We start from the raw sequence: 72,089 nt of genomic DNA on the forward strand, positions 1-72,089 counted from the left end.
TATAGATCAGTGGTTGCTAGTGGCTGGTAGTAGGAGGCTGGGTTAACTTTAACGGGTTACATGAAAATATATTTTGGGTAATGGCAGTGTTCTATATCTTGACTAAGGAGATATTTGACTGTATGGGTTTGTCAAAGCTGGCAGAAGTTTACATTAAAAAAGAAACTTTACTGTATGTAATTTAAAATTTATTAAAAAATGAAAAGTAATAGGGTATAATAGCCATGTTGAGATAAACAAGAACTGAGGGAATTTGTTGCCAGCACACCTGACTTCTCAAAGATGATAAAGAAAGTTCTTTTGGCTAAAGAGAGATGATATTAGAGAAAAACTCAAATCTACAGCAAAAAAATGAAAAGTAATGGAAATTGTAAATATGTGGGTGAATATAAAGGTGGTCATTTTCTTTCTTTTTGTTTCTGTATTTCTTTAAGAGAAAAAAATTTATAGTATAAATAATAACATTTTACTGTGGGATGTTTAACATATGGTGGAAGCTAACTGTTTGACAAAATAGCACAAGGTATAGGAGGGAAAATAGAATTATACTCTTTTAAATGTTTTGAATTTTACAGTCAGTGGTATAATATTAATTCTAAGAAGACTGTGGTAAATTAGGGATACATATTATTATCCCAAGAAAAAGTAGGACAAACAGGTATCAATTAAAATCCAATAGAGATTATAAAATAAAAAACTGAAAATATTCAGGTAACACACAAAAAAGCAGTAAATGAGGACAAAAGAAACAATGTATGAGACAAATAGAAAACAAATAGCTTATAAATCAACTATATTCCAATATAAAATAAAAACTAAAAAAATAAAAATCACATACACAAAAAGAAATTATATAGAAAACAAATAGCTTAGAAGGTAGACTTAAGTTAAACCACAGCAAAAACTGTCATTTCCACAGACCTACTAGAGAATGGACTTGAGGATATGGGGAGGGGGAAGGGTAAGCTGGGACAAAGTGATAGAGTGGCATGGACATATATACACTACCAAACGTAAAATAGATAGCTAGTGGGAAGCAGCCGCATAGCACAGGGAGATCAGCTTGGTGCTTTGTGACCACCTAGAGGGGTGGGATAGGGAGGGTGGGAGGGAGGCATATGTATATGTATATGCATATACATATACATATGTGTATGTATAACTGATTCACTTTGTTATAAAGCAGAAACTAACACACCATTGTAAAGCAATTATACTCCAATAAAGATGTTAAAAAAAAACAAAACAGAACAAAAAAGACTGTCATTTCATTAGGAAGACATCACAATCCTAAAAGTGAACACACCAAGTTAACAGAGCTACAAAATAGGTGAAGTAAAAACTAACAGAACTAAAATAAGAAACACAAAAAGCCACAGTCATAGTTGGTGATTTCATTACCCCTCTCTCAGTAATTGATAAAACAAGTGGACCAAAAAATCATAAGGCTGCAGAATATTTAATCAACATTATCAACCAACTCAACCTTATTGGCGTTTCTATATCACCTTAATAACCACTGAACGCACTATTCATACGCACGTGAAATTTCCATCAGGATAGACCATATGCTGGGCACTAAATATGTACCAATAAATCTGAAAATACTAAACACTCACAGGGAATATTCTTTGAACATAACAATTAAATTAGAAATTAATAATAGTAAAATATTTAGAAGATGGCCCAAACTTTGGAAATTAATCAGCACTCTTTGAAATAACCCATCAGTCAAAGAATACATCACAAAGGAAATTAGAAAATATACCACACTGAATTCTAATGAAAGCATAACATGTCAAAGTTTGTGGGATGCTACTAAAGCAATACTTAGAGGGAAATTTATACCTTTGCATGCTTATTTTATAAATAAGTAAGATTTAAAATCAGTGACTAACTTTCCATTTTAAATGCCTTAGACTACCTAATTTCAAGGTTTTCTATGCTACAGTAATTGAGATATTATGGTATTATAAATAGACAAATACCTCAAATAAACAGAATACATCATCTGGAAAAAGACTCACACATACAACCAATTGATTTTCAGGAAAGAACTCAATGCAATTCAAAGGAGAAAGGAAAATATATTCAATAAACTGGGCTGGATAAACTTAATAAACATGGAAAAAATTAACCTGACTCCTTCCTTACATGGTACACAAAAATTAATTTGAGATGGATTAAGATCTAAATGTTAAAGTTAAAACTATAAAAGTTTTTAAAAGGAAGCATTACAGAATCCTTGTAAACATGGAGTCAGCAAATATTTCTTAGAGCAGCCACAAAAAAAACATTGAACTTAAAGAAAAATGGTATAGTAGACTTCAAATTTTTTTAATTCTGTTTTTTTTTTTTTTTTTTTTTTTTTTTTTTTTTTTTTTTTTTTTTTTGTGGTACGCGGGCCTCTCACTGTTGTGGCCTCTCCCATTGCGGAGCACAGGCTCCGGACGCGCAGGCTCAGCGGCCATGGCTCACGGGCCCAGCCGCTCCGCGGCATGTGGGATCCTCCCAGACCGGGGCACGAACCCGCTTCCCCTGCATCGGCAGGCGGACTCTCAACCACTGCGCCACCAGGGAAGCCCTAATTCTGTTTTTAATAACTGTCTTTATGAAAATAAAAATTCATTCCACAAAGAGGTTGAAAATATTAACAGCACACATACCTGACAAAGGACTTGTGTCCAGAATATATAAAGATCTCTCAAGAATGACATGTACACACTGCTATATTTAAAATAGATAACCAACAAGGACATACTGTATAGCACAGGGAACTCTGCTCAATATTCTGTAATAACCTAAATGGGAAAAGAATTTGAAAAAGAATAGATACATATATGTATATAAGTGAATCACTTTGCTGTGCACCTGAAAATAACACAACATTGTAAATCAACTGTACGCCAATATAAAATAAAAATTTTAAAAAAGAATAACTAATAAAAAATGGACAAAATACTTGAACACATACTACACAAAAGAAGATAAGTGAATAGTCAATAAGTACATGTAAAGATTCTCAATGTCATTAGGCATCAGGGAAATGAAAATTAAAACCACAGTGATACCACCACTTTGGAAAACTGGTTGGCAATTTCCTCAACAGTTAAATATACACCACCATTATGATCCAGTGATTTTACTCTTTGGTATTTACTTAAATAAAAATTTTTGTCCAAAGACTTGTATGAGAGTGTTTGTAGTAGTTTTATTCATAATGAGAAAAATATGGAAATAACCAAAAAGTCTACCAATAAGATAGTGAACTGTGGCATATTCATGTAATGAAATACTATTTACCAATAGAAAATGAACTGTTAAAACACACACCAACATGTATGAATCTCATAGGCATAATGTTGACCAAAAGGTGACAGACACAAAATACTACCTATTTTATGATTCCATTTAGATGAAGTTCTAGAATATACAAATTTAACCCATGGTGACAGAAATCAGAACAGTGACTGCTTATCTGGGGGTGAGATATGATTGGAATAAGGAAACACCAGCATCTTTTGACTTTATCTTGAGTGGCTATAGATTACACGTGCTTATATTACATGTGAATGTGCACGTATACAATGAAATATCATTGAATTGTACACTTAGAATAATGTTTATTTCACTGTATGTAAATTTAACTTCAGTAGTTTAAAAAAGTTACAAGTTAATTCTTTGAGAAAAGATATATAAATTGAATAATACAAGGGGAAGTTTGCTCAGCATGCAATATTGTTTTTCCTTCTCTGATTAGTTTGTTTGACCCACAAATATTTTATGACTTGTACTTGTGAAATCTCAGTGAAAACAACCTTCTGTTCTGTTGCTCTGTTGTTAAAAGTTATCCAAGGTCACCAAAGAACATTTATTGATTCCACAGTCAAGGTTAGCTTTTAAATAATTGTACATAAACCATATAACTACTATTATTCCTGTGAATCTAAGTTATTGCTTTTGCGGGGGGGAAGATTCTTCAATTTATTTTAATCAGGGATATTGGAGAATAGACCATGCAGGTTATTGAATAAATGCTCCCTAAGATACCTTGTAATCTGCAGTGCTGGATAAAAATCAGAGAAAAATCCTTGAACTATGCTAGTGGTTTGGGTAAAATGAATTCAGACTTATTTTTAAATTACTTGGAGAGGGAATTCCCTGGCATTCCAGTGGTTAGGACAGGGCACTCTCACTGCTATGGCCCAGGTTCAATCCCTGGTCAGGGACCTAAGAAAAATTACTTGGAGAATTATCCCACGCCTCTCCATTTAACATGTCCTGAAGAAGATGTGATAATTTGCAAATGTGGCTGTTTCTGGAGGGAATACCAAGTACTCACAACTATTTGCAGTACTTAGATACAGCAGATCAGAGGATTTTGACACAAATAATATGACTAGGCATGACATCAGTAATTCAGCATGGCAGGTTGCTGAAAATTTAAAGGGGATACCATTTTTTGTCCTGATTAGAATGCCATCATTCATCTGTTCTAGCTAATCTCAACAAGGAAAGGTATGGGGAAACTTAGATGTCTGCAGCTTTCAGAAATTGGTTCATCTGTTTCCAGGCTAAGTGAATTATTTATCAGTGACTCAGCACATCTCTAGTGTTTGAAGGCACATTGCACAAATTTAAAAGGAGTTTTTATTTCTGCAGCCAGGAAACAAATCCAATTAAAATAAACAATTTGGAAAGATTTTTATTTCTGAAAGTTATGAATAATTTCTTCAGTATAAAAATTCAGTGTCTGCATTTTATGAACCACTTTGTACTTGGACTCCAATGCATTTTTAGTACTCGCCTTTTCACATGTTGAATGGCATGAACTACTATTAAATGCCCATGTGTTGTAAATAAAATCTTGAAGATATTATTTTTTATTATTATTATATTTTTTATTTTGGCTGCACCACACAGCTTCTGGGATCTCAGTTCCCTGACCAGGGATTGAACCCGGGCCACGGCAGTGAAAGTACCAAGTCATAGCCACTGGACCACCAGGGAACTCCCTTGAAGATATTAGAATAGAAAATAAAACAGAATGGAAAACAGCTGAAGCCACACTTTCTCTTTCCTAACAGAACCTCAGTTTTGTTTAGGTATCTACTCCATTTCTAGCTCCAGAAGGAGTTCCTTTTTGCCAATGGAATAAGAGCAAAGAATTTCTCTTGGTTATTCTTCTTGCTCCATATAGGCCATGTGACCTAAGTTGGACTTACCAGAATAAATTTTATTCCATGTTTTGAGGAGAAGTTACTCTCTTTTGTTTTAGTGAACAATAAGTATCCCTGGTTGCCATTGGCATTCTCTTGAAAAGAAGCTGTTGTTAAGGAGAACAAACTAGAGAGATGGATATTTTATTGAATCATTAAATCACTGATGTTTCTGTACTTGACCCTGCACTACCTCTAGTCTTCCTGGTATGCAAGGATATACATTTCCTTATTGTTTAGGAAAGTTTAATTTAGTTTTTTTACCAAAAAAAAATTTTTTTTCTAAGTAACAAGGAAGCATCTCATTATCTGTACTTAGGCCTTGATTCACAGTAAAATACTTTGTCATTCCACTGAGTTTCAGGCTAAAATAGGATATGCATAGTTCATGGTTCTTGTCTACATCACAAGCAACAGAAAATAAGTGGATATGTTTTGTTTCATATGCTATAATCTAATTCTGAAGTGGTTTACCAAACCATCTCCAGGAATATCGGAAGATAGCATTTTTGGTAGCTGAGAGACTCTAAAATCCTCTAAATTATGGAAAACTTCAAGACAAAGAAAAAACCTCAAATATTAAAATTTTGCACAAGAAACACAACTGTGGATTGAAGAGGGTTGGACTGAAGCATAACAATTTTAGAATGTTGAGATTCAAGAAGTAATTTCTATTGTATCTGCTCTCTGGTTTTTGAATGGTCATAGATGGCAATGGCCTTATTGAAGTTTTCTGTACTGTTGGGGAATTGTGATTCAGTTTCACTGCAGAGCATGAGATACTGATGAAAAACAAAATGGAGGGCTTCCCTGGTGGCGCAGTGGTTGAGAGTCCGCCTGCCGATGCAGGGGACACAGGTTTGTGCCCCGGTCCGGGAGGATCCCACATGCCACGGAGCGGCTGGGCCCATGAGCCATGGCCGCTGAGCCTGCGCGTCCGGAGCCTGTGCTCCGCAGCGGGAGAGGCCACAACAGTGAGAGGCCCGCATACCGCAAAAAAAAAAAAAAAAAAAAACAGACTGGAGATTTTTTCTCTTAAATGTGAGAAGTAGGAAAATATAACCTGTGCTTAAAGTATCATCAATACAGAGATAATTTTACAATGTGAACTTAACCTTCTAAGTCAGGAAAATGAAAATCAGTCAATGCTAAATAGGAAAGGATTTAGACTGCTGTGAGATGTACAGAAGAATAAAAGATGGGAAAGAAATAAAATCCTAAAGAAAAAAAGCACAATCTTTATGATCCATGTAGCAGAATATCAAGATTATTATTAAAGCCATAAGAAGCGTTCCAGTACATTACAAGATGGTGACATAGGAGGCTCCTGAACTCACCTCCTCCCATGGACATTGGACATACCAATCTATAGCTACACACGGAGCAATTCTCTCTGCAAGAGATCTGGAAACTAGCTGAACAACTCCTACACACTGGGTAAATGAGAAAATACCCACATCACCCACATTGAAGTGTATAGGAAAGGCTGAGACACTCTCGCACAATAAACCCCACCCCTGGCACAGAACCATACAATCTGGAGGGATCTTCCAACTCCCAGATTCTCCCTGGGGAGTGAAGGGTTTGGATCCCACACCTAATGCCCCAACTTTTAAGACTCCCGCATGTGGAACAGGCCCCCAAAACACCTAACCCTGAAAACGTGTAGGGCTTGCATCCGTGAGACCCGGAAGACTATAGTCAAAAAGAAACATTTCTTGACAGGCTTCTGTGAACTTGCCATTGCTGTTTCCCAGTGCTCAGCACAGAGGGAGCAGGCAAAAAAAAAATCACATTTCCCAGTCTTTCCCTGAAAGAGACCTACTTGCATACTTTAAAAATTGCCCCCTGAGGATCAGGCTTATAATTTAGCACACATCTAGGGGCTGACTACGATCCTCCCTGTTGAACAGGAAGGCCAGAGACACCACCTTTGCCTTATCACTTGAGCTGACAACAAATTACCAATATCCCCCTGAAAGGAGCTTGTACACACATCTGGTACAGCGGCTTTTGTGGCTGGTGCTCAAGAGACAGGCCCCTGGATCACGTATCTCTGATAGCCAATGGGGCTTGCATTCATGACTCGCGCGGAACTGTAGCAGACAAAAAAATTAATGGGTGCAGGCACACCCCTTCCCACAGCTATACACCTGGGCCTAGTATAGAGGGAGTAGGCAAAAAAGCCTATCTCCCGGTTTCTCCTTGGACTTTACAATGGAAAAACCTGACAAACACTAGCTCAGCCAGGTGTGCAAGATTAACCTCAACAGTGACAAGTCATGTTGATAGTATATACCCTGGATATGATGTGATGAGAGTGACACTTTACCTCTGTGGCCATCCTTCCAAAAATACATAGCCCTAGCCCTGTCATGAGAAAACATAAGATAAACCCCAAATGAGGGAAATTCTACAAAATACCTGATCAGTACTCCTCACACAGTCAAGATCATTGAAAACAAGGAAAATATGAGAAATTGTAACAGACATGAGGAGCCTAAGGAAACATGATGACTAAATGTAACATGGTATCCTGAATGAGCTCCTGGAACAGAAAAAGGACATTAGCAAAAGTCTGAGGAAATATTAATAAAGTATGGATGTTAGTTAATAATAATGTATCAATATTAGCTCATTAATTATAATAAATGTTCTATACTAATGTAAGATTTTAATAATAGGGGAAACAGTATGTGATGCATGGAAACTGCTATCTCTGCAATGATTTTTATAAATCTAAACCTATTCTAAAATAAAAAATTTATTAAAAATCAGTGAAGTAGTAGAAAAAAGAGAAAGAAATAAGATATAGGAGAAATAAATGAAAATAAAATAGAACAGGGGAGAAATATGTCATTTAAGTACAACAAAAAGGGTGCTGTGCCCTGTTATTTTAAAAACATTTCAAACATTTGCATTTAAATAACTTTATGTATCAAAAGCCACATTACTTTTTTAAAATTCAACCTTCAAATCATGGATTCATTCATTAGCTGTTTTCTTCACACCTTTAGTCACACTTATGTCCCTCTACACCCAAATTCTTAAAACCCTTGAAAGTCCTACTGAAAAATTCCTTTGCTTTCTTCTGCCTTCCAGTTCTTCTATTTGCACTATTTTACATCGTTTTAACACTCTCCAGAGCACAATGATCATTCTCCCATCTTTTCTGCATTTAAGATTCTTTGCCTTCACCCACTATCTTCTCTTCAATCCAGAAACAACCAACTGTTTTCCTGCAGGCCAAGTTTATCTTAAAAATTAGTCCAGGGCTTCCCTGGTGGCGCAGTGGTTGAGAGTCCGCCTGCCGATGCAGGGGACACGGGTTCATGCCCCAGTCCAGGAGGATCCCACATGCCGCGGAGCGGCTGTGCCCGTGAGCCATGGCCGCTGAGCCTGCGCGTCCGGAGCCTGTGCTCCGCAACGGGAGAGGCCACAACAGTGAGAGGCCCGCGTACCGCAAAAAAAAAAAAAAAAAAAAAAAATTAGTCCACATCATGCTTTAAAATGAATTGAATATAATATCAATACTACTAAGCAATTCAAAGTAGCAAACTACTGATGAATGTAACAACATGGATGAATCTCAAAAATATTATACTGAGCAAAAGGAGCCAAATCCATTTTTATTAAATTATTGAAAAGACCAAATTAAGTTCTGGTGAGTGAAATCAGTCGTTCCCTCTGGGGCACGGGAATTGACTGAAACGGAGAAAAAGGGAACTTTTGGGGGGTAATGGAAACATTCTATAACTTGTTTGGGGTAAAGGTTACGTGAGTATATACATTTATCAAAATTTGTTAAATTATATACTTTAAATATGTATAACTTATGTAAATTATACCTTAAAAATTTGGAGGAATGAGGACTCTAAGGTAAAAACTAAAAGTTATTATAAATTAATGTTTAAGTGATTTTTTAAAATAGCAGCCAACATTTTCAATTTAGAAATCTGTGTTTCTGACTTTTTATAGAAAATGGGAAAACCTAGAAACATTGAACCCACAGTCTTACATAAGCCTAGAATCCATGACTCTGATCTTATCCCTTTCATTCATTTAGGGCTTTTTTGTTGTTGTTAGATCCTTTGGTCTAAATTCTAGTCCTTATTCCCAATGTGACTGTTGTCCTTGTATTTGGACAAACTGGGAGTATCCTAAGATTACGCATACATACCAATAGCACATATGCAGTCTCATTGAAATGACAGACCCCAAAGTCTACCTGATAAAATATGCCGTGGACCTAAGCAAAGGCAGGTCATTACCATTGACTCAGAGACCCTGGAACTAGATACGTTTTATAAAGGTATGAAGATGTAATAAAATAATAAAAAATACACATTGCCTGTGCATAATGAAGACACTATGGATGATTAAACTTTCCTGGTTATTTCTGAGTTTAAATTTATAAAGATATCAAAGCCTAAAGTCTATATCATTAAAATCTCTGAGTGTGTCTCATTCCACAGCGACATTTTTTTTCAAAGGGCTTGCAATTAAACACAGAGCATGTAAGTGATTTTATTAATGAGATTTCCTGTTAATTTAAGGTTATTCCATTTTTAAGACTGCCTGAACATTTATAGGTCACAAAAATATTTTTTTAAAGATTCCTTAGTGGAAGTGACCGAAATAGGTTAGATCAAATAAACTTCACCTTCCATCAGAGACTAGACATGAAATATTTCCATTCAGAAGGAGGATTTTGGGGGGCTTAGATTCACCTGATGAGTGAGATATGAAAACCAGATTTCTACCTTAGCTGGGGAGTTTTATTTAGGAGACCATATTCCTCTCATTTCTATTCAGCAGCATATCCAGTGAAAACAGAAACACTGCAATTAGGTAATCACCAAGTTTCCTCATAAAAACACACTATGTTTCAGATGATATTAAGAGGACATGATAAGCAAGCCACAGGACATAGAAATATAACGTACCAGCAGAATGTTTTGAAACCCATTGTCAACAATATTAACTAGGCATGGCAAAATAGGATGGAGGAGAAGAAAAGCAGTAATGACTAAAAAGGTCTTTTAGCAAACACCTGTAGATTGCAATTTGAAAAGAAATTTTCTTAACATCAAAAAGAAATAAATTTTAAGTAAGCATGTTATTTTCTTCCCTGTAAACATCTCCACGATTCACTTATCTGGGTTGCTAGCCAACAGGGTCCCAGTTGCATTGTGCATCGTAGCCTCTACAGTGCAAAAGATAATAATTTGCATTACTAAATTAGGGAGAAAATACAAATTAAATTAAGCTAAATTTCTGCTCCTCACACTAGTAGTAAACAAAAGGAGGTCTGGTTTGAAATATGAGATTTGATTTTGGCCAAGTATCCTAAGCCCAAAGGGAAGTAAGGGATTAACAATGATACAGTTTTCTTAGACATACTTGGAAGGTTCAGATAAATTTAAACTTTGAGTCATGATAGGGAAATGAAGTAGGGTGAGTAGGGAAAAAAGAGAACAAACAAGGTGACTTTGCAATCAATTGTGCATTGGTGTTTACAAATGTTGGCCTGGATTTAGAGCTTTCGGGAACAGAGTTAAATTATACCAAGCCAGTGCCCTGAATGGCTTTGTGTAGTCAGGCACTTGTCAAGTTCCAGAATGATGCTTCCAAAGCATTCATGGCCTTTCTCACAAAACTAGGTCAGTGGTGTTTGGACATTAAGTTTGTTTCTTCATAGATATTAAACATCCTAAAATAATCTTTTATTTCTCTCTACATGAAATAGTCAAGGGAGAAATTAATTTAAGAATCTGGATTGTCCATATTGTTATCTAACTTTTCTGAATTTGATAGAATACAGTCAATATGTTTTTCAAACTTTCTCTCTAATGCAACTAACGATAATGATTTGAAACCCCCAAATAATGAGCATCTACTGTACTTTGTGCTTTATTATTAATTATCTGATAGAATCCTCACTATGTCTCTATGAAATAAGGTCTACTTCTATTATAATTCCCATTTTACTTATGAGGAAACTGAGATTTTAATTTGTTCACAGTCACTATGCTAGTAAGTAGATGATTTGGGATTTAAATTCAGATCTGTTTTACTTCAAAGTATTTTAAAACGTGTGTTGTGACACATTATTGCTGGGATACTGATCAAACTTTAAAAAAAAATTACAATAGAACAAAGCAGAGTAGAAAATATTAGACAGCAAAAGAGGTAACAACAGTTCACGAAACTTTTCTTTCAGGTGTGTGTGTATGTGTGCAGCATGTGTATAATAAGCTAAAATTAAAATGAATTTCTTACTTTATCACAGCAAAAAACAGTTTGAAAACTAATGAGGTCTATACTCTCGACTCAAAATAATCTGTGGCAATTATAATATGCAAAAAAAGGAAAACCCTAAAATAAAGTACTATAACTGGGAGATGTGATTGGTAACTTCCTCAGCTTTAGAGGCTGTGTGGGCTATTTTTCATTTTTTGTTTCACTAGATATATAAGCAGATATCTCTCAGATGGTTCTCTGGATTCTTTCTGCAAATCAGAGCTTGAGCAACAACTCTGCGGAGTTTCAGTGTACACAGATCTTATTTGATGACAAGTAATAGTGTGTTAGGGCTTATACAAATATTAAAGACAAGGACACTGAACTTAAATATCTTCCCCAAAGTCATCCAACTAGTACATGACAGAAATAGGAATCAACTCTGGACTCTGTGGTGTCATGTCCCCTTCTCCTCACACTTCCTTTAGATGGCATATGGCAAGTGTTCCATGTACACACAGCTTTCAGGTTCAGAGCAGAAACAGGATGCTTAAGAAATGCTAGTCCTTAGGGTGTTGCTGGTGTTGATAAGGTGCTATGGCTTTTTGCATTACTAATAAACATATGTCCTTCCTGATTTGACAGCACCAACAAAATGCAATCATTCAATTTCAAAAGCATTAAGTAACAGAGTTCTGCAGTCTCAAAAAGATCAGTTTTTCAGAGAACAAAGAGTCCTTTGATACTCCTGAACTTAGTGGAAATAGGTAGGGGGGATGAAATTGGGTCTACTGTAAATAAGATACTAGCTAACAGGTAAGGAGACTTAATTTAGCAGCAATATATGATAATGAGCAGCTTCAATAGTTTATTGCTCTTTATAAATATTCTCACCTTCTGAGCTATATGAACATTATTTGTAATTGGAGAAAAAATTTCATTTCGATGTTCATTTAACTGACTCATCTGAACACACATAGGGAAATCAGTTGTATTGTAACCATATGGCTATTTACTAATCTAGTCAATAGATTGAGTAGAGGCCATCTGAAAGACAATACATGGAACATCTCTAGAAACACTGTGATGCACAGTTTAGTGTTAAATATGTAATAGGCACATATGTAAAAATAATCCAAATGTATATTTGTACATAATATATCTGTTTAACTGGCTCAAATATAATGATATATAAATATAAAATATATGTGAAAAAATACCATGGCCACTGTGTTTAGGAAAATACAAGCAAGATGAGCATGAAATAATGTATTTTGCTATAACTCAGAAATTCTAAAGTGCTTTTGAGATGGCTTTTCTGAGAGTACTAATATAGCATTTAACTACTACCAGCTTCATTTCTATTTCTAGGAGTTAGTAACCAGGAGATGGAATGCTACGGGGTTATTGTTGGCAGAAGACCAGGTGTTTCAGATATCAGTACTCACTGGCAGTGCATGAGGTTTATGAGGATAAAGAGTTGGGAAATTATGTCTCTGTGTTGTATTTAAAGTCATGTCACAGAATTATTTATCTATCACCAAGCATCTCAAAATGCAGCTGTAATATAAAAGAAGACAACTAAATTCAGAAGACTACATTGAAATAAAAAGCTAAAATTTACTAGCTGATTAACTTTGAAAATTAATTAGGCTTCAGTTTCTTCCACTGAAAATTATAGATGATAATTCCCTTTTACAGGATATTGTAATAATAATTTGAGGTTGAATCATATAAAATTGCTGATATTGATCATTTTTATCTACAAAAATGATAATTGCATTTAGATCAACTTAATATTAATAGCTTCACATTTACTGAATCCTCTGTCTTATATGCTCTTTGCTATATTTTACATGTTATAGTAGATTATAGTGATGGCTTCAATTTTTTACCCTTCCCTGTATTTGTGCCCTTTGTAATATACATCTTTAGTGTCCTCCCATCACGAGTGGGCTGACCTTCCCTGTCTCTTGAGTCTGGGTCCAACAACTTTACTTATTTTGCCAGTGGGATGTCAGCATGGGTGAGCAAACAGAGGCTTGCAATTAACTTTAGCAACAGGGCTTCCCTCTTATGCCATGAGAACATGTCCAGGACAGACTCCTGGAGAATGAGACACATCTAGAACAGAGTCAAGGTCACCCAGTTATTCTAGTCTAGACTCTATCCTAGATCAACTGACATGCAGCCAACTCCCAGACTTGCTCAGGAGGCCAGGTATGATTAGTATAACCAAACTCTAGCCAACCTGCAGCTATAAACTTACACTTGTATACCACTGAGGATTTATATCAGTGCACATATTACTGTGGCAATAACTAACAGATACAAACGATGATCTCATTTCATTCACACAACACATCTATAGGCACTATTATCATCTCACTGAACAAAAGAAGACACTGTGACCCAGAGAAAAGTTCAGTAAACTGTCTTGGGTCATATTAGCAGACAGTAAATGACAGAAGAAGGGTTTGAAATTAGGGAGCCTCACTCCAGAGGACGTATTCCAACCAGTACACAGAACAGCTTTGTTCTTGTAAAGATGAAATGAGATTATTTTTTGAAAGTGCTTTGTCAGTGTTAAAGCACACTAAAAATATAAGTCATTATTATGAAACTGCAAAAGATGCTGTAAAATTCCAGCTAAGTTTTTCTTTGTCTCATAAAAAAATTTTTAAAACTCCAGGCAAGCACTAGCTGATTTAAAATGCACTGTTCTTTGATATGCCAGTTACATAGGAAAAACTGATAAATGGTGAAATTTAACATGCCACCTTTTTTCTGAATCAGTGATAGACCTCTGCTATTTGCTAGGCAACTACCAAGTAAACAGAAAAATAAAGCCACCGTTTTCGTGGCAAGTGTCATTAATAATAGATTAAGTTTACAGTAAATGTAATCTGTAGCATAGATCACACAGACAAAAAAATCTGAAGGGGAAATGAAGGCATTAATAAGATATTTCTTAATTTTATGAAGCGTTATACACATCAGACCACTGAACCAAAAAACCTAGGGAAATAGCAATGAAACAGGGCATTTATTCCTCAGCTTCGAGGACGCATGCAAGTGTAAATGGTGCAAAACCAGAAGATGATTATGCCTAGAAATTGGAATAAACATAAAGAAGAAAAGTCTGGAGATGTTGATAGGCATTAAGTTCATGAGGTGTGACTTTATTTACGTGGAATATTTTCTATGGGCATGAATTTTTAAAATTCCATTAATTTTTCATTTTTACATATATTGAACCCCCCAAAGTTATTATTTTCTTCAAAAATAAAATAAAACTAGACGCTGCACTGGGTGAAATGAATAATGGGGAGAGGGCTTCCCTGGTGGCTCAGTGGTTGAGAGTTCGCCTGCTGATGCAGGGGACACGGGTTCGTGCCCCGGTCCGGGAAGATCCCACGTGCCACGGAGCGGCTGGGCCCGTGAGCCATGGCCGCTGAGCCTGTGCGTCCGGAGCCTGTGCTCCGCAACGGGAGAGGCCACAGCAGTGAGAGGCCCGCGTACCGCAAAAAAAAAAAAAAAAAAAAGTGGGGAGAATTGAAGGGAAACAGGACTCTGCATAGAAGTGTGCACCTAAGCTGAGTAAGGCATGACCCGAAGAGGGACTTCTTGATTTGGAAGGCTTTTGTCTGCAGTATTCCTCTTTTTATAAAACACAGAGATGACACTTTTTAAAAAAGAGAAAGAAAAAATGAACTTAATAGAAGAAAAGAGAAGAAAAATAAAAAGAAACCCCAAAGAAATGGATTAAACAGAATAGGAAAAGAGTTCTGCTTTGGAAAGCATAACTAAGACTTAAATGATTTATACAAAACCCATTGTTTCATAAATATCTCCCCCAAATCCTAGGTTTGATTTAACTGGCTCTTATTTTAATCATTTGCTTCTCCTTTGATGATTATCATCTAATTTTCTTGGTCCTTCTTTGAATAAAAAGGAAATTTAGAGGGAAAAGAGAAAGGACACTCAGAAGAGTTTTGCTCTTGAGTGTCTCTACTTTCTCTAGTGTTCAGCTTTGAAAACAAACCATTCAGTCGTTCATTTATTCACTTATTCATTAACTAACAAACATCTAGGGAGAAAAATGATGACTCCTTGTTAGGACATACACAATTCTGCTAAGAGAAAACTGATTGTGCTTGATGTAGATTTGGAGAGCACTTATTTTTTTCCTGACAACTACACCTTCATAAGATCCCACCATCTTTTTCATGTAAAGTTCTGTAATACTTAGTCTCTTTATATTGTGCTTGCTCAGAAGATGTAGCTTTGTATAGTTCCTGCTCAATTTTACCTTATTGTCACTGCTTCATTGTCCTAGCCTGTCAATTGTTTTGAATCCTGACACCATAATCCTACAATGCTATTTGCAAATTTTTATGTATTCTTAGAAGTCATTGAAAAAGTTTTCTACAGGCCAGATGACTAAAAAAAAATCTGAAAAAAAAATTGGCACTCTGTTACATGGCAGCTGGGCATGGAAATTGATACCACTGCTTTGGAAAACGGCTTGGAAGTACTTATTAAGTTGAACATATGAATTCCCTATAACCCATCAATTATGTTCCAAGTTATAAATACACAACAGAATTGTGTGCACAGTTTTATCAAGAGGCCTGTACAAGAATAATCATACCAAAATATTTGTAATAGTCCAAACTGAGAGCAAACTATATGTCCAGCTATATATCCATTTATGTATAATGGATAAATAAATTGTGGCATCTTCATATAATGGAATATTATACAGCAATGAGTTGAACGAAGTACAGCTTTTTTTTTTTTTTTTTTTTTTTTTGCGGTATGCGGACCTCTCACTGTTGTGGCCTCTCCCGTTGTGGAGCACAGGCTCTGGACACGCAGGCCCAGCAGCCATGGCTCACAGGCCCAGCCGCTCTGCCGCATGTGGGATCTTCCTGGACCGGGGCACGAACGCGTGTCCCCTGCATCGGCAGGCGGACTCTCAACCACTGCGCCACCAGGGAAGCCCCAAAGTACAGCTTTTATGCAACAATTTGAACAAATATCAAGAACACAGTGTTGAGCAAAATAAGACAGAAACAAAGCAAATACTGCATAAGTTCACTTTCCTGAGTTCAAAAATCAGACTAAATAAAATTATATAGGAATGAGTCGTTAGGTGGTCAAGCTACTTTAAAAAAAAGGGCACAAGAAATGATTGTCTCTAGGGTGGAGGAACTCGGGGGACAGTGATGAGAGGAGCATCTCTGAAATGCTGGCAATTCTGTTTTTTGATCTTGGTTATGATTGTATGGTTGTTCTCTCCGTGATAAATTACTGAGCTCTACATATGTATTTGTACATTTTTTGTGTGTGTTTTATTTGACAATAAAAAAGATTAAGCAAACAAACAAGCAATTATAATTAGAATGTCATGTTTGGAAGCACCCCTATGAGATCATCTTCTGGTTCATCTCCATTCCTTTAGCCTAAGTTGCCGTTAAGCATCATACTTTTTTTAATGGGTGCTTTTTTTTATAGAGCAAATCTTTCAAATAAACTGCTTAAAGTCTTCTCTAATATTTGTCACCATTATTATTTTGTAAATAAGTGACATATTAGCCTGGAATTGCTAGGCTGGAAACATATTTCAGAAGATATATAGATGTCTCCAAAAATTAAAGAAACTGAAAAATAATGACTGTGACATATGACAAGTAACTCTTCTTAAATCTCAGATATTTTAATCATAACTAAGAGCTAATTCTGAAGTGCAAGTCTTTTAATCACTTACAAATAAGTAATAACCATATTTCCTTAATCCTAAAACATATTTTTTAACACCTATGAGATCAAGTCCATCTTATAATCAACTGCATCCTCAATCTTTGTCAGCCTGGATCAAAGTTAAGGTCTTCCAGAGAGAATTTTCACTTGCTTTTGCCAGCCAACTTCCGGCACTACCCACCTGAGACCATTTTAAATTAAATTCTCTGCCCGAAGTTTTTTGGACCACACTGGAATTGTGAATTCAGACCTCAAACTTGCATGAGTACCAACTAGTTGTTCAAATTCTCCACCCAGTGCCAAGATTGAGATATTAAGCTTCCCTTGCTGTTCTTTTCTCTGTGGCCACTGTATTGAGTAGCCTAGTTTTAAGCTGAAACTAATATAGCCTTTAGTGACCCAGTTTTATTCAAAGGACTCCTGTTAGACCATGCCTCCACCCAAACTTGGTTGTGTTTTTTCCTTTCTTATTAAAGTACATAAATTCTTACAATCCCTGGTATCTTAGATTATACAGGTAGAGATTTTCTTTTTTTCCAAAAGAAAATATAGTCTACAAGTGCACAGAAAAACCCAGACTGATTCTTCCATGTATCATTCTGTTTAACCACATTTTAATTTTGGTCAAAATCTTGCTACATACTCTATATTGTTAGTAAAATATTAGGTTGCAATTAAAATTAATGAACTTACTTTGAGAGCTGTAAATCATATCACCATGTGAGGCAGAATTATTGTTTCTATGTGCACACTTTGTGTTCCCTACTTGAATTATAAGACCCATGAAGTCTCAAATTATACCTTTAGTAATGTCCCATTGCCTTGTACGTTATTGGGCCCATATTAAAGATGCAATAAAACTTAGTTTGGAGGGCTGAAAAACAACATGAGGTTAGCAAGAAACAACAAAACTTCCATAAATAGGGGGTATGTGTGTGTCTGTGTCCATGTGTCTATGTGTGTATGTGTGTGTGTCTGTGTGCACCTGAATGCAAAGTAAAAGTAAACATCTGGGCACAGAATCAAAGAAAGCTTCTTTGTTGGTCTTCATTATGAAAATATTTCAGCTTTGTCAAGATTAGATATTATGGAAGAGTGCTTGGGAGGGGATTGGGACTCCTATCTACAATACTTGCTCCAACAGATTCAATTCACAGCCTTAGCAGGTAATAAAAGAACTTTGCCTCTGGACCATGTAAGGGATTGCCCAGGCATAGCTAGGTGCACTGGCCATTTTATGTATTAATGCCAATCTCAGATAAATCACTTTTCTGGTCTGCTGTGGAAGGAAAGAGGATATTTCTGTCAGTAAGTGAATGGAGGATTACTGACTTGCCGACCTTTCCTGACTGTGATAAAAGATGACTTCTTTCCTTTTAGCAATACTTCAAAAATGGAAATTGCTCTTTTAAACGTACAATGTGAGAATGAAGTAGGGAGCCCGCTATTATTCCATAAATAGATCGTGGCAGAGGGCACCCCTAGGGAAAGGGAGAAATTCTCATTAGGGCTATTTTTCTGAGAGCTGTCAATATGCATGCGTTTGCATTTAAAGAATGGAGAAAGGAGGAAGCAAGTCCTGACCGGATGTATTTTTAAGACTCTATTCTTATTCCTGCAGCATTTAAATATAGTGTGTAAAATACAGCACTCCTAAATGCCTCATGCTATGTTTGTTCTGCGGATTCTTATGTCATTTTCCTGATGAAGGAGTCAGGAATGCAAAATTATTTTGCCTTGCATTGTTAGATCCAAATAAGAATGGAAATAACAAGGCATGCACTTTCCCTTGACCCAGGATATGTGACAGTTGCCTGGTATTTCAAAAACAAATGGCTTTTGCTGCTCAGGCCACAGGAAAAAAGAATGTGCTAAAGGACTGGACTTTTTGTTAAATGTGTTTAAGGGTCTTTAAAGGCCTGAGAAATTTAAACAAGTGAGAAAATAATGATGCAGAATATTTAGTGATATCAAATACTAAAACAACTCAAATGGCCCAGAAGTCACACCATATCTCTGGAGTGTTCTATCAATTAAGTCTTAAGTGACCTTTCTTTCAGTAGTACCAGTTGTCAGAACCACTCTTTTGTTTTATGTTCTGTGTGCATGTGGCTTCTCTGGACAATTTGAAGGTATTGTTCACAAAAAGCAAGGATCCTGTGTTATACCAGTGGATGCTTCTGGTGATGAATCAGTTTGTCTCAAGGGCTCGAGGCCACCTGCTGTCATACAGAATCACAGAAAAATGTGAAAGCTAAAATCCACATCAATCAATAGAACTTTGTTTTGAAATTAAATAGGAAAAAAAAAAAAAACAACTCTGAAAGTGGATGACTTAGCCCCTGGATGAAAGCTGTGGAGATGACAGATAATTTGACTGCCTATAACACTTTGCTCTAAGAACTAAAAAAAAATCATGCTAGCATATTATTTAAACACCTAAATATTTTGGTCTCATCACAAGAAAGAATAATCCTCTTTTTGAAGGTATTTATCTGTCACAGTGCATCTGATATTGAAATACATATTGCATCAGTGAATTTTCATGAACAAGTAATGATCTTTTCTTAAAACACACACGCACACACACACGCACGCACACACACACATTTGCCTTTAGGAGGATACAATAGCAAGAAGCAGGAGGGAGGGTTTCTTCCCATCTCTTGTTTAATCCTAGGTTGAGTTGGAACACAAATGTGGAGGAGATTAAGTCCTTGACCTTGGGCTCAGTTGTCTGTGCTTGTGTATAACTGCTTTTTCATGTGTGGAGCCACCATTTTAGCCAAAGGATGATCCAAAAATAACTGGAACTGTTAGGTTGACTTGCTTAAGCAGCCATACAGATCAGGTCTCCAGAAGAGTTGGATGAGTAGACTCTTTTACCAAATACAATTAATGCGTACTCTCCAGCATGCTTGATTCTAATTGGTCCTGATTCACCTGAGCCAAAAAAGCACCAGAGTGGAGGCAATAGAAACCTTGGCTGATAGTATTGTGTGTGTGAGATATTACTCTGAAATGCTCAAGAGAAGCCGTAAGTGCAAAGAAACAGGCAAAATCAGCAGGACCAGCATTCTTGGAGAATGCATGTGAATGGTGCTCTCTGGAGTTGTGCAGCACGACAGCTCTTATGGGCTAAGGTAGATTGCCAGTGCATTTGTGATGTAAGATGGGGGAGAAATTACCATGAGTGGCTTCAGAGATTCCAGGACAGTTTTCATGCCATCTGATAATTATTGATCTTTCCCCCTTAGCATATGACTTTGATCCTGGGAAAAATATACACACAGAAGGGAGTGTTTACACTAAAATATTTTCACTTTGTTATATTTTACTGTGAATGAGAGAACTGGGAGCAATTCTGATGGGGAAATAAGAGTGTTAGGCACGCTGGGGTGGGATAGGAAGTATGTCAAGAAATCTTCATGTACTTCCCAATTCTTTTTTGGAGATTTAGCACAACCTGAATATTGAATCCTCTAACAAAGGGTGCTTTGTCTAACAAAAGGTTCTATTGGCTCCAACTAAAACTAGTTTAATCAAAACAGGAAATTATTGGAAGGACACAGTATTTCAGGGAACACAAGGCAGCTTGACCTTACTAAGAACTGGGACCACCCACTGTTATTCTCTCTGCGTCTTACAGGGTCCCTCTTGACTGCTTCTCTCTGCATATCTATTTCATTCCTTTATTCTCTGCAGTTTTTCTTTGCCTCCCTGCACATACCCCAAAACTCCATAGTTTATGCATTTTATTACTAGCTACATGCAGAGACCAATTCCAAATCAATGGGCAAGAGAAACAGAGGGGACTAGCTTAAGGCAGGAACCATCTCTGCTGTATGTAATCACCTCTGACCAGGGGTGCAGGGTCATGTGGTGCAAATATGGCTGCCTGCCAAGTCCTCTATTGTTCTCAGAAAAATCATTATGGGTGAAGCCTAGACTCCAAAGCTAATCAATTACATCAACCTGTCAGGTTTCTACTCTCATAACTGCACAGTCTTATACCACATAGTTATGACTAAATGATAAAACTTGGAAGATCCAACTGTTAGATCTCCTTGTCCTGTATATATTTTTCTCCAATCTTTATGCTCACTTTAACTTTGTATTCCATAGATTGTAAATAATTCTAAAAATGCTCTGGTTCCAAAATAAAAAACATATATGCAAACCATTCTAAATATAAAAATGCACAAAATTTGTACTTATTTATACTCGTAAATCAATACGAGCCTAACTTTAGGAAAAGAGCATGTCACATGTATTTTCCCCATCCAGAGAGCACAATAGTCCAACAAGCCTAACTGAAGTCAAACAGTGCTTTTGATTTGAATGGGCATAAGAAGTCTTAATTGTTGCCTCAACTTTTAGAGCATTTGTGATTCAAACATGTCATGCAATCAGCAGCAGCAGGAGGAGGTTGCTGTGTTTAGGCTCATATTTGAACTTCATAAAGTTCAAATACCTGCCCAAATATGTCCTAATATTTATTGACTTTCTGATACAAATGGGGAAAAATAATTTTATCCATGCCTGAAAAGAATGCGGGAAAGAAACTCAGAGCATTCCATGTCTTTAAAGTTGTCTGGAAAGATGTGCTAAATATTGAGGTTTGCAAAGAAATATTCCAAGAATGGATTTTCCAGAATTCTGCTTCATTAAGAAGCATTTAAAAATATCAAGGTCTTCAGAAAATATAACTGGAAATTTTATATGAAACATTATGCCTCCATATGGATTTCTGTATTATATCAAATTTATGCCAAATTTGTTCCAACAGTGAACAGCACCCATAGCTTGGAGTTGAATGAGAAACATACTTTTCATTCCTACTGTATAGCACAGGGAACTACATTCAATATCCTGTGATAAACCATAATGGAAAAGAATATGAAAAAGAATGTATATATGTATAACTGAATCACTTTGCTGTACAGTAGAAATTAACACATTATAAATCAACTATACTTCAGTAAATTTTTTTAAAAACATACTTTTCATGATCATTAGTGTTAAATGTTTTTTTGCTTCTTTCAGACACACCATGGCTCAAATAAATGACACAACCATAATGGCTAGATAATGTTTAAGAAGAAGAATCACCTAAAAGTTAAAAATGGTAAAACTTGTTCTTGATGTCAGGAATTGCCACATTACCACTGAGCAGTGAAATGGCCACAAAGAGGAACTTACTCTCCAAAAATGCTTTGATCCACAAGTTTCCCACAGAGAGGCTGCCAAGCATGATAGCATTATCTGTATTTTCAGTTAACACACAGTATCGGAGGCCAGCAAAGCAGTGTTTCTTCTCCATTTAACCCTTAATAATTTAATTCCTCATTCATAATCATCTTTTGTTGTTGTTGTTGTTGTTGTTGGGTTTTTTTTTAAACATCTTTATGGGAGTATAATTGCTTTACAATGGTGTATTAGTTTCTGCTGTATAACAAAGTGAATCAGCTATACGTATACATATACCCCCATATCTCCTCCCTCTTGCGTCTCCCTCCCACCCTCCCTATCCCACCCCTCTAGGTAGACGCAAAGCACCGAGCTGATCTCCCTGTGCTATGCGGCTGCTTCCCACTACCTATCTGTTTTATGTTTGGTAGTGTATATATGTCCATGCCACTCTCTCACTTTGTCCCAGCTTATCCTTCCTTAATAATCTTAAGAGAAATGTCTTCTGTTCAGTTTTAAAACAATTTCTTTGAACTCTTCCTCGTGAACTACATTTTTATCAAAAAACTAAATAGGTTGTATGATATTAATTTCTTATTTTACCTTTCTGATGATAAATTCAAAGCAACCAAGGGGCCATCTTCAGTACCATCATGTATATGCAGTGTTTGAAGTTCAAGTCTATGCCTGTCTCTCTTCTGTGTATAAGAAATGCCTTCTGGTCACACAGAACATCCCCACCCATGCCAAAATTAGTATATAAATTATGTATATAGTTTAGATACTATTTTCTTCATTAATCCACGTCATACGCAGAAATTGAAGTATTCAAGGTTTTTGCTGGTTTGATGACATGATTTTCCAGTATTTGTTCCAAGCTTCTTTTATAATCATTATTTCTATGAAGTCATTCAACTTGGAAATAATTGCTTGCCAAAACTGAGTTTCTCTGGTGAACCACTCAACACAGCTTTAGTTTTACAAAGAACACCATTCTTTGTATGCTGTTAATCTTGGCTTACAAACACCACATATTATCCTTCCCACTTGAACAGTTCAGCTCCTGTTCTCTTAGTTATACTTTGGAACCATTAGACTTACGGCTGGAATATAAATGTGTGAGTCACCTAGCTGGGGAGTCTTTGAAAACAGATTTTCCAAGTATGGATATATGGACCCTCTGCTCGTGGCAACATCTAGTAGTTGTTAAAAATGTGAGGACTTCCCAGTCTGCAAACCTGCCTTATATCAGAAAAATTGTTGGCATTTTATTTCATAGAGTTTTGTTACTTAGTCTGATTTTAACTTTGACATTAAGTATCTATGACATTGTGTTCCCAATACTTGACACAGAAGTTATTCAAGTTAAATTATTCAAATAAATTAGTGCTTCCTGTGAAAATACTAAGCGCTTAATTCTCATTTCTATTTGCTCCTTTAATCTTATCTCATTTAAGGTTGCACTTCTGAAAAGCTATTAACAGAAGGTCATAACATGAAAATTTGACCAATAAATTAAAAATCCAGGTATTCAGTGGATTATTCTACAGAATACAAAATAATTTCGCTATCAGTTAATTTTCTAACCAAAATGACTTAAAGACCACCAAAATGGAACATTGTGTTGACAAAGCATGGGCCTGACTTAATAAAACAAACCACAAACTGACTATATAGCCACTATGGCAAAGCAAATTAAAATTGTTTTCCTGTTTCCTGTTCACAATGAAATCTCTTAAGGCAATGAATTTTCCCTTGTCTAATCCTAGTGAAGTTATCTCTCCATGTCTTCCAAATTCAGAGAAACTGGGTCATGGATAATTACCAGGCAGGACATGACTGTAAAGGTGTTTTGCCCATGAGAATTCTGTATGAAAATGAAAGTACCTTATACTGAAAATATAATACATCAAATGAATGATGCTGCTCCATCGAATTAGAATAAGGTCATTGAAAAGGAAAATTTCTATGATAGAAAATTTGTGGAAATGTTAGAATTCATAACTTAAATGTGCATACTTTTGAACATCAGATATTAAATACCTCATAGATTTATGAATGATTTACAATATTTTTTTCAGCAGAAAAATATACTGTGAACCTGTCAAGATTTGAGCGTTCATGAGAAATGAAAGGCATGGCAAAAAATATATATTTTATATTCAAACTGATTTTATCAACACAAGAAAATTTGCTCAATTATATATGGCTCTATTTCTACCTTCCAGAAAATTTTCTGACAATCATACAAGTGAATTTTTTGCTCTAATATAAATTTCTTCCAAGTATACTTAACATTTATCTAATACACAAAGGGTGATGGGAAATTTGAACTTTATGAATTTCTACACATACACATATGCACATTGAAAATTTAGTGTGTAATTAAAAAATAGAAATAATGCAGGAAAGCCTGCTTTAACATACCTTGCAACTACTGAAAACTAAACAAAAACCAAAATAGAGTATCAAACCCTTCACTACTCCTCTTTCTACTTGGGTGATTAGATAATAGGAAAAAGGAGAGCCTACACTATATCTCCTGTCTGTGCCTTTTAAGATAGAAAGTTTAAAAAGACACGTAATATTCTTTCTTTTATTGTTCATATAACTCAGCTGCAGAAGATAGAAAGGATTTGGGAGATAATTTGAAACAAAATATAGTTTAAAAATTTTTTACACAAAATGAACATGTCATATCAAGCTATGTTTTCTAAATAACATATACTTTATAAAAGAGAAAATGAACTGAAGACATTTAATTTAGAAACCTGTTAAAGAGTCCACACAGTAGAGAAGACACAAAGTCAAACCACATCAGTGAAGCCACTTTTATTTTTATTTTTTCCACATAGATAACTTCATGTCAGCTACAAAAATCATGAAATTAAGAACTGATCGTGAAACTGCAAACTCAAAACCACTGGAGTGAGAAACAGGTTCCCCCCAGAGGACTGTTAAAAAAAAATTAACCAGAATAGCATGAATTCATATTTAAGTATTAAACATGTCATATATTTTAAAATAATAAATATATAACAGCAGTAGAGAAACTAATAGCATAAACAGCGTGGAGTATATTTTATTTTTTAAGACAGATGAAATTTCTAGGCACAGTTTTAGGCATTAAAGAGGACACAGAGGCATAGGTTAGTGTGCGCTGCTCTGTACAAAAATACAGTCTGAATAAATTACATTGCTAGCCATACAATTAGACGTCACTTACCAGTCAGTTCATTGCATGTTTAATAATATACAGGTACATGCTAATCCATATATATCATTTATATTTCAAACACATAGGTCTCTCTATATTTATGTCTTTAAAATTTACATGTTGAACTTACAAAAAGCTAAATTGTTGTGCAAGAAATCCAAATAACTAGCCCTGCTGAGTACTTTATGCTATATGTATGTATGTATATCTCTCTCTCTCTCTAAGATAAACAATGGGATTGTAGTTAATAGTTTGGCTTGTAAGAAAACATTAAACAAACCTAAAGCTGCAAAGACATAATGTTATTGTGGGTGAAAAATTCACTTGTGTTGATTCTGATAGACAAAACAGTATTTTGGATGAGCAATGACAACTTTCATGTTATATTGAACTTGTTAGTAATGAAACACTTTCAAATATTAGTGATGGTAGAAATATAGCATAGGGCTCTTCACTGGGAGGGGGAAAAAGTTATATAAGAAATCTACTTCTCAGTAAACTGCAAATATGTGTGCCTTAGCCTATACTATATTCTGTCACTTTCCAGCTTTTCATATTGACAGAGAATGAAAACTTTGTAAGACTCAAGATATGATATTGGTCTAACAGCACACTGCATCCTCTACTAGGACTAAGAAAAGTGCCTCACTGATGCCAGCACCAAAGTACTGTTCTTCCATTATTCAGGAATAAAGAGATTCTCTCCCAGTAAAGAGTGTTTAGTAGCTGAAATCCCTTTCCAACAAATACCGTTATTTCTCATACTGCTCTGATAATATGCAATTAACTGCAAGATAGTCTGGCCCAGATTTTACTATTTCTCAAGAAAATTGCTTCAAAAGATTCTATAATAGTAATATCTTTCTGGAAAATTTCCATTCATAGTTTCTTATGATTCTATACAGAATTATATACTTTTATAAAGGTTTCTCTCTAGGATGCATTTAATCATTTTTGTCTGTCATTGCTAAAATAAGAATAAGCCTGGTTCTTCAAATTTACTTTATGATTCCATAGAAAAGTCACAAGATAAGAGGGTTTTTTTTTAAGCCTTTGAATAATAAAATAGTTTTGTTTTTTTCCTGTTGTTTTGGCAACAGTTCTTAAGACAAGCTGAAAGCAGAACTCTGCTTTGGGAGGTAAAGCAAATTATTAAATACTATTGATGTGGTCCTGCTCTTAACAGATTTTGCAATATAACAGAACACAGGTACATTTTAAATGATTTCTCCAATGCTTCTTTCTGCAAGAGGGCCAAATAGTGTCTTTGTTAACAAAAATAATTATTTATAATTTTTATATTAGAACTGTATATTTGATATAAAAATATGTTTACAATTAAACTAACCAAATTTGTATATTAAACAGGATTAACACAAGTTTGCAGTGTAAGACTCGTTGCAAGCTTATTCCCTATTATTGATATTTCCTTCCATTTGACCAGTCAATAAATGATTCCCTTACCATAAATCCATCATAATTGTGTGCACAAATCAGTTAGCCCATTAGTTAACTTCAGAGGACCAGGTGATAACCAGATGAATTCTACTCCTCTACTGACATTTAGACATTTATATAAATCTATCACTATTCCTTTATTTTTTACTGAAGACATTTAAAATACTTGGAAAAAAAGCAGCCTTCTATTTTAATGAATTTTAAACAAAATGATCATCCTAATTGCTACTCTCTTTTGAACTACAGGGCTTACAGAAGAATCATTAATTTTCAGATTAACACCATTTCAGTTTTTCTTCTTATACAATTCTATTAACACTTTCCAGTGAAACAGTAGAGAACATAAAGCAAAAGCTTTAGGGTATATGCACTTTTGTATGGTAAATAAGTGTGAATACCGATCTAAGCCTCTTAAAAATGTGTACAAGGTTAGTGTTCAAATCACTTCACTAGAGCAAACATTTATTTTATGTGCAAAAGGCAAATGCATGTGTAGGGCTAGGGAACAACTTATCACCATTTAATACTAATGGTTCACCTTCTATAAAAATATTTAAGCTTGTTACATATGCACAACTGTTTGCTGTAATGTTTGGTAAGTGATTTAAAGGGTACTTAGGACAAAAGCAACTCATGCATATTTCTTTCTAGTTGCCCCAAGGAAAGTAGAAACTCAGTTTTTCCTCATTCTAGATATGGCTGAGGCAAAATTTCTAATCACATAATGAAAAACACATGTCTCCAAGTCTTGACTTCCTTCCCAGGGAGATGCTGATTGCCAAAGCATAACCTCCCTTTAAAACAAGTATTCTTGAAGGTGGAATATGTATCATTAACCAGTTACATTCAGAACCCCCATTAGATGCTCAAGGGAAGTTCACTTTTCAAGAGTTCACTCAAGCAAATAACCAACGGCCAATGTAGTCACTGGGTGGGATAAGCAGGCGATAAGGACTCTAACAGTGGAATCCTTGTCAGCACAAAGGAGCTTCTAAACGTTGCTTATGCCAGCTGCTCCCCTGCAGGCAATAGGAGATTCAGGCATTTCTCATTCCAACTAGTTTCTCACAATGGTTGCTGTCATATAGACCCTTCGCTTGTCAAGAAAATGACATGAACATATTGGAAGTTTGCAGCATTTGCCTATGTCTAATCAGCTCTCTTAATTTGTGCAGGTCCCTAAAATGGATGTAAAAGCTGGTTATGATGTTGACAGCCAAAAGGCAAAAGATACTAAATCAACTGAGCAAACTGCTTGATGCTCCACAAGTGTTTTAGAAAATAGTGAGTTAGAAAAGATGCAGATGTAATCCTTTTGTTGGATGGTTGATTTTTTTTTTTAATTTGAGACTATTGGTTCTAGTAGTAGTCTTCGTAGTTCTTAGGGTTCAGGCAATAAAGGATGGCACCCCCAAACGAAAATATAGTTGCACCCCAGGCCAAGCCATAACCCCAATTGAACTCATGGTAAATTTTCAAGCTCACAGTTTCAATGAACTTGATTGGGTAAAGGACCAGGCTGCAAACCTGTAAAACAACTAAAAAAAAAAGCAAATCAAAATTAGGAAAATGTTATTTACAGGAAATAAAATGATATACAAATATACATATGTATGAGAATTACACTCTAATCAAATAAACAAAAAAGCCAAAAAATTTGAAGCATTGCTTATTCTAGATGGTACACTTTAAAATATTGACAACTTTTTCTGTTTAACACTATTTCACAGTACAGTAAGAATACTCTATTAATAATTAGCAAATCACTATAATAGTATTTGATGAAATAATTAGTGTAATATAATTTATATGAGCATACAAAGTAATGGTTCTCACTTTACAAACACATATATAATTATCACTATTATGGCAAGTAGTACTAGTTTAGCTAAACTGTTTCACTATACAACACCTGTAAATAGCTTCCCAAGAATAGTGACCCCAAATAGCAGCTAAAAACCCTTGTTATTTATTTATACTCTTGAGAAATTGGGGACTTTGAATTCATCTGTACTGATGAAACTGGTGTACCTGTGATTCAAGATGTGCTTTTGTTGCTGTCACTTCTCAGTATCATCTAACTCAGCCCAATATTCCAAGTCCTATCTTGATGTCCTTACTCTGATCAAAAACTATTTTTATTCTTTTCTTTTCATCCAGTCCATACCTCTCATCTTTTAAAATAGGTTCAAAAGTCATCTTTGTCAAGAAGCCACACCAACTTACACCCTTATTAGATATAACAGATATAAATATATATTTATTCCTCACCTACTTTCAAAAAAGAATTAAGTCTATGAAGGCATGGGAGATAATCGTACTAGAAAACCTAAGTTAATGATTTCTACCACAATAGGGCACAAAACTTAGCTCTCACTTCTTAGTTAAATCTTAGTTCTTAGGCAGGGCTAAAGGGGAAATGTGATGAGTGATACTTAATAAAATAAAAGAAACCAGTTAATCAGGAAAGGGGAGGTGCTTTTTAAAAAAATATCTAAAATGCAGTCGGTATTTATCCAGTGGATATTTTTATATGGGAGACACTGGATTATATATGAGGTGATGTCTTCCATTCAAAATCATAACTTTCTATTGGATCAACTATTATATAATTTCTTTTTATTTTTTTTTGGCCACGCCGCACGTTTTGTGGGATCCCCAACCAGGGATTGAACCCATGCCCCCTGCAGTGGAAGCAGAGTCCTAACCACTGGACCACCAGGGAATTCCCTTCTATTTTATTTAAATCAATTTAATGAGAATTTATGAGATGCATCTGCCTTGTTCTCTACTATATGATGGCTTCCACCCTCAAGAGACAATCTTCACCCTGAAAAATCTGAGATATAGTAATATGTGACAGGGATTGGCAAACTACCAAATCTGGCCTGCTTTTTGTTTTTGAAAAAAAGTTATACTGGAACACAGCCAGGCTCATTCATTTATGTACTGTTCACACTACCATGGCACAGTTGAGTAGCTGCAACAGAAACCATGTGGCCCACAAAGCCAGAAGTATTTACTATCTGGCCTTTTATAAAAAAAAGTTTACCAACCCCTGATATATAATGTAAATTTTGGGTTAAAATAATTATTATTTAACTCATCTTAAAAATACCATAAATTCCAAAAATGCAACAACAATAATGTGAATAATTAAGGTGTAGGAGACAAGAATAAACTTTGACACAGTAAAAATGATACAGCTTATTACATTTTTTGAAAACAGCAAGAGGATGGATAGTGTGTTTAATTAAACTGGAATTTCGTGCTTTAAAATCTACTCTCATCTATTCTCAGTACCTGTAAAATATCATTAATACCAATATGACTAATGTTCCTAGAAAGTCTACATTAACAGTCATCTATCTCTGGCATAAGACTGATGAACTACAGAAAACTCATGAGGGGGCATGATTCCTCAAAATTATTACTTTTGATAACGCTCAGACTAGGGGTGAAATGACCTTTCTGGAAGCAGATATAAGAATTCCAAACATTTTTGCCATGTAGCTCAACACTGCTCTGGGCCAGCACTAGCCTACCATACTTCCACATTACTACTGACAGTGGATGGATAAGTAGGTCCATATAACAGGAAAATCTCTCAACATTCAAAACAGAAATCACACCTTGTTTATAGTTTAAAAATCTCAGAAAAAGTTTTAAGTCATTGTTAGAACAATTAACAGCATATTATATAATCCACACTTCTATTTCCAGCCAGTAAGTGCTAAATGTGTATTAATTTAAAAACTGGCTGGCTCTGTGCCTTTGTGATGGAAAGGGTGCTTTCATGTTTTAAATGTCTTAAAACTAACAAGAAGTCAATTACTATCAACCATGAACTACAGAAAAAAAAATTCCAAAGTTACTAAGTAAGTTAAAAAGAAAAAAAGACATTTTTCTCCTTTGGTTTCTATACTCTGGTCACTAGTCAAATCATGACTGATCCTGCCAGGATATGATTGAAATATGAATGTGAATTAGAAACAGTAAAATTCATTTACTCATTCAACAAATACTTAAATGTTTCTAAAGTGACACAGTTTAAGGCACTGGTAACACAAGTTGCTACCCTCATGGCTAGGCGCACCATTATCAGTAAATAAATACAGAATACGGCAGGTATTGCTAAGAGACGTGAAAATACAAGAAAGCAAGAAAACAAGACAGAGAGATGCAGGCTGCTCTTTTAGATGAGAGCTGAAGAAGGCCTCTCTGGGGAGGAGTCATTAAAGCACAGACCTAAATGAAGTGAGGGGTGCAGGTCAGTATAGTGGGAAGTGAGCAATCTTGGGTAGAGGGCACAGGCAGTGCAAAACTGATGCAGGAGCACACTGGGTACAGTGGAACATCAGTAAGGATGCTGTGGATGCAGTACAGCGGTACAGAGAGCAAGGAAGGGAACAGCATGAGATGAGATAGAAAAGACAGCCAGAGGCTCATTCAGGAATGGCCTTGTGAACCATGGTCAGGGGTCTGGATTTCATTCTAAATGTGATGAGCAACTGCAAGAGGAATGTGAGCAGAGAAGTAAAAACTGATCTGAATTATATTCTAAAAGGATTATACTGCTTCTTTTGTGAATCAGCCAGTTCCTGGAGTGAGGTGTTCACCTGGCCTGCTTTTAATATTCATTTCAATGTGTTTTATTTAGCAAATATTTGGTCTTCATGGTATAATATAATGATATAGTTTCCCTCTAGTGGGAAAAGTAGAAATACAACTCCATTAGGCTCCACTGGCTTCCTTCTCTCTCTTGAGCGGCTTTCTTAGAGATGGAACTTTATTGTGTTGTTTGCCAGATGAAAATGACCCTAAAACGCTTTATGCTTCTGAATTATTTTACTCTCTTTGGAATCACTGAGAAAAATGCATGTAATAGCAATATTGAGAAAAAAATCCTGCATTTGTAAATAATTTTCTTCATTTAATATAATATATAGATGCAGGTTAAAATGTCTCCTTGCCTTTCACAGATGCTGCAAAGGAAACTAACAAACACACCTAGAGTCCAGAACTCAAGAAAATAACACCATACTATGTTTCTACTTTACCACCAATCGATTAAACATAACAGGCATTGGCTGTGGTATTTTCTATGCTCTATCTCAGAGGCATAAGTAAAGTTGTATAGCGTTTTAGAATTTGAAGGGAATTTGAGGTTCATTTTATTCCTCCTCCCTACTTTTTGGAAAAGAGGCAACAAAACTACCAGCCATGAAATTGTGCAGACAGAAACATGACAAGAACTTAGAGGTTCTTGTGTTATTTCTAGTTTTCTTTAAGGGGATATTTTTCAATGTTTTCAATATTGAAATATTCAAAATATTCAATATTCAAATAGTCAATATTTTCTAACATGGGGATATTTCAATATTTCAACAAACATTTATTGGATGCCCACTGCATTCTAGGTGAAAGAGGTAAGACAGATAGGACACGGCCCTTGCCCTTTGATATTTCACACTCTATCGTGGAGACAGACACACAGATACAAACAAATGTGTTCAACAGTAGTAGTAGAGGCATGTTCACTTATAATCCATTCATCATGTTTATTGAGCTCTAATGATATTCCAAGTACCACTTCTGCCTGCTGAAAGAAGGGAGGGCTTCAGAGATGAAGCACTATTTGAACTGGTTCTTGAAGGATGGACAGTACTCGGTCAGAAGAGAAACATGAAAAGACTTCTAGGAAGAAGAAGCCGTTTCCATAAAGCTTAGAGATATAAGAGGCTGTGCCCATAGAAAATTCACATGGGTAGAATGAAGGGCACAGTCACATGGAGATGTTTGGTTTAGACTATAAAAGACTTATTAGCATGTCATAAAAATACAGACTGGTTTCTATAGGGAGACGTTTCAGAGGTTATTTGAGTTTTAGATGCTGTTGGTACCCTATCCATATACTCTAATCCTCATAATTCCAGTATATGTCAGCCTGACTTTCGATTGTCAGCACCTGCACTTCTTTGCCTGACTTTTCCTCTGGCCACAAGAGCTACTTTGCCTGACTCCGAGGCAGGTACAGTGTTCTGGGAAATTACCATTGCTGTTTCCCCATCATCACCAACAGACCTTACCAATGACTATCAGCATTTGGTTTATAAATACTCCAATTCCCTAGTCCTTCCAGTGAGGTAACTCTGAGGGGTGTGTTCTGCACTGGTTTCCAAAATTTTTCCAGGAAGATTAAGCTCCAGGTGCTTACAGTGACTACTGGTTTGATAATGTGCTCTTTATTGGCTGCCTTCTCTTCCCTGTCTCACTTTCTTTCCATATCCCTTCTTTTACCTCCCAGATTAAGTACTTGCACTTGATTCCTTGCTTCAGATTCTGCCTCTGAGGAAACCAAAGGAACAAGTGACAAGACCAGATTTGTATTTCAGAACTACATCTCATGTGTTTGTATGCAAGACAGCCTAAAAGGGAGGAGACTGGAGGAGGACAGGCCCCTAGGAGGTTAGTCAGTGCATGGATACCTGTGCACAGTGATGACTAAGGTAACATCAGTGGGAAAGGTCAGGGAAAGTAACGACTATAAAAGAAAAACTGAGTAACTGGATTCCAGGAAAGGGAAAGGAAGGAGTCACATAGACGGTTTAACTCAGACGTTACCACAGAAAAATAAATTAGGGGGAAGTTCAAATTTGGGAACTGAGATGTTCCACTTGAGGAAGAGTTATATCCTCAACTAACTCAGTAATGGTGGTGTATAAAAAGAAGCTACAGACTTAGAAGATAATTTAAAGACAGAATTGATAGGACTATCCAGCCAAGTCCCCTAAATATCAAATTCACATAAAGGAAACAATATTTGTAGAATAAACAGCATTTGCCCATGAAAGGTTAACATGAAGCTATCAATTTCTCTCTTTTTTAATTTAATCTATAACTACATAAAAGTAAGCAGTACATATGAAATGAATTCTTGATGGTGATACTGTAAACTGTTCTAACCAAAGGGTAGTTTGATATGGATAAAGATCTGTGAATAGAACTCCTTTTTAGTTTGAAATATAAGCTGGACACTGATTTTTCTGTCAAAATCTAGACTTGAAATACCTCCAGCCATATCCTTGTGCCTGACAGGATGGAGAGGAGGGCTGCAATACACAATCCTCTAATCAGAGATGGAAAGCAGGTGCAGGACCCCCTCCCAAAATATCCCCATTCTGCATAAACAATCATTTAGAGGAGGCTTTCTGCAGATATAACAGAAAGGAACATCCTCAATAATACAATTAGTGGGGATTCTGTCATTTAAAATCTGAATTATGAAAGACTCAGATTTTTCTGCAACTTGTCTTAAAGGCCATGGGGGAAAAAAGGAAACAATCATCCTAAGTCCCAGTGGGGCTTAAAAAGATCTGCAAAACCATACAATAAAAGAAAAGGACCCAGAAAAAGGCAACCCCTCTAATTTCACCAAGTCTTTAGTGAGAACTAGATGTCAGGTGTCAGAATCTCCTCATGCATTATCTGTCATTGTCAGTTACACAATAAAAAACATGCTATAGTCAACCGTACTGGATATGTGCACAGTTTTCATGATGTGCTATGTTTCAGTCATGCTGTACTGATCAGTTTATGGTCTTTATGACACCTTGAGTTGCTGCCATCCTTCTGGTGTTGCTCCCAAGAGATGGAGTAACTGGAGTTACAGGATGGACTCCAACTGTAGTACACAGTTGGCAGCTGAATTAAAAATTCAAGGCTGGGGCTTCCCTGGTGGCGTAGTGGTTGGGAGTCCGCCTGCCGATGCAGGGGACACAGGTTCGTGCCCCGGTCCATGAGCCATGGCCGCTGAGCCTGCGCGTCCGGAGCCTGTGCTCCACAATGGGAGAGGCCACAACAGTGAGAGGACCGCGTACCGCAAAAAAAAAAAAAAAAAATTCAAGGCTGATTCGGCTTTTATTTTTCTATGTGTTATATGTACCCAAGTACAGATAACTGGTGAAACCTCACTTGGGCTCTCAAATTAGATAGCTGCCCTGAATTGAAACCCTGGCTCTGCAACTTACTAGCGGGACAACACCAGACAATTACTTAACCTTTCTGAGGCTGCTTCTTCACTGATAATATGAGGAAAATAAATACCTAATCTTAAGACTGTTATAGCAGAGATAGCAGTGTGCTACAGGTCTAGCAGTATGACACATGGTAGGTGCTCAGTTAATTATTATTATCATCAACAGTATCATTATAGATAACATCTTATTCTGAAGTCTAAATTTGTGGGACCGAAGGTAGAAGAGTTGTGGAACATAGGACAATGTTTTAGATGGGTTGCAGCGATGGCTAGCTCTTAGATCTTCTAGCAATTATTCAAGCAGGTAGCAAACCCACCCTAAATCAAGGACCTCAGAGAAAAAGAAAAGACAAGAAAACCTTTAAAATTTCTTTGGCTGTGTTTATAAGACTTAATCATCAGCTTTTAGTAAAAACCCTTTAAGAGTATACTATCTAACACCAAGATAGTGTAGTTGCATACTATACGCACCCAACATATATTTGTTAAATAAATGAATGAAAATATGGATATATAAAAAATAATCTTTACAACTGTTACTTTTTTGAGCTGTTTTGGTCTTAGATTTGTGGTCACAGGGAACTTGCTGCTTCATAAATTGCCAACAGAGAAATGGTTTAAGAAAAACCAAATTACAGTTAGCTAGTTGTTTTCATGCCTGTTTTTCCCTATCAGATTATAAGCCACATTCCTCAGTCTTCTTTCCATCATTCATTCAGCTATTTACTGAGTGCCCCAGAGTACCAGGCACTGCATATGGTACTGAATTAATGATGTAGTTCTGCGTAGAGATGTTTCCAAGTGGTAGTGCTATGTCTGTTTTGATTTTATGTACTGCAAGTTTCAGCAGAAGCAAAAAAAAAGAATATTTCTTAGTTGAGATAAGTATCATTCCCTATGTGTGTGAATACCAAGATAAAGCTTAATATTATTTGGAGAAGAAAATATTGTGAGAAAAAGCGGAGAAATACAGACCATTTTCAAGCAGACCAGGATGAGTAAAAAGGGAAAATAGTCCCAAATACGCATTTACAAAGAATCACTAAACTGGTGAGACAAGCCAACCACTAGACTAAGTATGTTTCCTAAGAAGCAAGCAAGATAAACAACCATGATTTTTAGCTAGCATTGTTTCAAGTAGGCAGATTTTCCAACTTTGTTAATCTTACACCCAAATCATAAATGGATTATTATGTTTAATAAATATCTTTTCCAGAAGTCAGCTACAGGCAACTCTTTAATGGCTTTTGCAGATGGGAGAGAAACTTTTTCATGACATGTTTCAAATAACCAGTAAGTTTTACCTTGCTTATATGCAAAGTGAACGCTAAACTAATGGTTATTTCAAAAAAAGCTTCCATAAGCAGTCTCAAAAGAGAATGAGTAAAATTAAATCTCAGCACATGTACAGTTTTAAAATGTAGCAGTATAATGCTCATTTTCGGTCTCGGCAGGTAGAATAATACTGTATGAATGTTGCTTTAGGGATTCGTCTCGTTATTTTATAATTTACTAATATTTGTGGCAGCGAGAGTTAAATCAAAATCTTTTTTGACCAAATCCATTACCTTTAACTTATACTCATTTACAATATGTTTTCTGTTACAACCAGTGCTTATTTTCACATTTTCACAAATTTTGCCATACTTGGGAAAAACTATAGAACTTTTTAAGAAAAAACTGGAACTTCCAGTTATTTCTGTAAGAATGTTTATAATAGGTGCTTTAAACAACAGATTTCTTTATAGATCCTGCATATGCCATTATAGAGTAAGTTAAAGGCTAACTGGGATAGTAACTAGGTAGCACAATAATACTGGATATTTATAAGAGAATGTCTAGACTGTCTCTATATCTTCATAAATCAGAAATATGAGTATTCTAAAAATTATTCAAAACATAATTCCAGTTTTAAAGAACTGTAAATCATTTCAGAACAATTTATCAAGAAATTCTATTATAATTGACTCTAATCACTATGTTAATAAATCCTAGCTGCAAAGATAAACTTATACTATAATTAAAATATCTAAGTTATTTCATTGTAAAAATAGGAAAAGAGCCGTGGCAAGTCCATGAACTGAGAAATAAACTGGAGAATGATGGAATCTTTAGGAGAATCTTCATGTTATACTAAATGATTCACAATAGAGACCTTTACTACACGAGATCAACAATATAATGATATCGTGGTCACTGCCTAAGACTTCAAAATATTTTTTGTAATAGTGTTTTCTACTCTATTAGAAAGTATCTGTCATGCTATTTAGCCAGTTTTATAGGTGTCTCAATACAATGTCCAGTCCATAATAGGTACCCAATAAAGAGTGAATGAATGAATGAGGGATTCAGTAGTGAATGAACCACCCGTTTAGGATTCAGTAGCCTCCCAGCCCCAGGTCCACCAGTAACTACTATGTGATCTTGAGCACATCACTTAAGAGATTTTAATTAGATCTATTTCTACAATCTTTAAGCCCTGTGGACCGTTGTTTTTATGACCCTTGCATTCTGACCAGTCTTCATGGGTATAAGAAGATGAACACAAACAGCAGGGGGCAGCAGAACACTTCTGATTTTATATTTTTAGACCAAATGACCCTTCAAATCCTGAGAAATTTCATCTATTCCCATCTTTAAACAGCTTTTAAAAAATCCATCTAACAGGCTAGATGGTTCTGTCAGTGTCTCCATTGTTGACAGTCACAGGGGCTTATTTTGCAGTCTTCAAATCAGATATGACTGACAGGGTAAATTGAAGGCACCAACAAGAATATTTCAGTTTCCGTCATTTATAAGAATATTTAAGGAGATCCTTACGAATGAAATTTAAACTCATATCAAATAATGTACTGGGCTTTTAGTCTTATAAGCCCCTTTTCTAAATAGCTCCCTGACTTTTAGTAAAACTTCCATTTTACCTGGGTTGATATTTTAATCCAAGCTGTGCTTCATAGAAAGATAGGTTGCTAAATTAATGAATATGCCATTGAACTCATACAATTGAATTGTCTGACGGGTCATGTTCAACATTATGATTTTTCAGTATAACCATGTTTATTTCAAAACAGATTTATACCTTTAAGGGTACACATATTGGAATTTTTTTTCAGTTTTATGTCAGAAAAAAACAATTTTGCCTTAAGATCACCAAGGGGGCAGTAAAAGGAGGAAAAAAATACTGGATGTGAAGAAAGACCGTTGGTAATCACATCTGCTGCAATTCCTAAGGCAACAGCCCTTGTCAAGAGCCATCATTTATTCGTGTTTTAGTTCGAAGTTTAGAAATTGCCACTGTGCTCTGTGAAATGCTTAACACACTGAAAACTGATACTATGATAAACCTGTAGCCAATTTACCTTAAAATATAACAAATGCCTCTTGATCTGTAGGTAATACAGCAACCACATTACTGTTTCTGCATGAGAAGGGAGGATGGTAGAAAGGTTCATGAAACTTTAATACTGGTTTGAAAGTAATGAATATATTTACCTGCTGCAAAAAGCATGACAGCAACAGGTCTGTAGAAGCGCCTTCGAGATCCCACGCAGATGGAAATCAAACCCACCAGGAATGCAATGAGAATGATGGCAGCACCGCCCAAGAGTAAAGCCAGAGTAGCAATCTGCCAATCTGGAAAGAAAAAAGAAAGGCGTTGCTTTTTTCAAGCAGTACACTATGCTCAGCAGCAGTCACCTTGCTGCAGCTAAATAGACGTGATTTTACTGCATACCAAGCGTCCTTCGGGATTTGAGATGTTTTGCAACAAAAATTACTACAAATGTCCTTATTCAGAAAAGTCTCCTACATTAAGCTAAACACAGTTGGGTTTTTTTTTTTTAATCTTTTTTTTCCATGTACCCAAATCTCACTTATCCTTCCAGACCCACCTTGAAATCTTCGCTAAGCACAGTTTTTAGACCACAGGTTTGCCATGCTTTTCTTCCACGGACTCTATTAAGTATTCATGCTAAATTGGTGCCCCCTGCACAACCTATTGTCATTATTATTATTATTTAATTTTCTATTGAGCTATAAAGTTCACAAATCATAAGTATAGAAAGTAGAGAACTTGATGAATTTCATGTATATTTACACACCCATGTAACCACCGCCCAGATTAAGATAGAGAACATTTCTATCACCCAGAAAGTTCCCTCGTGCCCCTCCCCAGTCAATAATCACCCTCCTACCCAGGCTACGAACCAACATTACTTATGTATTAGATTTGCCTTTTCTTAAACTTTATATAAATGGTATCAATTCTTTGATGTCTGGCTTTTAAGTCTGCATTTATTTTGTCTGGCTTTTATGTCTCTGATATTCAACCACGTTGTTGCATGTGGCTGTAGTACATACTTTGTCTTTTTTTATTGCTGTGCTTTCTTAGAAAGCCTTCCTTTGCACACGCACACACAAAAACCCCAACTTTTTTTTTTTTTTTTTTTTTGCGGTACGCGGGCCTCTCAGTGCTGTGGCCTCTCCCGTTGCGGAGCACAGGCTCCGGACGCGCAGGCCCAATGGCCATGGCTCACGGACCCAGCCGCTCCGCGGCGTGTGGAATCCTCTCGGACCGGGGCACGAACCCGTGTCCCCTGCATTGGCAGGCAGACTCTCAACCACTGAGCCACCAGGGAAGCCCCCAACTTTTTAATTGCCTTTCTCTCCCTCCCCCCCCAACTAAAACAACTCCCCCAGCAAATTAGCATCAGGAAGATTTGTTGTTTGTTTTTTCCTCTTCTCTTTCCTTTCATTCTAATCTTACTGTTGTATTTACCACCATCGGGGTGATTTCTGAAAGTAAGTATTCCCAGGGTGCCAGAATGGACTCTAAGTGGCTCCTTGGCTCCTTTCTTCATTCACACGCGTTAACAGTAAGCATATACTGACCACTTACTACGTGCAGGCCTCTGTACAGATACTTTGAGTCTCCCATGCCCTGAATGAAACTGAAACCTTGCTGAAATGTATTTGTTATTTCTTATAAAATAAATATTTAGAAAGAGTATGACACAAAACTGGCCCATTTTCCATTTTATAAGAGTAGAATGTTCTCTAAGAAGTAAAGTAAATATATAAAAGCACTATCCAGCTTAGGAAGCATCACAGAAAATGATACTGTGGAGAACATTCTTTCGTGGGTTTTGTTTGGAAGTCCCAGGCTGCCTCTTCTGGTCCTCACTTTAATGTATGTGCAAGAAATAAAAATAGACTTTAACCCATGGTTAAATTGCAATGCAGTCTATCCAAAGTCAGGAACTCATGATATTTTGATGCTGCACTCTGAAATTATCCCTCCAGAAAGCTCCCAAAGTTCACTCTTTACCACTGCAGGATAAGGGACAAGTAGAGGAACCTACAATGCCCTAAGATTTTCTTCTTTTATTTACACTTGTATAACCCTGCCTCAAGCATCCTCTTCCACATCCTCTCCTCCTAATAAATTCCGGAAATACAGCTGGCACTGAACTAGAACTCGCACAGCATTCAAGAAACAAACAAATAAGGGAGAAAACAGAACAAATCCATACTCCTTAAAATATAAAGATGAATCACAAGAAAGTGGAGAGCATTTTTTTATGCCATCTATTTGTAACAAAGCAATATAACTTCAAACAAAAGTATATCTGACTTTCAACTAGAGTTTAAAAGGATAGCCATGCTATGGGGTTTTTTTGGTTGTTGTTCCATAAAAGCATGTAGCTTTGAATTAAAAAAACAAAAGAACAATCCTTACATTTGGAAGTCTCTAAATTTTTTTGAAAAAGTTTATGTATAGCACAATTTTATTGCACTTTAACATAATAAAAATCCTTCTGAAAAGTTATAAGTTGAAATTCCTGAATAATAAATCAAATTTTCATTATATCTAAATGTTTGAGGTACAAAAAAAAAAATAATAAAATCAATCCATCCAGACATCAATCAAATTCCTGGAGGCTTTAAGAGCCAATGCTGAACATTTTCTTGTTGGAGTATTACTTTCATAAAATGATTATTGCTTTTAGCAACTTACTCCAATTTATTTTAAATAAATAAGAATTTTGAAAGTATCAATTTTGTTTAAATCAAGATACAACTTATTCACTCACTTTAAAAATATCTTAAAAATAAAAACACAATAGATTGCTTTTTTCCAATAAGCTCTTTCACATAGCCCAAAAGGCATAAAATGCCATACATTTGACTATTTCTACTTTTCAATCCAAAATAAAACAGGAATTTTGATCAATTTTCTCTACTTTAAATATCCTCAAAGAATAGCTAAAATATATGTATTTATTTGCATTTTGTAAAGAACAAGACTAAGAAAAAAATTGGCAAACTTTCCCTCTAAAGGGCCAGATATTAAATATTTTCGGCTTTGTGGGTCATGGTCTCTGTTGCAACTACTCAAGTCTGCCGTGTTGTGTGAAAACAGCCCTAGGCAGTATGTAAATAAAAGGAGCATGGTTGTGTCCCAATAAAACTTTATCTACAAAAACAAGTGGTGGGCTGTCAGGCAATAGTTTGCTAACCCCTGGTCTATACCTCATGTACTATCTATCTGTCTATCATCTGTCTATCTATTGATTGATTGACTGATAGAATGTGTTTTTTAAAAATTTATGTATTTATTTATTTTTGGCTGCGTTGGGTCTTCGTTGCTGTGAGCAGGGGCTACTCTTCATTGCAGTGCGCAGGCTTCTCATTGCAGTGGCTTCTCTTGTTGCGGAGCATGGGCTCTAGGCACATGGGCTTCAGTAGTTGTGGCACACGGGCTCAGTAGTTGTGGCTCGCGGGCTCTAGAGCACAGGCTCAGTAGTTGTGGCACACGGGCTTAGTTGCTCCGCGGCGTGTGGGATCTTCCCAGACCAGGGATCAAACCCATGTCCCCTGCATTGGCAGGGGGATTCTTAACTACTGCGCCCCACAAGGAAGTCCTCATGTACCATTTTAAAATGTTGAACTTTCTTTTAGGTAAAGGCCTCTCAGACAATAATAATTTCATAATGAAGTCAGTTTGATTAACGAGTAATACAGGAGTGCAAAGTGATGCATATCCAGCATAACAATAGGAAACTGCAAAAAAATCATAATTTCACATGTTGAATTTCCTTAAAATAGTAATACTTTATTTCATACCAAAAGCCAATAAAATGCAATAGAAGCTACAGGAGAATAACAAGTATTAAAAGGGACTAGAACCTAATTAGGAGGGGAACCTCTTGTAGCAAAGGAAATAGTTCTAAAAAGCAGATGAATACAACCAGTTCTGATTTTCTTCTATATGTCCTATATTTAATTTTAAGTATTGAGGCTGTGGCTAATGAGAAAGTTACTTTAGACATAAAGTCAAAAAGGAGCACCAATCACCAGCATCTCCACAGTTATGATATTGCTACCCTTCCCTCTGGTCCACAACCATAGCTATGCCTGCTCAAACAGAAAAGCCATTTTATTTTCCAAGAGACTAGAATTGGGCCACATATGTCTGCCACTGTCCTGGCCAGAAGCTGGGGCTTAGACTGAAGTATTGAGGCTATATCTCTGGTGGACGGTGCCAAGTTTGGGGATTGCTGTCATTATACCCATTTGGAATGATTCACTTGGGCAGGTTGCCCAGGACCAAAGCTTTAACTCGCTGACCAGTTGAACATCAGTCAGTAAGCTGAAAAAGCAGTTTGAAATGGCTACCATAGTCAAGGAGGCTCAGGGTAGTTTTCAAGGTTCAGCACTAGGCATATTGGAGCTGAGAACAGTGCAACAGAATCCACTGTCCAAATATTAGGACCTGCCTCACAGATGAGTTAAAGTCAGGGACTATGCAGATAGGTCTGATACCATTTTCCTCTTTCTTACTGAACAAGACTAGGAGATGGGGAATAAAACAAGTCAAAAATACTTTTATAGATACCTACTAATGGCCATTAAAATAATAGGCTGGGATTCATGTTTACAAAGACATGTATTTACTTATCTACCAAATGTAGATTTAACAAGAATATATACATATAAAATATTTTGTTATATACTACAGGATTCGGGCAATTTTACATTAATACTATAATAAATGACTGGAAAACTATACATGAATTGTTTTTTTCCATTAGAAGGTTTGCATGCCACAAATACTTGCTATCCCATATTCAGTGTTTGCAAAACAAAATGTCATAAAATTCTCAATTTTCAGCTCCATTTCTTCAAAAAAATCATCTATTTTAAGTTCTCATAATTGGTTAATTTCTATATCAATCTTAGTCCCCCAATTTTATAGCCCTCACAGTATTTAATCTGATGAAGTGTTAAGAGTCCTTAGAGATTTATTACTCGGCATTAGTTTTATACATTTCTATAAATGATATACTGATACTGTAGTGGAGCAGTGAACGTAAACCAGCTCTGCAGAACATCAGTGGCCATGGTTCTGTTTTATACATTGCAGTGCTCTGCACAATTAAAATTGCTCATTGTTCAATGTTGGGCCACCTGATTTGAAATCTGAGTTTGGTTTCTAAGACCTGAGAGAACAAGTGATAATAGGTTTGGAGGAAATAATGTACAACCTTGGTCCATAAACTGGTTAGGTCTCAAATGGGCTGGGAGGGATGTTTTGGATCCGGAAATGAAACCTGAAATGAGGCTGGCATAGTATATGTCAGGTTCCACTTAAGAGTATTTTGACAAAACTGACACAGTGACAAACCAGATGTATTGGAACTGCACCTACAAAAGCCAAGGCTAAAGATAAGTATGTGCTTCCCTACGACAGCTTTCTCTAACAGAAAAAAGATAAAAGAAAAAAGGAAAAAAATAATTAAAATAAATAAATATAGATAGATAAAAGACAAACACACAATGTTATACTTTCCCCCGCAGCTACAGAACAAAAATTGGGCAGTCCAGGGCTTCCCTGGTGGCGCAGTGGTTGAGAGTCCGCCTGCCGATGCAGGGGACACGGGTTCGTGCCCCAGTCCGGGAAGATCCCACATGCCGCGGAGTGGCTGGGCCTGTGAGCCGTGGCTGCTGAGCCTTCATGTCCAGAGCCTGTGCTCCGCAACGGGAGAGGCCACAACAGTGAGAGGCCCACGTACTGCAAAAAAAAAAAAAAATTGGGCAGTCCATACGTCAAAACATCAAGTCCAACATTAATGTGCAACTCAGGAACTAAATTCAAATCCTCTTTCTAAGTATTTTTATTAGCGGGTGCCAGAGTTTCCAATGTCTATAAATGCTTTAGTATTCTGCAGAATTGTGCTGACTTACTTTACAATCTAATACATGAGACTGGCCTGAAATTGCTACTGTATTATGAAAATTCTATGGGCCACATTATAACTGCCAAATTGGAGAATTCACATTCCCTTGGGGAATTCACGGTCAAAATTTACTTCCGATTTTCAGGAAAAGCAAAATCTAAAGGATGATACATTTTCCACACTTTTGAGCCAAGGTCAGTGTACCACACCAGTGCCTAAAGCTTTCCTCCACCCGTCTCATTTCAAAACCTTTAACTCATCAGACACTGGCTAATTTATTTACCTCTGCAGGTTTTGTTTATACACTGAGATTAGTTCTACTGTATGTAAATCCTTGAGCACACAATTGTCACTTCTTCTAGGAAATTAGATATGATAAAAAAGCAATGAAGAAACATTTTTTTTTTTTTTTTTTTTCCGTACGCGGGCCTCTCACTGTTGCAGCCTCTTCCGTTGCGGAGCACAGGCTCCGGACGCACAGGCTCAGCGGCCATGGCTCACGGGCCTAGCCGCTCCGCAGCATGTGGGATCCTCCCGGACTGGGGCACGAACCCGTGTCCCCTGAATCGGCAGGCGGACTCTCAACCACTGCGCCACCAGGGAAGCCCAAGAAACACATTTTTAACCTTATAAATTCAACTCCCACAGCAGGAGTGGGTGGTACTTCCCCGAGTGTATTCTAATATTTTAATGCACAATTCTCACTATTCCTATAATTCTCATCAGAAAGTAAAATATTGATTTTAATAACTTTTATAATCACACTGAAATGTGCCAGACAGGCACTTATATTTTTACCTTTGAATTCTCCAAAAGAATATTCACCAAAATGATATCCATAACTGCAATCAAAATCATTCACTACTCAACCTAGAAGAGTAATCTTTTCTGTCATCTTGACGCTATCTCACAAGCCATCCACAAGGTTCTCCTTAAAGTTACTCTGCATGTGGCAGATGAAGTGGAAAATCGGAACCATTTGTGAGTGAGTTTAAACTTTGTTTTCTTGGCTAAGTTGCATCCTGACCTAAATCCGTCAGCATTGCGTTAATTTTCCACTGTTCCATGGGATACAGACACAAACAAAGGCAGCCAAAAGAAGAATCCGGATTCTAACTTCAGTAATTAAAATGACCATCTCTTTTTTCAAACAACTAATATCAAAACTAACATTCACATGCAAACAAATATTTATGGCAAACAACTACGTCTTTCATAAAATGACAAACAGTATAGACACTGTGTGCACCGAGCTGCACAAAGTCAAGTGGAATGTCAGAGAAGCACCTACTTTAAAACCCATGTTAAGTTGGCAACAATATGATTTAAGTCTCACTCTTTAGGCCCATTTATGGATAAAAAATGTGTCAGAAATACAGCGCCAACCCGATTTTAAGCACATAAATTACCCCAGGTAACCATCCAAATACATAATGCAACAATTTTAATGACCAAAGTGCAGGTCAATTTTACCAAAATTTTGGAAAATTCTGGTGGTCCAAGAGTGCCAAACAGGTTATTAATTTTCAATCCATGACAATTTCGTTCAAGACTTTTGAGTTGTTTTGTGTTGATGTTTGAAGAACACACATACTTTTTTCTTTACAAATAAAGGGGCACTTTACCTGCTTCACAGAATTCTATCACAGAAATTTGGTGGAAATGTAATTTATCATCTAAACACCATAACATAGTGGGGTTTTTCCCAAATAAAACCATTGTATACACTGCTTAGCCAAAGCCCTGCTATTAAAGTATGTTTCAGTATTTAGACAAAAAAGAAAGACACCATCACTGCTAATGGCTGCTGTTTCTTACCAAGTATTATATTAAAGATTTCGTTAGCATTTGATGGTAACTAGTATTATCTAATGGGTACTGGTATTTCTTAATAGTAATTCCTAATCATAGTACATATATAAACTTGTGATGTGTTTGTTACATCAAACATTGTTCCTTCTCCACTCTTTGGAAAAAACCTAAGAAGGTTACAATTTGGAAAACTTGGTTATTTGGAAAAACGAGAAGAAAACCCATGCCAAGACTAGGAGTGGGTGACCAGCCTCTAAGCAACTAAAAAGCTTTTGTGATGGGTTTAGCGTAGCTAATAATAATCAAAGAGCAGATGGAAGGCAGCCAGCCAGTCACCCACGATCAGTATTAAAACACCCCCCAGTAAATATGGAGGGATAAATTTGGCAAGCTAGTGCCCCTACCAGTTCCCTGTTAGCAAGCTTCTTTAGATGAGAGCCCTTCTTCTACCCCCCTGCAGAAGGTGAATTTATATTTATTTCCTCCTTTATAGTACTTCATACATTTGTATTATTTCATTAATTTGTTTAAAAGAAACTTTCATTCATCACCTTGCTCTCACCACCAGAATGACTAGCTGACTTTGTACCTGGACAATGCTTACTCCCTGCTAGGAAATCAATGAATATGTTTCAGTGAAGTTAACTACTTGGATACATATGAGAAGATAGAAAAGGGCCTCCCGGGACATTTCTATCTCTCTTTAAGTCACCTACTAGTGCTAGGAAAAGACTCCAGGTTGCCTTCACAAAGCACTATGCATTATGATGAACATTTGGTTTCAGGACCATAAAACATGACAGAAATAAAACTCCTTCTGATGGAAATTTGAGTCCTTTTGTGGATGTGCCTTTTCATGCATAGAGAATATGTGACTCGGAGTCCCAACTTCTATTTTTTTAACATCTTTTTGCCTAATACGCATATATTTTGAAAAGACAATATTTGTGACCTTATCTTGAAACATGGCTCATTAAAACTATCATTTTAAATCTCACAACAGTTAATAAGCTGGTAGAGATAAAAATGATCTAGATATATTTTTCCTGGTTTTCTGGAAACTATGGATGCTTCATTTTTGTAGGGGTTATTGTTTGTTTTGTTTTATTAATGGGAGTCTTTGGTGCCAAAGGCAAGACTACAATAGAACAGAAAATTGATGGTCTACTAATGTCTCCAAATCCCAAACAAATATAGGAGCAAAAAAGGGTAAGGAAGGTGTCCTTGTCTAATTTTCAAGGGAGATGATCCAATACTTTTTTTTTTTTTTTTTTTTTTTTTTTTGCGGTATGTGGGCCTCTCACTGTTGTGGCCTCTCCCGCCGCGGAGCACAGGCTCCGGACACGCAGGCTCAACGGCCATGGCTCATGGGCCAAGCCGCTCCGCGGCACGTGGGATCCTCCCAGACCGGGGCACGAACCCGCGTCCCCCGCATCGGCAGGCGGACCCTCAACCACTGCGCCACCAGGGAAGCCCAATCCAATACTTTGAAAAGACCGGTAAGATTTAACTGTCCATGCCTTTGACATGTGAGGATGAAATTCTGCTTAAGGAAAAATCTGTCTCATGATAAATAAGTGTATCTTTAAAAAAAAAAAGCCAGAACGCAATAATAAGTTTTTTTTGTTTTTGTTTTAATCTTTATTTATTTTTTGGCTGTGTTGGGAATCCATTGCTGCGTGTGGGCTTTCTCTAGTTGCAGCGAGCGGGGGCTACTCTTCATTGCAGTGTGAGGGCTTCTCATTGTGGTGGCTTCTCTTGTTGTGGAGCACAGGCTCTAGGCGTGCAGGCTTCAGTAGTTGCAGCACACGGGCTCAGTAGTTGTGGCATGTGGGCTCTAGGGTGCATGGGCTTCAGTAGTTGTGGCACGCAGGCTCAGTAATTGTGGTGCACGGGCTTAGTTGCTCCTCAGCATGTGGGATCTTCCTGGACCAGGGAGCGAACCTGTGTCCCCCGCATAGGCAGGCGGATTCTTAACCACTGTGTCATCAGGGAAGTCCCCCAGAATGCAGTAATAAGTTGATAGGAAAAATCAGTCTCTTGGTAAATAAATGTATCTTTTTAAAAAAAAAATAAAGCCAGAATGCAGTAATAAGTTGATCCAGTGAAATTTATATGCATCTAATCAATTTAAGAAACTTACATGGCTGGCTTCCACAGACTTTTGGAAGTGTTTTTCAACTTAAAATCAAACAGTTGTTTTAAAGAACCCTATCATAGAGAAACTTAAAGAAAAAGAAGTTTTTGTTGATTTTTAAGGACTAGCCATGGTAACAATGTACAGTTTGATGATAATAAATATCTAAAACTTAATGGACTTATCAACATAAATGAGTCTATTTGAAGACTCTTTAAATTCTATGGGAAATCAAATCTTGGATGATAAATAATCTTCTAAAAAGTAGACAGCTGTTTCACGTGTGGTCCTTAACTTCTTCATCCAAAATTTCATACATGATAGTATTCAACAATCCTTCAAATACCAAGAGATAGTTATCTGCAATATTACTGGAAATTCTGAAAACCCACCCTGCAAAAATACTATGGCTAAGTACAATCTCTCTATTGAGTCTTTAATATTCTGTCTTGCCTTATTTTTCTTGTCCATGCAATAAATTTATCAGGCAGGATTATTTTTTAAAATCTTTTCTACTCCAAATGTGCTGTGATTCTGTGATTCAACATATAGGCAATTATCAAGAGAAGAATCATGTTACTAAAATAATGAAAAAACAAGCAAACAAAAAACATCCCTGCAATTCTCATACCTTTCTAGCACTACAAAACTTGGCTCCTGTATGGAAGTGTTACATTTTAGTGTTCATGTACAAACCATCTCGTCAGACTCATACAAAACCTTCTAAGAAAGGCTAAAATTTTATCATGAAACATGAAGTAGCAAATTAAGAGTTCAGATTCTTAATCAGTTTGATCCTTGATCATTTGAGACTATAATCCAAAAATGACCTAAGGTTGAATATATAGAGAGAAAAATTTTCTCTATTTGTAGACAGGTTAAGTTTTTGAGCTCATTTGATTCCAAATCTAGAGTAACCCCATACAAGCGATTAATCATTAAAGCCATGTGTTCGTTGAGGGCAGTTTTCGCCCCAGCCAAATGTTATTTATACAATTGATTCAAAGTTCTTAAAGAAAGAAGCTATGTAGTTGTCTTGGTTCTTCAGAGGCAATGAAGAAAGAATGCAGATTTCTGGCTAGACTCCAGTGTCAGACTATACTTGCAAATGTGGCCCAAGAGCATTTCCTATCCTACATGCTCTTCTACAATGTGACCTTGCCACTGCTCCATCAAGAAGTAGAGCCCAGTTCTCCTCCCCTGGAATCTGGACTATACATATGGCTCCTCTGTGATTTCCCAGGCTGGTTCAGACAGAGACTGGTTATCTTTGAACCCTTGCTCTCAGCAAAACTACTCATCCTGTAAGAAAAGAAGTCCAACTATGCTGAGACCACCATGCTAGAAAGGCCAGTCCCAGCTGAGTCCAGCCTCCCAGCCATTCCCAACAATAAGTCAAACCTCGTGAAACCATTTGGAAGAAGATCCTGCAGCTCCAGATGTTCTACTTTCCAGCCATTCAAATCACCCTCAGCTCCAGCTCCAGACATCCTGGAGCAGAGACAAGCCATCCTCATTATGCCCTATCTGAATTCCTGACCCACAAAAGTCATGAGCATAAAAAAATAACTGTCATTTGACACCACTAACTTTGGGGGTGGTTTGTTTTCCAGCATTAATAACTGGAACACTCTTGGAAAAAACCTGTCCCTACCACTGATTGAGAACTTGGTAAACTTACAAAAATACCTGGTCTCCTCAATAATATATGGAGATAACATTAGCTAAACTGCAAGTTTATTCAGCACTGGGAATAATAGAGATGTCTGGCCTGGAATAGTACTGAATAAAAGGTAGCTATTAGACAATAATTTTGTGATCATGATTTACCAAGAGCACTGTTAAATGCTGGGAAGTACATATCAAAATTTAAATTTGAGACTAACAACACACTTCATCATTCAATGCAAAAAAAGTTTACCACTTAAGGAGGAAAAAGTCCTCAATTATTGAAAAAAATTATCACTTTGGGTTTGCTTCTCTGAATATATAAGGAAGAAATGCAACCCTAATGAGCAGGTATGTTTGCATATTTAATCTTCATGACAAATCATCTGATGACAGTAAGCTGTATGAGGTCATATGATTGGTAAGTGGTCAAGTTCAGGGCAGTTTGAATCCAAAGCCTCATATATTCTTCACAACACTACTCTGCCCTCCTAGAGGATTATGTTATAATTTATCAGAGTTCATAAAGAAGTTTACTGTGATATTTAGGTAATATAATCCAGGGACTAATTTTGGAGCACCTAAAATCCTTTTCACTAATATATCCAGTAGTACTTTGCAGTCTCACTAAGTGGGCTTAGTATTAAACAGAAACCTGAAAGTGATTCTTCAAATTTATTCCTGACAGCGGGCAAAATCTATTGCTTGAGATATGCTTTTGTTTGTTTTGGTTTTGTTTTGAAAGGTTTTATGAAAGGCCAGGCTTCTCACATACTCATCAAATCCGTTAGCTGACAAAGATTGATCTAAATGGCTCCCTGGAGATTACAATCATTCTACAAATGTGAACAAAAGAAGAATTATATCTGCCCACAAATTAAAATGTCCTTTGTAAAAGTCAATCTGGGGAACTTCAGAGTCTTAGGAGACCTTAAAAGGAAATCATCATCAAGATCTTGAAATGTTATACTGGGTTTTCTCTGAATTATTAATCAAGAAAGTTTTGGTGCTAAGTGCTGCTCTTTGAATAATTTTCCACCAGTCTACGCTGTATAGGTTAAATAAAATTCCATTTGTTCTACTTCTGTTCTTTTTTAGGAAGCCAGAATAGAGTATAACTGTTGTGACCTCCAGGCTTGCTGAGCTATTTGTAAACATGCGTCAATATCAACTCATTTCAAGCAACAAGCTGAACTTTCCCTGGAGTAAATCACATTGCAAAGTTTTCCAATGAAATTACATTTCCCAATTAAGATATGGATTCAAAATATGCACAGATGATACACATCTGAACTCAGAATCACTGTATCTAAGATTTTCTAAGATTTGCAGGTGTTTAGGCAGTTCCGTTTATCTTAAACTACCACCCAAGACAGGTTTTCTTATAATGTCTTTTAAAGTGGACTTTTATATCACAGTTTTAAAAAAATGAGCTACATACAAAGCACTCTTAAAAGAACCCCTTGTCAACTGAAAATAATAATATTCACCTGTTATTAGCCTACAGCGCACTGCCATTTCAAAACTGCCAGTGACTCGTTACAAATGCAGCTATTTTTAGGAGAGTGTGCTAATGTTAATATTCCTTGAAAAAGGAACCAACTATTTAATCAAGTATTTTGTGGGTGGAAAGATGGATAAATGCCACTTGTTATATCCCAAAATTACTCAGTAAATTGTGTTCATTTGGCCATCTGCACACCCTTACATTTTGCTTAGTCAGTAAATAACACAGACGTCAAAAAAGCAATCTGATTTATATGAAATAGCTACGTATTTATAAATTTTAAAGAAGAAGCATAAAATTACCCTAGAGGTTATACAGTACGTTTGAAGTCAAGTTTAGGGTGTCAGCTTTCTGTATACACTTGAGTAATCCTATTTGTACTAAGGATTCTCTTATAATTGCTATGGCTGTGAAACCCTATAATTATATTCTAGGAAAAAAGTTATAAAAACTAAATGCGACTAAGCAAAAGTCTAAAACATTACTATCATTTAAAAATAATATTTAAGATGTATTAAAAGGCTGCCAAAATCATCCTTAGAAATTCTGTGGCCAGCAGCCATGTGAGTACTACCTATTCTAAACTTCCTAACAAGCATACTTAATTTATTTATTTTTTTCCTGTTTCCACCGCGAATGACAGTCTATTAGCCATTTTCTCATTTGTCTTTTTGGGAAATTTACATTCATCATTAAAGATGAATGCCTGGATAGTCCCCCATACACTGAATTGGGACACCGGAGAAAAGCATTACAGTTGACTGACACCCGGATTACTGGTTCGTACTAGAAGTGCTGACGCAACCTACAATACACCAGGACACAAAAGGAATGGTTCTGCTTTTGCTTAAAACCATAAAACAGGTTATAAGCGGCAAACGATGCACATTTGGTACCAAAATTAAAATGCGGCTTTAAAAATAATGGCTGAGGGGAAAGTTTCCGTAGGAACTGGGCCTAAGTAGGACATATTGTCATCGGTAGAAACATTCCTGAAATTTCCCTTCTGTATTTACAAGCTTGCCTCTTCACGGCAGTTTCAATTCTAATTAAGACAAAGGTTTTTAATTAAACCCTGAAGATGCTGGTAAAGGGCCTTCAGTAAAACTGTCCTTGGTGGTTCCTCCTGAGGTAATTCATTTCGAGAGACAATGAAGTGGATCTCTTAAAATCTTCAGAGAAGACATTTCCCTCCCTGCTTTCTGCTATTCAACACAGCAAACAGACTGAGAAAAGCTGCCTGCCCTTTGGAACGGGCAAGGAAAACATTGCTCCTTTCACTTCAAGCTTCCCCCTTGTTTCAGAATACTGGTGCACAGAAGCTTCAAGTCACCGAACACTGTAAGAAAATAGACTTTGTAAAGTGGGGAGATGAGCGATTTTCCACATTTTGTTTCCTTTCCTCCTGCATCCTCCCCGTCCACCACCACCTTGGGGAGGAAAAACGAACTGCTACTACATAAAGAAAGTCAATAACTTGTTCCAGATAGCCTCCAACAAAACCATTTCCACCAGCCCAATTTGCTTCTGAAGTATACTTTTTCTAGGATGAAAACTATTTTATTTTCAGGAACGCAACAAGAAATAAATGCTGCAGTATGAGTTTCAGCAAGAGGGTAGAATAACGGGTTTAGAAGAAAAAATCAGAAGCTGTACCAGCCTCCGATTTTTACCTTGCAGAGTCCTATTACAACTATATTTGCATTAAGCTTGTGTCTCCCTATTTCCTTGCTTAGAGAGGAAAAAAGCAGAGATAAATGGGTATGGAGGCAATGAAGGAAAGATTAGCAAACGCTGCAGACGCGCCACAAACTCGAGCTGGCTTCTCCCCATTCCCCACATTCCTGGCCGAGAGAAAAGGATACGGGCCTGAAAAGAAAATGGGAGTTGAAGCTTGATTCTCCTACCTATCTAAAAAGTCTTTATGCAATCAGGGGGCTATTATTTCAGGAGACAGAGAGAAAGGGGCAAAAGATTTACGTTGCTAAGGAGACGTGCTGGAGCTGGCATTCCTACATAAATTTCCATTTCTATTGGAGAGGGGAAAGAAAGCATATTTTCTCCAAAGTTTATTTGGATCCCCTGGTTACTGAAGAAAGGCATTTTACCGATTTATTTTATCTTCAGTTGTAAACAACCAACCCTGAAAGAATTAAAAGACCTAAATGTTGACCTCCCGCTGCCAACCAGTCCCCTCCACAGTAAATTAAGCAACAAAGACGAACTCCTTCAATGGAAATTTTGAGGTAATATCAAAGAAAAAGCCTTTTGTAAACAGACAAATTTATGGAAGAAACTAAACCAAGTGCACTAATTTCTCTTATAACAAGAAACCAAAGACAAAAGCAAATCTGATTTTTGTGGCTCTTTGTCCTATTTCAACTTGCCTGGAACTTGACACGTTTCCAGTAAAGCTTTATAAATAGTCCCAGAGAAGACAGGAAACTGTCACGAAGGAATTTAATGAGTTTCTCAGGGGTGCGCGTGTACGTGTGTAAAATCACAGCCTGGTCCTCTGCCTTTTATTCCCCTTTCTCTGCACTGACACCAGCAGCTGAAGAATCAAGATTAGCGAGGAATAGGGGTTTGCAGCAAGAAATCGGAAGTTGTCAGATTTCTGCTAAGGGCGTAACATTGGGAGGGCAGGGGAAGGCAACCGGGGCTCAAGGAGAGAGTAAAGCGGTAAAGGCCCTCCGTGACTACCTAATTCTCCGTCCTCCACCCCATCCCTTTGCTGCTTCCAGTGCTGGCTGAATAAGCCACAACTTTCCAGTCATCTGTGAGTACCTCATGCAGAAGAGCAAGAAAGATCTGGAGGACTGAAGAGGCATTTGGAGTGGGAAAGAAAGAAGAGCAACTCTCAACCAAGGACGGTGTCACCAAAAAAGGCAAGGAAATTAAAGCCTGTCCCTCTCCCAACTCTTCACATCCCTCAAAAATTTAAGGAACTAAAATCCAAACCGAAACTCACGGGAAAACCCAGGTAAAGTGGAGTAGAACAGGCAGAAACGGGGGCACTCAGAGGTAAACTCAGGGAAATTCCTCCTTGAGAGAGAATGGGGAAGGCAGAGAGAACCCACAGCATCCTGGTGGGAGTTGGGGCGCTTTTGCTTGTGTCTTTTTTAACGCGGGTGTGGAAGGCGTTGCATTTTCAACACAGCCACATGGTTCTCCCCTTAAATGATAACAATTACCAAAAAATAGCATACGTGTTACTCCAGAGCCCGAGGAATGGCCACGGGAGGAGAGGGCGTGGGACATTGCACTGGGTTTGGCGACCGGGATTGGGGAGAGGTGAGGGGTGGAGATCAGGGAGTTGCCTGGAGCCCGAGGATCCGCGAAGGGCCAGGATGGAGGGGGCGGACTAGGGTGGGGGACACAGAAGGAGAGGCGGGTAGAGGCGGTAGCTGTCCAGGCAGCGGGGCGCGGGGCGGTCCGGGGCGGGAGGCAGGGGTCGCGGCGCGCCGGGCCCTCACCGCTGCTGAGTGTGGACTCGCAGTGCCAGATGTCCAAGCTGGCGGGTTTCCGGCAGGACTCCCACAGGGACAGGTAGTACTGGTGGTCGGCCGTGACCCAGGCCGGGCTCAGCACGGCCCCCAGGTCCAGACACAGTGCCAGGAAGATGCACACCAGCCCGACCAGCTTCAGCGGGGTCAGCACCGACACGCGCACCTCCTCCATGCCGCTGCCCGCCGAAGCCATGTCCCGGGCGCCGCAGCCGGCCCGCCCCGCCGGAGACGAGGACGCCAGGCGGGTCCGGAGAGCCGGGAGCCCGACCTCCCACGGAGGGAAGCAGCCGAGCCGCCGCGCGCTGGGACTCGCTCCCTCGGGGATCCGCGCGCTTTCCGCCGCGCCACGAAGGTGGATCTGAGGGGCGGCCGGCCGGGGATCGGGTCGTGGGCAGCCGCAGCGACGCCGTTCCCGCCGTGGACCTTAGCCGCCGGCCCCGCGCAGCGCTCTGCCCGCGCCCGCTCCGCCCCGGCACTGCCCCGCTCTCTCGCTCCGCCCCGGCCCCTCCCCGGCTGCGGGAGGCGGCGCCGAGCGGGGAGGGGCAGCGGTCAGCACCCGGGCCGACGTCAGGCTCCGGCTCCTGGCTCCTGGCTCCAGGCTCCCGGCGCGAGAGGCTTGCGCCCGCCCCACCCCTGCCCGGTGCGCGCGGAATGGGTCTGCTCTCTCTCTGCCCCCCGTGCGCTGTGCGCGCGCAGCGAGTCCTCTACCCTAGTGTGCTGCGCACACATAGCCCCATGCGAGCCCTCCGCCCCAGAACCGCTGCGCGGGGCAATTCCTCGAAGCTGCCCGGCCCCCGGCCCCGCCCCTGGCCGCGCTCGCTCCGGGGTCGCTTGGCTTCCCGCCCCCACCCCCTCCTGTCACGTGGATTTCCTTTTCTTAGCGAGCTGGGGTGGGTCCTTTTCTAGAAGGCGTCAGCTGTAGATTCCTAGGTTTCTTGGGCTGTGGCCATTGGAGCAAAGAGAGGTTCTCTCTCAGCGATGTAACACACCCCCTCCCGCCCCGCCAATTTCTCATCCCGGGGGGATTTGGAAGAAGGTGGAGAAAAGTGACAAAAGGCATTTTGTTCTCTTTTCAAACTCAGGATGGACCCAGTCTTGGATGCGATCTCTTCCCCCCCGCCCCCTCCCGCCAGTTTTCCCTATTTCCCAACTTTCCCCGCCGGCCTACTGCGGCTTCTATTCTCTGGGCTCGCCTCCTTTCGCGCCCCCTAGGAAGGGCCGCGTGAAAAGAAAGAACGCAGGAGCTAAAACGGGAATGAGAGCTCCCATAAAATGTGATGTAAACCTTACTTGCTTCCCCGCTGCTGTGTTCTTTGTACGTTGTTTAAAACCTTTATTCATTCGGCTTTACATTATGCCAAGTGGGATCTGAATCCCTCCATGGCATTAACCTTTTCCGGTGCCCCGAAAACCTAGCCCAGGGCCTGGCATAGGAAAAGCGGCATATCTTTAAGTAATGAATCTACGCATATTTACTGTGTGCTTGGGGCTAAGGATTCAGCCCAGTTCGACCTTGTCTCTGTTTTTAAGGAGACGCTCTTTTTTTCCCCCTGTACGTGAGGAATAAACTCCCATTGAAATTGAATTTGCAATTTGTAACTGACTATAGTTCAGCTTGTGATTGGTAGGGTTATCTGTCTCCTGTATCTCTTTGACTACTTGCCCCTTTTCCTATAAAAGAAACAACTTATTGATAGTTCATTGGGGGAAGGGGTGTTCCCAGATCTTTCACTGTCTGAAAAAGTTGGAGAGAAACCCAAAAATAGTGGTTAAGATCTGAAGAATGGAAGAAATGCCTTCTCTCTTTTAATGAAACACCATCCTCAATGCTGCAGGAGTTCATACTTTTTGCGGATAATAGTTTCTTTTCTTCTGATCACATCTTTCCATAGGGCTGACTACATTTTGACCGAAGCAACATTTTGAATGCAAGAAACAGTTGAGTTAGTGTCAAATGATGAGAATAAGAACCAACTCAATGTGAAATAAAAACCCATGATTTTCTTACATTTGTTCCCCTACCTCTCCATCGTGATATTTACCGCACTTAACAAAGAAAGCTAGAGCACTCTGAGCTCCGGAACCTCTAACTTCCAACAGGATTCTTGGCCTCCCAACCTTCCAAGGAGAAAGACGCTTACGTGCTTATCCTTGAAAACAGTTCCTAATGGAACACTGCAAAGTTATAAACCAGGACGATTAATAGGGAGGACCAGGCTTGGGATATCTTTCTTTTACCTGGATATATGTTCGTGGATTTATAAGGTACATTTGAAAATAATTTTTAAGAATATTTCTTGACTATGCCCTCAAAGTTATCTTTTTTATTCTCCAAGTTCTATCACTTGCCCTTTAATAAGTTCCAGTCCCAGTCTGCCAGTATTTTCTTTATCTTCGTTCCATCTAGTTTGGGCTTCCTTCCTCCTCCGGCCTCACCCTCCCCTTGCTTCGTTTTTCCGGCTTGTACTAAACTGCTTACTTGAACAACTCCATCCTTCATTGTACGACCTATAAAATTGTACTGTCTCAAAAATTGGAAAAATAAGGCATTTTTAACAGCAAAAAAGCCAAATTCTCCTAAAATACTCCATTCCTCTTTTAATATGTCTAGAATTTGCGCAGCATAATACAGATCACCAATCCTTAATCCTCATTTTAAAAATACAAAAAGCTCTTAAGACAGAAGGTTTTTTGTTTGTTTGTTTTTCTTTTCATAAGTTTGTAGCAAACTCATTTGGTAAAAACAAACAAATAAAAAAACAAAAAAACATTTACAAACTGATGTGAGGCTATTTATGGTTTTGGTGTATCCCACTTAGTGTGAATAAATATGGAGCCACAAACCCTGTTGGGTGTTGTCTAATTTGCAACATATGAACCATAGCATCATTCAACAATCTGAAAAAGTTCCTCAATACAGCTGGCCCCAGAGGTTTCATATAAGGGATGGTGGACCTGCATTTACTCTAAAAAGGGAAATGGTGGAGCAGAGATTCTAACCATAGTTAACATTGAATGAAAACCTACCAAAAAACAAAAAAGGTATCTGGCTGGAAGTAGGATGGGAGGTGACAGCTAAGGGGTGTGTGTGTGTGTGTGTGTGTGTGTGTGTGCGTGTGTGTGTAGGAGGGGAGTAGAAACAAGAATTGAAAAAGACCCATACCTGAGGGACTTCCCTGGTGGTGCAGTGGTTAAGACTCAGCACCTGAATGCAAGGGGCCCAGGTTGGTTCCCTGGTCAGGGAACTAGATTCCGCATGCCTCAACGAAGATCCCACACACGGCAATGAAGATCCTGCATGCCGCAACTAAGACCAGTGCAGCCAAATAAATTAAAAAAAAAAAAGACCCATAACTGAGAAATGATATGGGCCTACATTGAACTGTGAAGAAAGAGTCCCTTGCTTAGGCGAATTTACTAGAGATCTCTTAGAAGTGATGACTTTTTGGCCCTTCATTATGGTGCCACACAAAGGCCAGACACCCCCTCTTTCACCTGAACCTAGCCTGGGCACCATATCACCATGGTCACCCCTCTCCCTAGACCTCAGGGAGGCAAAGGCTAAGGGCCCAAATTCTATCCCACGGTATAGGAGCTCCATGAGAATTGGAGTCATAGAACTCTGACGTGAAACTCTGCCTGAATTGTGTAGCCAGGGAAAGGCAGGAAGGAGTCATTCCCAGACTCTGAAGTAAAGGAAGAGTTCCGCCTCAGGCTTGCATCAGTCAGGCCAGAAAAACAGGGCAGCAATGTGAGAGGTGAAGTCAGATGGAAGAGATTGGGAAGTTCATTCAGAAAAGTAGGGAAGTATCATGGTGGGAGGTAGAGGATATGGAAGAGATGGGGGGATGGGGAGGGAGCACGTTGCAGACTTTGAATGTGTCTTGAGAGAATAAAGAGGAGTAAATGTCACATTGTCTGCTCACAGCCTGTCAGCAAGGGCACCATCTCTACATTTGCTTAGCAGTTGAAAGGTACAACTACTAAGGTTCAGTCCTTTGGGATAACTCAGAAGGGATGTAATCAGTTAGGAAGGGAGAAATGATGTACTGTTTTCAGGAATGATCCCAGCAAATCTCATACACTGTTCAAGTCACCAAACTTGTCACTGTCACAGCAGCCTCTGGTCAATGTCAATCCTATGCCCCTTCTTTAGGTAGGCAGTGGGAAGGTGTCATCCAGTTTTTCTGAATCCAGGTCACCATCCATATAAAGTAAGCTTTATCCATCAGGGACAGGGCCCTTTGGCTCTGCAATTTTAAGTCACGCTTCTCTTTCCAGCTGCTGGAAAGATCTTCCTACAGCAGGCACTCGTTTGCTATAGAGAGGAAGAAATAGAATGGAGGGGAAAATTATGAAGCAACCATTAAAAGATTAGAAATATCCACCAGCTGTTTGTCCAGTGTAACAGATAATAATGTTGGCAAAATACTTTAGAAATTAGAAACAAAGACTACTTCAGTGTTTTACTCTCTTTACTATAATTCCATTCTCGAGGTCCATGCTAGAAGGTTTCTGATGTGAGTGAAGCCACGATATAATAAGTCCTGCCTGCTATTTATGATAATTAATAAGGTCCAAGAGAGTTCCAGGTTATGGTGTGTTCTGTATTGCATTATTGAGATTTCTTCTGTTGTCACAAAATTCTTGGCTTAGAGTTATTACAAATAATTGTGACTAATAATTACAACTTCTGCTCTTTTAAAAAAAGAATATTGATGAAAATGAAGAATTCCACATCCAAATAACTATATTCAATCATTTTCTAATGTCTTTTATGATTTAAAAATGTATAATATTGAATCTGTTAGATTTAAGTCAATAAGAGCACATTCATTGTTTCACATTATGTGTGAGTTTGACTTCGTTACTTCTTATTTCATAATAGCACCTATGACCATAATAATTTACTTACCCACAGAGAAAGGAAATAAATCATGAAAGGGAAAACACAAGAGGCCACTGGAGTTGAAGGATGATTAGTTTTAAAGTAAATATGTTTATTGTAATGAAAGAAGTGTGTCAGATGCCCGGGAATTAGAAATACAGGGAAAATCAGAATATTCCCAGTGGGATTAATTCTAAATGCCTCTTCCATCTCTTTTTCAAGCTTCTGTTTTCTTAACAAAATCAACTATGGCACAAGTTTTCCTCCATATTTATATTTTATTTGTATTCACTTAGAGCTTTGTGGAGAAATGACCAAGTATAAGCACTTCTAGTACTTCATGACTGCATTTTTTTTTTTTTTTTTTTTTGTGGTACACGGGCCTCTCACTGTTGTGGCCTCTCCCGTTGCGGAGCACAGGCTCCGGACGCGCAGGCTCAGCGGCCATGGCTCACGGGCCCAGCCGCTCCGCGGCATGTGGGATCTTCCTGGACCGGGGCACGAACCCGTGTCCCCTGCATCAGCAGGCGACCTCTCAACCACTGCGCCACCAGGGAAGCCCCATGACTGCATTTTTTAAAAACATTTTATTGGAGTATATGACTGCATTTTTAAACTTCTGGTTTCTTTGTTTCTACAACTATAAATTGAAACTTTTGCTTACCCTGAAGCAAATGCATGCCTACCCACATATTCTCATCCTGGTGGCATTTCAGTTATCCTTGGCCATCATCATCAGGATACATCATTTCTACATCTCTCCTGGTGTGCCCCACGCTTGAGGACTAAGTCGAAACTGGAACAATGGAAGCCTCAAAAATAAAGGGGTAGGATGACCAGGTCTAGATTTTGCTTGGTGAAGCTCGAAGGGGACTAGTGTTGAATCATGACTTGGGTTTGACTTAAACACAAGTCAAGGGAAGTTAGAGTAGAGATGGATCAACATCGTTAGGAATCATCATGGGAAGTTGTTTACATTTTCCATTGCTCTCTTTGGAGCCCATTAGCTAAGCTTTCTCTGTGACTTTAGATTTCAGTCTAAAGCCATCTTGGTGCACTTCTTGCTGGGTTTTCAGAGACCTTTTATTCTTGGACATTTAAATGAAGACACCTGTGACTTGATGGAAAAATTCTAAGAAGTGCCTGCCTAGAACCTCCCCTCCCAAATTAGACTACAACAGTGTCAGTTTTTCATCTCAAAAATAGTTTCATCCATGATGGTTGGCACTGTTTTATCCTCTCCTATGTGTTTATTTTTTGTAACATAGATGGTCTCAAAAGTGTTGTAACTGGAAGCCCTTACAAGCGCTCTCCTGATAGGGACTCTGTAGTGTAAGAAAGTTCTCTTTCATTAGAAAGTGTGGATCCCTTCTCTGTTTTGTGGCCTGAAGCACTCACACTCACAATGGAAAAAAATTAACCCCAATTCATACATCTCAAGTATAGCAATGGCTCAAAGTTAATTGAAGGAAAGGCTGAAATTAAAAAAGGATTAAGTAGAAAGGAGGGTACCTGGAGCAACTTATATTCACACTTCCAAGTAGAAGAAAGCAGCTAAGCTATTTCTCTCTGGAATTTCCAAAAGGTGGTCTTAAATGTCAGCAATGCTGGGGGATTGAGGCTAGTGGAAAAAAGATCCTCTTAGGAATTGTATTCCAGTGTAACTCTCACCCCTAGATTTCACCTTTTAAAATTTGTCGGTAAAGTTAGTGAGTACTGCATGGTTCATCAATAGTCTGTCAAAATTCAAAATGTCAGTTCATTCAGGTCCAAACAGATATTAGTAGAAATATCAGAACAATATGAAGATCAGAGCTTTTTGTCATTCCCTGAATCATTTTTTTTCAACTTTTCCTTTACGTGTTTCACATTTTCCCCTCTTTCTTTTCAGGCTTTCTGGTCTTTGGTAAACAAGAATGGGGATTGTTTTGATTCAGCCAGACCAATGTTAAGGTAATCACTCTGGAACCTACTGAGTATATGGATTTGGGCTTGCCATTAACGTCAGATCTCTTCTTTATAAAATAGGGTGATACCTATGTCACCGAGTTGTGAGGATTGATGAGGTAATCTATATAATGTGTAATGTCTGGCATATGGTAAGCACTAATCATAATTATTATATTATCATAAGCCAGGTGTCAGCTAAGGCCTTCTGGTCCCTAGGAGATTTAGGTAAACTTTGTTTAACTCTATAATTTCATGATCCTTCAGAATCCAAAATCCTTTCCCAAATCCTTGCTGCTTCTGTTCTTCTCTGTATCTGGTTCTGCATCTAGTCAAATGCTCAATTCTACCCCTAACCAACCTAGGTGCAAATGTCAGCCCTCACCAAATTTCCAGGAAAAACCCATCAAGTAGCACCGTATAGTTTTGAATTTATGAAACTTTTCTAATGACTTAAGGAGTCATGAGGAAAGGGTGCTACACTGTAAAGAAGAAAGCCTTCCATGTCTTGCTTGTCTCATCAGAACCTGCATCTGTCCTCTCGTCTCTCACTGTCAGTTCCATCCCTTCCTTCTCTCTCCATCTGCTCATTCCTATGGCTCTAAATCCTTGCCACTCGAACTGTGGTCCACAGATGCCAGCAGTACTGGAGTCACCTGAGAATTTGCTAGAAATGCAGATTCCTGACCTCTCCCTGGACTAACTGAATCAGAATCTGTAGTTTAGTGGGATCCATAGTGATCAGTGTACAAATTACAGTTTGGGAAGCGCCTGATCTACATCATCTTCTCAGGTCTCTCAGGGCTCAACCTCTACTGCAGGTAGCTGCATGAAAGCAGCTGCTAAGAGAATTTTTAAAAATCACCATTTTCTTCCTTACTCTTCAATGCATTATGTGGTGACCAGGAGAATGGAGTTTCTTTCATGTCCATTTCTCAGCAGGCTTTAATTGTCACTGATTTTGATCCCACTGGCAATGATTACTCCATAAGGGTCATCAGGGTTTTCTTTTATTTATTTGTTTGTTTGTTTATTTATTTATTTATTTACATCTTTATTGGAGTATAATTGCTTGACAATGGTGGGTTAGTTTCTTCTTTATAACAAAATGAATCAGTTATACATATACATATGTTCCCATGTCCCCTCCCTCTTGCATCTCCCTCCCACCCTCCCTATCCCACCCCTCCAGGCGGTCACAAAGCACCGAGCTGATCTCCCTGTGCTATGCAGCTGCTTCCCACTAGCTATCTACCTTACGTTTGGTAGTGTATATATGTCCATGCCTCTCTTTCACTTTGTCACAGCTTACCCTTCCCCCTCCCCATATCCTCAAGTCCATTCTCTAGTAGGTGTGTGTCTTTATTCCTGTCTTACCCCTATGTTCTTCATGACATTTTTTTCTTAAATTCCATATATATGTGTCAGCATACAGTATTTGTCTTTCTCTTTCTGACTTACTTCACTCTGTATGACAGACTCTAGGTCCATCCACCTCATTACAAATAGCTCAGTTTCGTTTCTTTTTATGGCTGAGTAATATTCCATTGTATATATGTGCCACATCTTCTTTATCCATTCATCCGATGATGGACACTTAGGTTGTTTCCATCTCTGGGCTATTGCAAATAGGGCTGCTATGAACATTTTGGTACATGACTCTTTTTGAATTATGGTTTTCTCAGGGTGTATGCCCAGTAGTGGGATTGCTGGGTCATATGGTAGTTCTATTTTTAGTTTTTTAAGGAACCTCCATACTGTTCTCCATAGTGGCTGTACCAATTCACATTCCCACCAGCAGTGCAAGAGTGTTCCCTTTTTTCCACACCCTCTCCAGCATATATTGTTTCTAGATTTTTTGATGATGGCCATTCTGACTGGTGTGAGATGATACCTCATTGTAGTTTTGATTTGCATTTCTCTAATGATAAAAGATGTTGAGCATCCTTTCATGTGTTTGTTGGCAATCTGTATATCTTCTTTGGAGAAATGTCTGTTTAGGTCTTCTGCCCATTTTTGGATTGGGTTGTTCGTTTTTTTGCTATTGAGCTGCATGAGCTGCTTATAAATTTTGGAGATTAATCCTTTGTCAGTTGCTTCACTTGCAAATATTTTCTCCCATTCTAAGGGTAGTCTTTTGGTCTTGTTTATGGTTTCCTTTGCTGTGCAAAAAGCTTTTAAGTTTCGTTAGGTCCCATGTGTTTATTTTTGTCTTTATTTCCATTTCTCTAGGAGGTGGGTCCAAAAGGATCTTGCTGTGATTTATGTCATAGAGTGTTCTGCCTATGTTTTCTTCTAAGAGTTTGATAGTGTCTGGCCTTACATTTAGGTCTTTAATCTATTTTGAGCTTATTTTTGTGTATGGTGTTAGGGAGTGATTGAATCTCATACTTTTACATGTCCCTGTCCAGTTTTCCCAGCACCACTTATTGAAGAGACTGTCCTTTCTCCACTGTACATTCCTGCCTCCTTTATCAAAGATAAGGTGACCATATGTGCGTGGGTTTATCTCTGGGCTTTCTATCCTGTTCCATTGATCTATCTTTCTGTTTTTGTGCCAGTACCATACTGTCTTGATTACTGTAGCTTTGTAGTATAATCTGAAGTCAGGGAGCCTGATTCCTCCAGCTCCATTTTTCGTTCTCAAGGTTGCTTTGGCTATTCCGGGTCTTTGTGTTTCCATACAAATTGTGAAATTTTTTGTTCTAGTTCTGTGAAAAATGCCAGTGGTAGTTTGATAGGGATTGCATTGAATCTGTAGATTGCTTTGGGTAGTAGAGTCATTTTCGCAATGTTGATTCTTCCAATCCAGGAACACGGTATATCTCTCCATCTATTTGTATCATCTTTAATTTCGTTCATCAGTGTCTTATAATTTTCTGCATACAGGTCTTTTGTCTCCTTAGGTAGGTTTATTCCTAGATATTTTATTCTTTTTGTTGCAATGGTAAATGGGAATGTTTTCTTGATTTCACTTTCAGATTTTTCATCATTAGTGTATAGGAATGCCAGAGATTTCTCTGCATTAATTTTGTATCCTCCTGCTTTACCAAATTCATTGATTAGCTCTAGTAGCTTTCTGGTAGCATCTTTAGGATTCTCTATGTATAGTATCATGTCATCTGCAAACAGTGACAGCTTTACTTCTTCTTTTCTGATTTGGATTCCTTTTATTTCCTTTTCTTCTCTGATTGCTGTGGCTAAAACTTCCAAAACTAGGTTGAATAAGAGTGGTGAGAGTGGGCAGCCTTGCCTTGTTCCTGATCTTAGTGGAAATGGTTTCAGTTTTTCACCATTGAGGACGATGTTGGCTGTGGGTTTGTCATATATGGCCTTTATTATGTTGAGGAAAGTTCCCTCTATGCCTACTTTCTGCAGGGTTTTTATCATAAATGGGTGTTGAATTTTGTCAAAAACTTTCTCTGCATCTATTGAGATGATCATATGGTTTTTCTCCTTCAATTTGTTAATATGGTGTATCACGTTGATTGATTTGCGTATATTGAAGAATCCTTGCATTCCTGGAATAAACCCCACTTGATCATGGTGTATGATCCTTTTAATGTGCTGTTGGATTCTGTTTGCTAGTATTTTGTTGAGGATTTTTGCATCTATGTTCATCAGTGATATTGGCCTGTAGTTTTCTTTCTTTGTGACATCCTTGCCTGGTTTTGGTATCAAGGTGATGGTGGCCTCGTAGAATGAGTTTGGGAGTGTTCCTCCCTCTGCTATATTTTGGAAGAGTTTGAGAAGGATTGGTGTTAGCTCTTCTCTAAATGTTTGATAGAATTCGCCTGTGAAGCCATCTGGTCCTGGGCTTTTGTTTGTTGGAAGATTTTTTATCACAGTTTCAATTTCAGTGCTTGTGATTGGTCTGTTCATATTTTCTATTTCTTCCTGGTTCAGTCTCAGAAGGTTGTGCATTTCTAAGAATTTGTCCATTTCTTCCAGGTTGTCCATTTTATTGGCATAGAGTTGCTTGTAGTAATCTCTCATGATCTTTTGTATTTCTGCAGTGTCAGTTGTTACTTCTCCTTTTTCATTTCTAATTCTACTGATTTGAGTCTTCTCCCTTCTTTTCTTGATGAGTCTGGCTAATGGTTTGTCAATTTTGTTTATCTTCTCAAAGAACCAGCTTTTAGTTTGGTTGATCTTTGCTATCGTTTCCTTCATTTCTTTTTCATTTATTTCTGATCTGATCTTTATGATTTCTTTCCTTCTGCTAACTTTGGGGTTTTTTTGTTCTTCTTTCTCTAATTGCTTTAGGTGCAGGGTCAGGTTGTTTACTCGAAATGTTTCCTGTTTCTTAAGGTGGGATTGTATTGCTATAAACTTCCCCCTTAGAACTGCTTTTGCTGCGTCCCATAGGTTTTGGGTCGTCGTGTCTCCATTGTCATTTGTTTCTAAGTATTTCTTAATTTCCTCTTTGATTTCTTCAGTGATCACTTCATTATTGAGTAGTGTATTGTTTAGCCTCCATGTGTTTGTATTTTTTACAGATCTTTTCCTGTAATTGATGTCTAGTCTCATAGCATTGTGGTCGGAAAAGATACTTGATCCAATTTCAATTTTCTTAAATTTACCAAGGCTTGATTTGTGACCCATGATATGATCTATCCTGGAGAATGTTCCATGAGCACTTGAGAAAAATGTGTATTCTGTTGTCTTTGGATGGAATGTCCTATAAATATCAATTAAGTCCATCTTGTTTAATGTATCATTTAAAGCTTGTGTTTCCTTATTGATTTTCATTTTGGGTGATCTGTCCATTGGTGAAAGTGGGGTGTTAAAGTCCCCTACTATGAATGTGTTACTGTCAATTTCCCTTTTAATGGCTGTTAGTATTTGCCTTATGTATTGAGGTGCTCCTATGTTGGGTGCATAAATATTTACAATTGTTATATCTTCTTCTTGGATCGATCCCTTGATCATTATGTAGTGTCCTTCTTTGTCTCTTCTAGTAGTCTTTATTTTAAAGTCTATTTTGTCTGATATGAGAATTGCTACTCCAGCTTTCTTTTGGTTTCCATTTGCATGGAATATCTTTTTCCATCCCCTTACTTTCAGTCTGTATGTGTCTCTAGGTCTGAAGTGGGTCTCTTGTAGACAGCATATATATGGGTCTTGTTTTTGTATCCATTCAGCCAATCTGTGTCTTTTGGTGGGAGCATTTAGTCCATTTACATTTAAGGTAATTATCGATATGTATGTTCCTATTCCCATTTTCTTAATTGTTTTGGGTTCGTTGTTGTAGGTCTTTTCCTTCTGTTGTTTTTCTTGCCTAGAGAAGTTCCTTTAGCATTTTTTTTAAAGCTGGTTTGGTGGTGCTGAACTCTCTCAGCTTTTGCTTGTCTGTAAACGTTTTAATTTCTCCATCAGATCTGAATGAGATCCTTGCTGGGTAGAGTAATCTTGGTTGCAGGTTTTTCTCCTTCATCACTTTAAATATGTCCTGCCAGTCCCTTCTGGCTTGCAGAATTTCTGCTGAAAGATCAGCTGTTAACCTTATGGGGATTCCCTTGTGTGTTATTTGTTGTTTTTCCCTTGCTGCTTTTAATATGTTTTCTTTGTATTTAATTTTTGACAGTTTGATTAATATGTGTCTTGGCGTATCTCTCCTTGGATTTATCCTGTATGGGACTCTCTGTGCCTCCTGGACTTGACTGACTATTTCCTTTCCCATATCAGGGATGTTTTCAACTATAATCTCTTCAAATATTTTCTCAGTTCCTTTCTTTTTCTCTTCTTCTTATGGAACCCCTATAATTCGAATGTTGCTGCATTTAATGTTGTCCCAAAGGTCTCTGAGACTGTCCTCAGTTCTTTTCATTCTTTTTTCTTTCTTCTGCTCTGCAGTAGTTATTTCCGCTATTTTATCTTCCACATCACTTATCCGTTCTTCTGCCTCAGTTATTCTGCTATTGATCCCATCTAGAGTATTTTTCATTTCATTTATTGTGTTTTTAATCGATGCTTGATTCATCTTTAGTTCTTCTAGGTCCTTGTTAACTGTTTCTTGCATTTTGTCTATTCTATTTCCAAGATTTTGGATCATCTTTACTATCATTATTCTGAATTCTTTTTCAGGTAGACTGCCTATTTCCTCTTCATTTGTTAGGTCTGGTGGGTTTTTATCTTGCTCCTTCTCCTGCTGTGTGTTTTTCTGTCTTCTCATTTTGCTTAACTTGCTGTGTTTGGGGTCTGCTTTTTGCAGGATGCAGGTTCGTAGTTCCCGTTGTTTTTGGTGTCTGTCTCCAGTGGCTAAGGTTGGTTCAGTGGGTTGTGTAGGCTTCCTGGTGGAGGGGACTAGTGCCTGTGTTCTGGTGGATGAGGCTGGATCTTGTCTTTCTGGTGGGCAGGTCCACGTCTGGTGGTGTGTTTTGGGGTGTCTGTGGACTTTTTATGATTTTAGGCAGCCTCTCTGCTAATGGGTGGCGTTGTGTTCCTGTCTTGCTAGTTGTTTGGCATAGGGTGTCCAGCACTGTAGCTTGCTGGTCGTTGAGTGAAGCTGGGTGTTGGTGTTGAGATGGAGATCTCTCGAAGATTTTCGCCGTTTGATATTATGTGGAGCTGGGAGGTCTCTTGTGGACCAGTGTCCTGAAGTTGGCTCTCCCACCTCAGAGGCACAGCTCTGACTCCTGGCTCCTGAATTTGGGATGATTCGTTGTCTATTCATGTATTCCACAGATGCAGGGTACATCAAGTTGATTGTGGAGATTTAATCCACTGCTTCTGAGGCTGTTGGGAGAGATTTCCCTTTCTCTTCTTTGTTCTCACAGCTCCCAGCGCTCAGCTTTGGATTTGGCCCCGCCTCTCTGTGTAGGTCGCCGGAGGGCGTCTGTTCTTCGCTCAGACAGGACAGGGTTAAAGGAGCAGCCGCTTCGGGTACTCTGGCTCACTCAGGCCGGGAGGGAGGGAGGGGCACGGAGTGCGGGGCGAGCCTGCGGCGGCAGAGGCCAGCGTGACGTTGCACCAGCCCGAGGCGCGCCGTTCGTTCTCCCAGGGAAGCCGTCCCTGGAACCCGGGACCCCGGCAGTGACGGGCTGCACAGGCTCCCCAGAAGGGGGGCGTGGACAGTGACCTGCTCTCGCACGCAGGCCTCTTGGCGGCGGCAGCAGCCCCAGGGTCCCACGCCCGTCTCTGGGGTCCGCGCTTTCAGCAGCAGCTCGCGGCCGTCTCTGGAGCTCCTTTAAGCAGCGCTCTTAATCCCCTCTCCTCGCGCACCAGGAAACAAAGAGGGAAGAAAAAGTCTCTTGCCTCTTCGGCAGGTCCAGACTTTTTCCTGGACTCCCTCCCGGCTAGCTGTGGCGCATTAGCCCCTTCAGGCTGTGTTCACGCCGCCAGCCCCAGTCCTCTCCCTGCGCTCCGGCTGAAGCCCGAGCCTCAGCTCCCAGCGCCGCCCGCCCTGGCGGCCGAGCAGACAAGCCTCTCGGGCTGGTGAGTGCCGGTTGGCACCCATCCTCTGTGCGGGAATCTCTCCGCTTTGCCCTACCCAGGTACGTGGGGAGTTTCTTGCCTTTTGAGAGGTCTGAGGTCTTCTGCTAGCGTTCAGTAGGTGTTCTGTAGGAGTTTTTCCACGTGTAGCTGTATTTCTGGTGTATCTGTGGGGAGGAAGGTGATCTCCGCGTCCATCAGGGTTTTCTTGATTCAATAGTTCTAAACCACCTTTTTTTGTTGTTTTTTCACCTGCTTCTGAGAGCTGTCATTCTCATTGTAGTCCCAAGAGTCTGAGGTTGTGTTAACTGACTGATGAAGACAAATGATGATGCTTCTTCAAGTGCACATTAAAAAGCAACTTTCAAGACTGAGGAACACTAAGAGTGACCCCTGGCTTTTTCTGAATTCACTTTGAGACATTTATTGCATCTTCACAGTACATAAATAAACTACTAAGGATCAAGAAGTAAAAGGCAAACGTTCAATTAGCCTAGTCATCTGAAAGAGCATCGTAGAACAAAGTACAGCAGGACACTGATAAAGATCGTCAAATACAGAGAGTCACAGGCCTGGAAATGATATGTGTAGGTAAAGTAAGAGGATAAAGCTGTATTGTTGTGGTTTCAAACTCAGGCCACTTTGACATTTGATCTCCAGACTCTTTTTAAATTCCTTATCTTTAGCCAACCCAGCTATTAGATTTGGGAAACTCACATATACTATTCTTAATTGATGAATTGACAAACAAAAAATGGTGTGCCAGTGAACAGTGTTGAGAACATAAGCTGCCTGTGGAGGCGAGAGTAAGCTAAAGATGTCATGTGGGAAAGTTTATCCAGGGGACATGATGTGACTCACTCACATGAGTGAATGGATACAGGATTTTTCAGTATGATGAAGAGAAAACTAAAGTGAAAGACAAATGAAATTTACTTTAAAAATTATAAAAGCTCAATTATATATGAATAGTTGGCAGGTCAGGAGAAAAAATAGAAGATAAATAAAAATTATTGATTATTAGAGTTGACAATTAAGACTGAAGGACAGGCTAGTAACCCTTGTAGGGACCAGTTTTTCGTAGTTGGCATAGAATTGGGGTGATTGACGCCACCATTCTATGTTTTGACACCATCACCCTACAGTGAACTAAGTGAAGCTGTGATTTCTGATAACCCTTTATTATTTCTTGACAAGATATCACCAATTTTGATAAAGCAAGACAGATAAAGCAGATTCTTAAACACATTCAGAGAAGTACATTTTTCTAATATATTCTATTCAATATCTTTTGCAATTTTTCTCAACATGTTTTGAACCTTTTTACCAATTCACTGTCACTTTCATATCAATCTCTGGACATTTCTTTGGTCATACATTGTAATACTTCGTGTGTGTCCAGGAGGGAGAGCACATATTTTGTGTGTGTTTTTTGTGCTTTGGGTTTTTAAATCTTTTTTAACATATTTTTTCATTGACTGAATTAGTGTGTGCTGCTGTTTCTCAGGCCTTTCCTGGAGTACATTTCTCTCTTAGAAACAGGCTTCTTTTTAGGAGAAAACTCAAATCTGGTTTTCATTCTTTGTGCAAGTGTCTGAGTACAGGATCAAATAATGTAAGAAAAAGTAAATATATTAAAGTTGTTCTTTGGAGTCAGCAAAACTAAAATAGAAATTATTTTAAAGGGTGTGATTTTAAATATTGATAGACTTGCTGCAAAATCCCTTCAGTTATGCCATGCTTCTTAATTCTACTTTCATTTATCATATTCTTTTAAACTCATGGTGTTTTCCCGATGTTTTTTGGTGTTTACTCCCTTTCCCTAAGTCCAGTGAGAAAAACAGAGAGAGTGGTTAAAACAATCAAAAGGCATTTCTAAAGTATGTGTATATGATTTACCTTTTCCCATTTAAAAAATCTTATCTCTTTTTATTTCTTTTTCTGCTGTTGTCATATTTAGTCTCTCACATGATCCACATTCTGGCTTTTTTTTTTAAAATAAGCAAGCAGTAAATCAAATTGTCTGAAACACACACACACACACACACACCGCACAACACAGCACACACAGCCCATACTCAATTATTTGTATGACATCAAATACTGGTGAATATCCTTGTCTCTCCCCAGGAAATATGTAGAACCTTCTTTCCCTGAATTACAGTCAAATTTCACTTGGGTGTGAGCAATTTCCCTAAACTGAAAACTGTCTGCATATTTTGGGATAATATTCCTACTGCTGTTTTACTGAATATGGGGCTGGTTTTGCCATTACCAAGCCAGATCCATGCCAATCAACATGTCATCAAACCCAAATTTAGGACACAAGGTCTGACCAACTAAGTGTTCTAAAGGAACAACAAGGCAAAATATTAAAAATCAAGAGTGCCCTGCAAAATCCAGACATAGGATTGCTGAATCTGTAGTGCAAAATGTTCACTCTGTCTTTGATCCCTGCTCTCAGCCAGACTTCTTTACTATTGAAGCGGCTTTTTCACCACTCCATTTTCCCTTCACTCTTTCAAATGGTTTTCCAACTATGTCCAAGTTTCTCATCATATCTGCTAATGCTGCAATGTTTGGTCTTGTAAGGGGTTTCTTGCCTTCCCATCATCCCTTCTGGGTAGTATCAGAACAAATGTTAAGATAGTAAATTGTGTACATAAACGAGGATAGTGTTGGTGGTAATCATTAATGGTGCTTTAAATGGAAAGAGATCAGAAATAGAGAAATTTCTCTAGATTTAGTTAGAGTTGACTATACTTTCAATAATTTATTTGACAACGACTCCATAAAAAGAAAAAGTTTGGAAAAGCA

General features: G+C 38.1%; 1 protein-coding gene across 1 annotated transcript; it reads right to left on the reverse strand.

The window, feature by feature from the left end:
* Nucleotides 1-28,452: 28,452 nt before the first annotated feature.
* Nucleotides 28,453-55,196, reverse strand: TMEM47 (transmembrane protein 47; the record flags this gene model as incomplete). Its single annotated transcript, XM_079727403.1, has 3 exons — nt 28,453-28,631; nt 38,624-38,764; nt 54,971-55,196. 3 exons carry the CDS (start codon nt 55,194-55,196, stop codon nt 28,453-28,455), a joined length of 546 nt encoding a protein of 181 aa, XP_079583529.1.
* Nucleotides 55,197-72,089: the final 16,893 nt, after the last annotated feature.

Source organism: Hyperoodon ampullatus (genome assembly GCF_949752795.1).
Source record: "Hyperoodon ampullatus genome assembly, chromosome: X".
Lineage (NCBI taxonomy): Eukaryota > Metazoa > Chordata > Mammalia > Artiodactyla > Ziphiidae > Hyperoodon > Hyperoodon ampullatus.